The 72,089-nt window shown below is 41.2% G+C and overlaps 3 protein-coding genes across 7 annotated transcripts in view; 1 reads left to right on the top strand and 2 right to left on the bottom strand.

The window, feature by feature from the left end:
• Positions 1-16,700: 16,700 nt before the first annotated feature.
• Positions 16,701-35,781, bottom strand: htra3b (HtrA serine peptidase 3b). Of its 3 annotated transcripts, XR_003842136.1 has the most exons (11): positions 35,193-35,781; positions 25,546-25,645; positions 25,242-25,374; positions 24,201-24,290; positions 19,209-19,403; positions 19,088-19,120; positions 18,857-18,971; positions 18,724-18,781; positions 18,573-18,624; positions 17,869-17,964; positions 17,746-17,778 (listed from the first exon to the last, which is right to left on the bottom strand). XR_003842136.1 is itself a non-coding variant. In XM_029526244.1 (10 exons), exons 1-10 carry the CDS (start codon positions 35,599-35,601, stop codon positions 17,610-17,612), a joined length of 1,398 nt encoding a protein of 465 aa, XP_029382104.1. In that variant the 5' UTR covers positions 35,602-35,781; the 3' UTR covers positions 16,701-17,609. The 3 variants fall into 3 exon arrangements, 2 of the variants coding, with proteins under 2 accessions (XP_029382104.1, XP_029382105.1); XM_029526244.1 differs by lacking the exon at positions 18,573-18,624 and having other exon boundaries at positions 16,701-17,778; XM_029526245.1 differs by lacking the exons at positions 17,746-17,778; positions 17,869-17,964 and having other exon boundaries at positions 17,984-18,624.
• A 17,371-nt stretch (positions 35,782-53,152) lies between these two features.
• sh3tc1 (SH3 domain and tetratricopeptide repeats 1) lies at positions 53,153-69,725 on the bottom strand. The gene is given in 19 exon segments (XM_029526968.1): positions 53,153-54,550; positions 55,126-55,322; positions 55,583-55,733; positions 55,809-55,931; positions 57,868-58,018; positions 58,140-58,320; positions 58,414-58,635; positions 58,725-58,865; positions 59,785-61,122; positions 61,229-61,285; positions 62,101-62,231; positions 62,605-62,800; positions 63,445-63,521; positions 63,624-63,822; positions 64,023-64,163; positions 64,295-64,400; positions 64,516-64,646; positions 65,844-65,897; positions 69,722-69,725. Coding segments are annotated over 19 exon segments (3,864 nt in total). The 3' UTR covers positions 53,153-54,286.
• A 1,806-nt stretch (positions 69,726-71,531) lies between these two features.
• The window catches only part of znf16l (zinc finger protein 16 like), a 3,838-nt gene continuing 3,280 nt past the window's right edge, over positions 71,532-72,089 (top strand). For 2 of the 3 annotated variants that reach the window (XR_003842143.1, XM_029526555.1), the window contains exon 1: positions 71,532-72,089. This exon is cut by the window's right edge and continues 307 nt beyond it. Coding sequence is in view for 2 of the 3 variants with exons in the window: in XM_029526555.1 (XP_029382415.1) it covers positions 71,646-72,089 (444 nt within the window). In the remaining variant the exon portion in view is untranslated. The other variant, XM_029526556.1, reaches the window with a different exon arrangement.

The following is a 72,089-nucleotide window of genomic DNA, read 5'->3' as shown; positions in this document are numbered from 1 at the left end:
GGAAATCCTCTCTCAGTGGTTTCAGTTACAAAGAGGAAACCACATCACTGCTTAAACCTTTGCTTCAAACATATCGATGCATGCAAAATAACCTCAACATGAACATGTGCTATATGCAGCACAGAAGCACATTCATATTTTTCATACAGACAGATGAATAAAGACACAAAAACATAGCTTGATAAAAAGAATTTTAGGAGCTACTGTGTTCAGTTGGGCAGTGCAACAGTAGCATTAACTGAGGTTATATTTTCAGGGGACCTCTGGTGGCTGCAGTGATTATGACAGGAGCAAAAGAGTGATGGGAGGGTCGTATATTGGAGTGAAAACAGGAAGCCTATTCTCTTTGTTTCTGGTTAAAGGATTGTAAAAAGGACTTTGTAAACACCAGCTCAGGAAATATTCAGCTTTTACTCTCCAACATAAACAGCTAACGAAACTCCACAATCTTGGTTCTTGAAGCTTTTCTCGTCTCAATGAGACAACTGAGGTGTTCTGGGACAATAAATACAGTCACACAGCCTGTAGCTGACAGCTTCACACCCTTGAAACAAACTCTTTGACCTCCCTCTACCACCAGGACTAAAACAACCACAACAACGGGTTTTTCCTGTCTGCAGTTGTCTCATCAGCATCTCTGCAACAGCCCCTTCTGTATATATTTACCTTGAGAATATTAATATCTTCTCTCTTTTTCTCTTACTGTACATGCTTTACTTTGTTTTAATGTAAGTTTAGGTAATAACTTACATGCTTCCTTCCTTTCTGAAAACCCATTTTCTGGCCTGGTGTTCTTTCAGACCTGCACATGGGTGAAGGTTGTGGATGGAAGAAGCCACATCCTTATGAAACAGTTCAACTCCAACTTTATTCTTTATGTGGGGTCAGAGGGGTGGGGCAATTAGTTTTGAAGTCAATGTAGGGGAAGGACAGGGTCCAGAGGCCTTGTCTCTGTTCAGGCATCAATATGAGAGTCAGGTCACCAGGACCTGTACTGCCGCCAAGCAAGTCAAAAGAATAAATAAGTTGAATACATCTGTGGTGTTGGGGAAGAGACACACACACACACACACACAAACACACAGTGTTGTGCAACCACCATGGTTGAGGTTCAAGATAAGGGTGAACGCTATCCATACAATACACACACATAGCCTGACTTTAGTATTAAAAAGCATTTCACATTCTGTAACGTGGCATTTGTCTCTGAGTACTTTATTAGCAGGGCCAATATGAATAAAAAGATTCCACATCTGACACCTGTGTCTCAACCATCTGATTCCTCTTTTAAGCCTCAACATAATTGGTGATCCTGAGTTTGGATCCTGGGCTGTGAGGGAGGCTGTTGCATGCAGGTCCCAGGTGAAAACTGCAGTTGAGGTTCTACAAGCAAATTCTGTAAAAAGTGTATGTGCTGTGTTTATGATGTTATGGATTTATGAGAAGCACAGAAGGTACTCTGTGACAGCTTGATCAACGTAGCTGCAAATTCCATTTTGGCTGATTGGACATATCTGGCAGTGGGACTGATCAGTCATAGTGCCTGGATAGGCTGTCTAAGAGGAAAAAGGGCATAGCTGGGTCCCTTTTGTATGTTAGGAAAAGTTAAGCTGTCCAACCACAGAAAGGAACTGGAGATGCTTGAGCTGTGTGCTGTGGAGTTTTATGAAGTGCTGTATGATAGTGAAGAGCTGGTGCCAGGAGCCCCCTGGCTGTGTGCATGTATAACCACAGGCTGAGGATAAAAATGCAATGGGAAGCATACTGTGAGCTATACTGTAAATTGGTGGGGCTGAAGTCAATACTCCAGGGAAACCAGGAACCCTAACCCAAACTGTTATTATTATTATTTACCTAATAATAAATATATTTATTGAGAAAAATTGTGAAGTGTTCAATACTTATTTTACCCACTATATATCTTTCTAAAGGTGCGACAGACATGACATTTTCACCAGATGTCGGTAACAACCCATGCAACCCGCACATGCAAAGAAATTAAAAACCTTAGATGTCCATAAATTATGTGTAATAAACTTACTTACTTGAGTATCCTCAAAGGGCAAGGTGACAGTTGATTATATATTTACTGCTTTTGACTGTCTGGAAAATTGTTTTGAGTTTAAGGTTTTATTGGCAACTGAAATGGCAAATAATTTTGCATTTTCTGCTTTAATAGGAAATCACTGCCAATTGCCATACCACTCTCTGCTTTTTATTAAGTTTTGTGTTGACTGTGTAAAGTCTGACCCTGATAATTGGGATCTTCTTTAAAACAGGAATTAATGGAAAGTTTTACTTTGCCCTCCAGTCTATCTATAAGGCACCTGTGGCCTATGTTAAGATAAATTAATTTTATACTGAATGGTTTCCTACACCCTCAGGAGCGAGCCAAGGTGATTCTTTATCCCCAACTCTGTTTGCTATTTTTATTAATGATTTAGTGAAGGAAATGAAACACCTGGGGGTGGGGATAACATGTGGGGAAGTAAAACTGAATACTCTGCTTTATGTGGATGATATAATTTTGATGGCAGAAAATGAAAGTGATCTGCAAAAAATGCTAATGTGCAGATCACTGGTGCAAGAGATGGCGGCTTTCCATTAATCCAAACAAGACAGAGATTATGGAGTTTAGAAAACCTGATATGAAAAGAAGTGAATTTAAATTCTTTGGCAAAAACAAACTTGAATTCACAAATCAGTATAAATATCTTTCCTTGACAGAATGGGTTAGGGTTAGGATTTTTATGTGAGATCTCTCAATAAAAGGAGAATGGGCATCAGAGATGTTTTGTCTTCTTCAGCATTGAAGTATGAAATATGAGAGTGAAAGATTTGTTATGTATGACTTATCTAAGAACCAGAGATCTCTCTGTGCTCAGTTTCATTCTGGGATACTGCCATTACATATTGAAACAGGATGTTACACTGGAATTGAAGAAGATCAAAGATTATGTCATTACTTTGATCTCAGTGAAGTAGAGAATGAAATCCATTTTCTATTGCACTGTCCGTTTTATGATGACTTAAGATTAACACTCTTTGACAAAGTATCAACACATGTAAATCTGCACTTGGATAGTGATATAATTAAATGGTTATTTAATAACCATGTATTTGAAACATCAGAGAGTAATATGCAGCCCTGGTCCTTTGATCTTGGTTAGTGTTTCTCTCCATCAAGGGGTAATCACTCGGGAACACTGTCAGGAAGAAAAAATAAATTACCCGTATGTGGGCCTGTCCTCTCATTCCAAGAAAGGATAAGACCCCCGATTCCAATGTGTTGACCACACAACACACAAGTGACAGAGACCATTAAATAATATGAAATAATTTTAAAAGTTGTGTTTCTCTCCATTAAGGGGTAATCACTTGGTTCTATGTAAAACAGTCAGGGTGAAATACAGAAATGACTGGTGAGACCATCAGTGTGTCTATTAAAAAAAAAACAAAACAACATTGACAAGTTATCTAATTCAATATAATATAATTCAAGTACGACTCCTCCCCTGACAGGCATTCAATAGCTGTAGGGTGTCAGGTTTTGGGTTAAAGCTGGGGTTAGTGTTCTGTCCATGTCACTTTCTGTTTTATTTTGTAGTCCTGGTCCCTTCGTGTTCCCGGTTATGTTGCTTCCTGGTTGTGTCCCATGTTGATTGTCTTCCCTCCCCTGATGTGGATCACCTGTGTCTTGTTTAGCACTGTGTATTTAAGTCCTGTTTTCAGTCTTGTCCTTGTTGGATCATTGTCGCTGTCATTGCCATTGTCGTCATTGTCCGGTCTCTGTGTTGTGGCCTTGTCCATGCCTTGTCCATGCCTTGTCCATGCCCTGCCTAGTTGTCTTGCCCATGCCCTGTAGATTTTTTGCTCTGTCAGTTCTTGAGTAAAGTCCTTTTTTCCACCTACCTGGTTTCCGGCTCCTGCATCTGGGTCCTACCCGCAACACGCTCACCGCGTTCTGCCCCCCCCCAGTCCTGACATAGGGATGAAGGAGTGCTTATGTCTGTTACTCTTAACAGGAGGGAATCTGAGCGAAGAGGGAAACGACTGGAACTCATAAATTTACGGATGGGAGCTATCTTAAAGAATGACACTAGCCTTCCGAAATATCTGCCCATGATATAGTTCAGTGTGCACTGTTACACTCCAAAGATCTTGTTGCATGTCTTCACTCTGCTAAGAGCATTTTGGTCTTAATATTAAGTTTACTAAACAGCAGCAGAGAAGCGAGAAAGTCAATACAGATTCGATGTATGATTTATAAAAAAAGAATCATGAACTTGGACAGTTTCCTCAGACAGGAACGACACTGCTGACCTTTTTTACACAAAGCATTAGCATGGCAAATAAAATTAAGCTTGTTATCAACAATAGTCCCAAGATATTTGTACTTTTCCACAACATCTAATGGCTGCCCTTTGATGATGGTTGTTTTGTTGATGTTTATTCAAAATCAATGTACATGCCCTTAGACTTCTTCACATTTAGTTGAAGGAAAGCATTGTTGCACCAATCTACAAAGTCAATGACTTGTATTAAACACTGATGAGAAATCTGCAAATAGCAGCATTTTATAAGAAAGCAGTAGCATCCTCTACTCCACGGCCAGCCCTATATGCAAACTGTAGAGGATCCAGTAGGTGTTCAGTCTTGTTAAGTAGATCATTTTTTGTTAATTTTATAGTTGGTTATATCACTTTATCACAACTTATGTTGTGAACCTGGTCGGGACTACCCTTTCACCGTTCATTCTCCTTGAACATGGCCTCACCGTTTCTGAATGATCCAGTGGATTTTGGTGCATGCATTATTAGAGGTGCTCTTTGGAAGGAGAGGGTTTTTCAAGACCGGAGTGATCCGTTGGCGTTTCCTGATGATATTCTCTATGAGTGATAAAGATTTTCCGCTGAGGGAATACGTTACATATGCAGTCTCTTGGAGCAATATGGAAGTAATGCAACAAAACACAGCCATGCACTAATGGTTGTGCAAACTATGCCTCTCACGCAGCAGGGCTGTGAACCAGGGGCATGGTTTACGTTCCCGGGCTCTATGGTAAAGCTGTTCCTGTTTCAGTTGGTTTTTGGTTGAGGATTAAAAAAGTTAAAACTCGCCTTTGTCTCCTGGTTTTTCCTCATCCTGCCACATTGGTGAATAAAAATTACCAGAAGCTGTTTGGTAGGAAGGTGGCACTGCAGTTCTGTCCGCCCTCCCGATACACTGGTAAGCATTTATGAACTAATTTTTAATGTAACGTAACTCAGTTTTAAAATAATTTGTTACTTTTATTAATTTTTGTAAATGAATCGCTTTATGCATATTGTTTCAGGAGAGCTCACAGGGGTGCAGTATGTGCTCTAGCAGACTGGTCAGGTGCTGCAGGATATGCACCCTGATTCAGAGGAGACAGCTCAGCTCATTGAGGAGCATGATGTGAAGGGTGACATGAAGGAAGATGAGGGTTTCATTGATAATCTAGATGATCCCACAGTGCTGGAGGTCCTTCATGCCCCTGGCACATCCACTCTGGCTTACAGCACTCTGCCCTCTACTTCCTCTTCTGTAGCTGGACTTGATATTCAAGCTGAAGACAAAAGAAATGGTAAGTATCAGTGTATCCATTTGAGAATGCTAGAATATAAACATCAGCCTATCTCTTAACTATTTTTGAGTACATATTTTTACATATTTCATGAAATCCACAACATCAATGGTTTGTCATTTAAGTTCTGTGTCAGTGCAGGTTTCACATTGACATCTAAACTTTTTAATCATTTGCACAGGCTATTGATGAAAACAACATCCCTGGGGACCAGCATGTGGACAGCTTGGCAGAGTCTCAGCAAGCAGCTGGCAGACAAAATCATATCACTGTGGCAGGCCCTGGATGAAGGTGATAAGCAGCGGGACAGACTTTTGAGTGGTTGGTTTAGGATGCCGTTTGTTTTGATTAAGTATCTTTTTAAATTGAGTTTCATAAATAACTTTTACTTATGCTTGTGTTTAACTCCTTTTCTTTGTTGTTTCAACCCCAGTTATAGTCTAATTCTCATACTAATTCTTATACTAATTCTCATTTGATATTTTAAATAAAAATGTTCTTTCTCTATCTACAGTCTCTGCCTCCTCAGTTGCCGAACCTGTGTCCTTTCTTTTTCCTTGGTTGTGATTAATTTGGTCCTACTTCCTGGGGTGAAATTCCCCAGGTGGCGTTATTGGTTCTTTGATTTCTTTAATTCCCCCCCTCCTTTTTTATTCAAACTCTTCACTATCCCACAGGCCTACTCCCCTTGCCACAGTTAGATCATTCTATGTGAGATGATTGGAAGGAGGGTGGGAGAGAAGGGGAGAGACGAGAGGAGAGAAGTGAGAGCAGAGCTCACATGTCATTAGCTCGTTAATAGCTTGCTTTTGTTTGTGTGGGTTCTTTTTTGGGGGGGTTGTGTAACTGTAAGGACTTACTGGGCAAGTGTGACTGAGTTCGCTGGTGACGTTGGCGCGAAGTTTAATTCGGAAGGTGTTCCTCCAAGACACTAGAGGGCAGTTATGTGTTTTTTGGTGGCCGAGAACTCGCCACAGGTGATTTAAGTTTGTTGATTATTTGTTGATCCACAGGGGCTGCTGGGGAAGCAAACAGTTTTTGACTGTGCTCAGATTTACATTTTCGGTTTTTGTTATTGGTGATTTATGTTAAGAAATTGTGATAGTCAATTTATTGGAAGTGATGGGTGACACAGCAAATGGTGCAAGAAAAATAAACCAAGCTCATCCCAGCAATTTGCACATTGAAAAGACGGGAAAGGTTTCCAACGGAGATAGTGACCAGCAGAAGAAAAGATCAGAGAGCTGCACAACTACCTCAACATGTTGTTATACGGGCTGGTCACAGTAATGGCATTTTGCCCATCCTTTCTGTGCAAGTGAAGTGCACAAAGGGAAATAAGGTGATTGAGACATATGCTTTTCTAGATCCAGGAAGCACAGGTACTTTTTGTTTTGAAAAACTTCGAAGAACTAATATTCATCTACGCACCATGGGTCATAATAAAGCTGTACCAAGCTGCATTATTAATGGTTTGGAAATCTCTGGATTCTCTGGAAAACACTTCTTTGGGCTTCCCGAGGTGTTCACTCAGAAAGAGATGCCTGTGTCTACTAACATCATCAGTCAAAAGGAGTTGGCAAAGTGGCCTAATCTTAAAGGTATTCAGATTCCTCGCATCAGAGCTGACATTATCTTGTCAATCGGCACCAATGCCTCCAAATTGATGGAACCTTGGGAGGTGGTTAACAGTCACGGGAATGGAACATATGCTGTCAGGACCTTACTGGGATGGGTAATTGATGGCCCATTAGCAGATAGCAATGACAAGCAAAGTAGGAGTGGCTACCCTGCAGTCATTGTTAACCAAACCAGTGTCAACAAGATAGAGGAATTGTTACACAACCAACACAACCACAACTTCCATGATGGGACCTCTAAAGACCAGGGAGAGATGTCAGAAGAGGAAAAGATGTTCGTGAAAATTGTGAAAAACAATTGCGTCATTTCCGGTCACTGGCAGTTGTGCTCTCTGCTGTGCTCTGTCATCTCGTGTGTTGTTTCCACTGTTCTTCTGCTATTATTTCCTAATTCACTCGATTAATCCGACAGCAAATTATTTTCACACCAACACTAGGTTTAAAAGTCAAGATCTCCCCTTTCTCCAAAGGTTATAACCGGTTCTGCTCCTCCGCTAATCAAACTACCCGATTAGCAATGTCCTCTAGCTCTCTGTCTCCACTCTCTGTTCCTCCTTCTCCTCCTCCTCTCCTCTCCTGTTCTGTGTGCCTCATGTGTAGTTATTCTTCTGCCTCCTTTTATGATAGCACCTTGTCATAGATGTAGGATGATGGTAGAAATGTAGGCGAAAATTAATAAGTTAGAATCCTGGCTCCGCACTTTAGCTAGCCCAACCTATGCTAGTGTAGCTAGCCCCCCCCTTGTAGCCAGTGCGGGCCGACCTAGACGAGCTCATACGGCAGCTAAGATAGTTTGTCCTAGTCAGGGCGGCTGGGTGACTGTCCGAGACAAGAGGCATAGTCGTAGGCAGCAGCCCCCGGTTCACCACCGACCAGTTCACGTTTCCAACAGGTTCTCCCTTCTCAGCGACACACCCGCTGAAAAGCCGACTCTAGTGATTGGTGATTCTATTCTGAGGAACGTGAAGTTAGCGACACCGGCGGCCATAGTGAAGTGTATCCTGGGGGCCAGAGCAGGCAACATCCAGTCTTATCTGAAACTGCTGGCTAAGGGTAAACGTAAATATGCTAATATTTTTATTCACGTCTGCAGTAACGACACCCGACTTCGCCAGTCGGAAGTCACAAAAATGAATGTGGAATCGGTGTGTACTTTTGCTAAAACGATGTCGGACACTGTAGTTTTCTCCGGCCCCCTCCCCAATCGGACCAGTGATGACATGTACAGCCGCATGTCGTCATTTAACTGGCTGTCGAGGTGGTGTCCAGAAAACAACGTGGGCTACATAGATAACTGGAAGTCTTTCTGGGGGAGACCTGGTCTAATTAGGAGAGATGGTGTCCATCCCACCGTGGACGGGGCCGCTCTCATTTCTAGAAATATGGCCGATTTTATTAGAAATCCAAAACCCTGACAATCCCGGGTCGAGACCAGGAGGCAGAGCCGCAGTTTAACACGCTCCTCTGCGCCTCAGTCAGAGCGGTCACCTGCCGAGAATAGAATAGAGTCTCTGTCTATGTTTAGCTTTATAGAAACTGTGTCTGTCCCCCGACCACCTAAATTTAGAAAAGTTAAAAAACCCAAATTAAACAGAACAGGAGCTAAAAACAAAAACCTAACTGTAATTAAAACAGCCACAAATTCAGTCTCAAATAACACTGCAATTAAATGTGGACTGTTGAATAGTCGATCATTATCATCAAAATCTCTACTAGTTAACATTCTCATAGCTGATCACCATATTGATTTATTTTGTATAGCAGAAACGTGGCTGCAGCAGGATGAGTATGTTAGCATTAATGAAGCTACACCCCCAACTCATGTTAATTTTCATATCCCTCGTACCACAGGTCAAGGAGGTGGGGTGGCTGCAATATTTCAGTCAAGCCTATTAATCAACCCCAGACCAAAATCTGGCTGCAGGTCTTTTGAAAGCCTCACTCTTAGTCTTTCCCACTCAGACTGGAAAGATGAAAAACCAGTTCTGTTAGTCACAGTATACCGTCCACCTGGTCCGTACTCAGAATTCCTATCAGAGTTTTCTGAGTTTATATCAGAGTTAGTACTCAGTACAGATAAAATCATTATACTGGGAGATTTCAATATACATGTTGATGTAGAAAGCAACAGCCTTAGTTCTGGGTTTCTTTCCCTCCTAGACTCAATTGGCTTTTCCCAGCATGTGAATGAACCCACTCACTTCTACAATCATATCCTTGATCTTGTTCTAACTTATGGCGTTGAAATTGACAAGCTAACAATTCTTCCCCAAAACTGTCCCATGTAAACAACAGCTCCTCCTCATGTACTGTAGTCAGTCATGGAGTCCCGCAGGGTTCGGTTCTTGGACCAATCCTCTTTACGCTTTATCTGCTTCCTCTAGGCAACATTATCAAGAAACACAGCATCAACTTCCACTGCTACGCAGACGATACTCAGCTGTACCTATCAATGAAGCCAAATGAAGTCCCTCAGATAGTCAGACTGCAGGCATGTCTTGAAGACATAAAAGTCTGGATGACTGGAAATTTTTTACTACTTCTTCCTGCTGATGATGCTTCAAGAGATATGAAGGCAGAACATCTGGCCAAGCAGAGATGGATTGAAGGCCCAAAGTTTCTTTGGGAACCTGAAGAAAAATGGCCAACATATCCAGTGGATTTCAGTGTGAATGCAACTGCTGTTGACAGTGATAATCCCTCTCATCATCTGATAAGCTCCTTTTCTGACTGCCAAAGGTTAGAGGTCGCAGTGGCGTGGATCGTCAAGATGAAAGACACTGAAACTGAACAAGAAAAGGAAACAATTGGAGCTTGTTGGTACCAGTGATTCCACCTCCATGGATAAAGAGATGCAAGTTTTCAAAACGTCACTGGGAAAACAGAAAGTGTCAATGGAAGATCTGTCAGATGCTGAGACAGCGATAGTTTTTGAGTCAACGAAAGAGATTCCCCAATGAAATTGCTGCATTAACCCAACAAAACAGACATCAAAAAAGGCAGTACCATCTACAAACTGGATCCAGTTCTGGAAGGACAGCTTTTGAGAGTTGGTGGTCGACTGAGCAAAGCAGCATTACCTGAGAAAACAAGACATCCTCTCGTTTTGTCCAAGAACCAGCACATCTCCAATCTCATTCTTCACTTTATGAACAGCTGGACCACAGGGGAAGATATCATGTGCTTTCTGTAATGTTTTTATGATGTTCCATGTACCAATGTTTTTTTTATTGTGAAATACCAGCACCAGCAGTGGAATGTAGCATAAATACATGTCTATAGTTACTGTTACCAGGGAGACAGGAAATAAAAAATAGCGGAGCTACGGAGTTGCAATGAAGGCCTCCGGTTGGTCAGGATGAATTGTAAACACATCGTGAGTTCTCTATCACAGCATGGTGTCAGAGATTACTAATTAGACTGCAGACCCGTAAAAAAAAGAGAGAGCGAGAGAAAGGAAGATGCGAGAAAGTGTCAGAAAAAGTGTTTCAATGGACAAGAAAGAGATCCAACAGAAGAAGAAATGGAAGCCTTCGGTGCTCCTACCTCCAAAATGGATTGGGACTTGAACAATTTACCGGATGGATTTTTGCTATGGATTGGCGATAAAGGACACAACATCCTGTGGCTACACAGTCCTTAACAAGCAACAGTGATGAAACAGGGACCATATAGTGTTCGCCACCAACTCACCGATAGTGCGTGAGAAGTTGCTTAGCAACAGACCGGAGATGATGCTGGAGGAAGCCATAAATATAGCACACTCATGAACTGTCACAGGTACAATTGAAAGCTAGGGCAAATGAATGTCAAGTGCATGCTGTCCACCACAGAATGGGGAAGCCAGGCGCAAGGGAAGGTGCTGGTAACAAGCCAAATGACAGCCAGAAGAATCAGGTGGAGGATGTGTGGAGGAAACCATCACTACGCAGCAGAATGACCTGCAAAAGGCAAACGTGCAAAAAGTTCAACCACTAGGCAAGAGTGTGTAATACAAACCCTCAAACTCAGAATAGAGTGAGGTACAAGAATGTGCACACCGTTGAAGAAGTTGATGAAGACGGTGACTCTGAACTGTATTGTGGACATTGTCACTGCAGAAGGAGAGGATGAGGAAAGTGCATATGCATATATCAGACTGGGACCACAGAACTGACAGCTGACATTCAAGCTGGACACTGGAGCTCAAGCCAGCATAATCCCTGCCACTGCTTTTGCCACACTCAAAACACCATAAAAGGCCCCAGATCATAGGCTAACAGGCTGTGGGGGACACTCACTTGAAGTGAAAGGCTCCTGCAACATGGAAGGGAGGTATAAAGAGAGGTCAACCATTCAGAAGTTCTATGTAGTGAACTGTAATGGCCCCCCTATCCTAGGCTTCAGAGCATGTAAAGTGCTAGGGCTTATTAAAGTAGTTTATGCAGTCAGCAGTGAGAAAGAGAAAACCACTCAGTCAGAAAACATTTTAAGTGAGTGTGCGAATGTTTTTAAAGGCATTGGCACATTCCCTGGTCAATGTAGTTTCATTATTGACCCAGAGGTAGCCAGTAGTTTGTCCACCATGCAGGATACCATTTGCATTAACAGAGCATCTAAAAACAGAATTAGACAACATGGAGAAGGAAGACATAATTAGCAAAGTAACTGAGCCTACACAATGGGTTAATGCCTTAGCACTGTGTGAGAAACCAAAGACAGGGAAGCTTAAAATATACCTCAACCCGAGACCCTTAAACAAGGCAATAATGAAGCCATATTACCACCTTGAGGATGTAACATCCAAGTTAGCAGGGGCAAGATTTTTACAGCATTCTAGATTCAAGATCAGGCTATTGGGCTATTAAGTTAAGCGAGGAGTCATCACTACTCACCACATTTAACACCCCGTTTGGTAGATATCGCTTCCTCAAGTTACCCTTTGGCATTGTATCTGCTCAAGATGAGTTTCAGAGGAGAGTAGTTGAGACATATGAAGTCCTTAGGGCCGTGACTGGGATAGTTGATGACACCGTTGTTTTTGGAAAAACATAGGAGGAGCACAGCCGCATCCTCAGAGTAATGCTCAGCAGCGAGGGCGAGGGATGACGCTGAATCCTGAAAAGTGTTGCATCTGCTTGCCTGAGGTGAGCTACTTTGGACATAGGCTCACAGCAGACGAAGGATGAACGAAATCATCACAAAGGAGCCAGGGCTGGTGTTGGCCTATTTTGAAGAAGTGACACTGCAAGTTGATGCATCAAAAAATGGCCTTGGTGCAACATCATGCAGGAAGGGCAGAATTACGCCCAAATAGAGACAGAACTGTATGCAGTCTTTTTTGGGTGTAGGAGGTTTCATGAATACCTCTATGGACAAAATGCTACTGTGGAGTCAGACCACAAACCATTAGCCATACTCTGAAAACCAATAGCACATGATGCTGGCACTGCAGAAATACAGCACCACTCTCATTTGCAGGCTGGGCAAGGAAATCCCAGTGGCTGACACATTGTCCAGGAAGTCTATGGATGATGAGGACAGCTCAGTATCTAAAGCTATGGAGACTCAGACACACTGTGATCAGTGCAGCACCTGTAAGCGCAGACAGGATGAACAACATCAGAACAGAAACTGCTCAAGATGAACAACTATCCACTCTCAAATAGGTTATCTGGTCAGGCTGGCTGGAGACAAGAAAAAAGTGTCACCCACATGTCAGTGAGTACTGGAACCACCGTGATGAAATCACTGAGGCTGTAGGCATCCTTCTAAAAGGTGAGAAGATAATCATTCCTCACAGCCTCAGACATCATATGCTACACTGCACACACACTGAACACTTTGGAGTGGAGAAAAGCAAACACAGAGCATGGGACATTATGTTTTGGCCAGGCATGAGTCAACAGATAGGGGACATGGTAAAACAGCGTGACATCTGCCAACACACTGCAGCGCCAACACAAAGGAGCCTATGCTCTCACATGAGATCCCAGAGAACCCATGGGAAACCGTAGGAACAGACCTATTCTCATGGAACTCATGGAATACAGCAGATCTGCAAAACCCCTATCGCCACTACACACCGGAGCAGCCATCCGTTTCCAGCAAGGAGATGGCACATGGAAACCAGCAACAGTCATCCAACCAGCTGAAACACCACGGAGCTACCACATCAGAAGTGGCGATGGACAGCGCCTTCAAGCGCAACCGACATCATCTAATCAACAACCACACACCCGTCATACAGCAGCTAGAGATCAGTGAGGACGACATTGGACAAGACACAGAAAATGACCAACAGCAAATTGCGTCTGAGTGAGATTAAGCCAAGGAAAGTATGTCATCCAGCTGTGACAATTTGAATGTGTTTGAATGAAATTTGAATCTGAATATATGTTTGAAAGAAAATTAATTCATTTCAATTAATAAATGCCCTGAAAGAATAAGGCAGTTTTTTTTTTGTTTTTACAAATGTTTTATTGCCATGTTCAGAAATATTTACATATGGGCTAAATCAACAAGGGAGTGTTAATTATTAGATAGTTTAGATCGAGATATCTAACTTGTTTGATGAATCATTTGTTTGCACTATGGAACACTTAAGATGGCAGCATACTGTTTTTCTTTTATTAAATGTTGAAACTCACAATTAACCCATTTACAGTATACTGTGTTCTTTAATGCACTACACTCAAATGGACCGTCAAAGTATTTTACTATTTGCAACTTGCATAAGCATGGCTTATTTTATTTATTTTTCTATTTATTTATTTTGTTGAAGGGGGATGTAATGTTTTTATGATGTTCCATGTACCAATGTTTTTTTCATTGTGAAATATCAGCACCAACTAATGTTGGGGTGAATTATTTTGGTCGGATCGATGTAAAAAGAGGACATAGCATTGTGAAACGCTACAGCATTATCTTCACTTGGCAAGCCGGGCAGTTCACTTGGAGTTTGCCTACTCTCTGGATACAAGCTCATGCATGCTAACGCTTTTTGCGAAGGTTACAATACTGAGGACTTTGTTAGTGTTGGACATTCCTTTAGTTTCTGTTTTAGGTCCAAGTGATAGTTTTACGGGTGGTGTGGGCTCAGGAGGCTCTCCTTTGTGCCATGCCCTTACCATGACTTCTTTATCTCATCTCTGCCATCCAGGGTCTGCTACACCATCTTCTTTATAATAGGGATGTATATCTCCACCACCAAGGTCGATTCGATATGCATCTTGATACATTGCGACCAATACATTATAATTGCAATACACTGAAACCCCCTGTCGATACAATGTGATTCAAAACTTATTTGATAACGTTATGACTTAATTTAAAGAGGATTTGGTTTGATATGTGATCATTCAATACAGTTAGTTGGGGTTTGAGAATGTATTAGTGTTACAAATTAAGCTTTATGGCCTTGGATAATAGGGAAAAAGAAATGGGTAACATAAGAAAAGGACCAAACTGAGGAAGAGGGCCAAAGGATGCTGGTCAAATAAAAAAAGGAATAAAACATAAAGAAGACTCACTGAGCTATGTATATCTCTATTATTTTGACACCAAAAGAAAAGAACACAAAAAGCTACCTGTTTAACTAAAAAAATGAACTACAAAGAACCAGCATCCCTGGACCTAGGGTATCCACACATTTACAAATATATAACAAAAATATATCAAACATCGGTTCTATTATATAAAGAAATAACCTGGCCACACTTCTTCAGAGGGCATAAATATGGAAAAGTTGAAAACTAATGAAAAAGCCCTGTTATAGGGAACTACCAAAAATCGCCAATCTCCAATCTCCTGAGTACAAGGTATAGAGCACAAAGCACAACCGAGATGAGCTGTCTGTCTCAGACAGCTGCCTGGACTGAATGACGAGCTGAACCTCTTGTGGGCAGCAAACAGGCAATTGGCAGGAGGCAAATGGCAGAGAGTCTGCCATTTACTAATGCTATTGGAAAAGGAAAGCATTTGCATAACATTTGGGGGATGTCATCTGAATGTGCAGTGCAGATATAATAATAATACCTAAATATAACTAAAAATAAATTTGTTTTAAGAGAGCCTTTCAAGTCACCCAAAGGACACTTTACAAACAGAATAAATTAAAATCACACAATGAAGTGAACCATGGTAAAAAAAATCAGCACAATAAAATAAAGCATGAATGGTAAAAGCAGGGAGGTTAGAGGGAGTATGCAGTCCGGAACAAGTAAATTTTGAGTCTTGATTTTAAGATGGGGAGAGACTCACAGTTATGGAGGTCAGGTGGTAGGGTGTTCCAGAGCTTGGTGTTGAGGTGGACAGGGGGCACAGAGAGGTGGATCTGAGGGAACGGATGGGGGTGGTGGCATGCAGGAGGTCAGGGAGGGGCGAGGTTGTGGATGGCCATGTATGCGTACAGGAGGAGTTTGTAGTTGATCCGATGTTTCACAGGGACTGTTGGAGGTGCTGGAGGACGGGGTGATGTGGCGGTATGTAGGGGTCATTTTGATGATGCGGGCGGCTGGGTTTTGGACCATTTGGATTTTATGGAGAGACTTATGAGGGAGGCCGAAGAGGATAGAATTACAGTAGTCCAGACGGGAGGTGACGAGTCTGTGAACTACACTGCCGTCTGTGGCCTCAGTGTAGGGGGTGAGGGAGGGGCGGAGATGGAAATATGCAGTACAGGTGATGGTGTTGATGTGCGAGTGAAAGGAAAGTGTGCTATCGAGGACGACACCCAGACTGTTTACCTGAGGGGAGGGCGAAACTGAGGAGCTGTCAATGGAGAGAGAGAAACTGCTAACTTTAAGTAGGGTGGATTTGGTGCAGAGGAGAAGGATTTCAGTTTTATTGCAGTTTAATTTATGGAAGTTTGAGGTAAACCAGGTTTTTAATTCAGAGAGACAAGAGGTGAGGGATGGGGGTGGGAGTGTGGAATTTCGACTCTGGGTCTGGGTCAAATTTATGCCCACATTGACTTGAATTACATGGGCCTTCATTATAGCCACTGTTGGTCCAGCAGGAGGAATCGGTGCTTTAATAGCCTACCCTGATACCATTGGAAAAAAAAATTGTGATTTCTTGTTCTGTTATATTAACCCATTGTTTCCCAAGAAATAGTAGTCCAAGTTTATAACAATGATCAAGAAATTGTTGCTAGTTCTGACTGAAAAAAAAAATAAAAAATTTTGAATATAGAGTACAAAAATTCTTTCAAAACTTTTTCTTATGCCTTCACTGAATACCTTGAAGGCCCAGAGGGGGACCCCCTGGGGGGACCCTCAGTGCTAGTTAACCCATAGTTCCATGACACTTGAGTATCGGTTGTCACATATCAACATATTGGTTTATCAGAAAATGTACTGATTCAAAGAAGCTTTCCTCTTCGTGTGACACAACTTTAAGCTTCATGTGAAATGGACCCACAATCTAGCCACATGCAACATCTCACTTTCCATCAAGAGATCAAATGGGGCTCATTGTCATACCTAAGGCTTTATTGTAGGCTTACACTCAGACCATGTCTTTGTACAAATAATATGATAAAAAAAAAAAAAAAAACACACAAACACACCCACTACTAGAGGAGAAATATTGCAGTGTTGTTCCACTGTGTCAGATGTCAGGAGTTTGTTGACTATAAAATTGTCTAGGAAGGTGATAAAAGCAGAGATGAACAAACAGAAAAGTTCCACTTAATAAAGACCTGACTGAGTGCATCAGCACTTGCTCACATTATAATCGAGGTCATTTGTCACAGTTCTGTTCTTGAATTAGCATTCAAGTTAGAATAGAATAGACAGCAATAATATTTTGGTTCAAATCCCAATTTTGGGTCTGTCTGTGTGCTGTTTCCAAGTGCTCCCTGTGCCTGCATTGGTTACTTTCAGTCTTTTATGTTTCCTCCAAAGACATGCATGTTTTACCTGGAGGAAACCCACGTAGGCATGGGGAGAACATGCAAACTTCACACAGAAAGAACCCACAACCTTCTTGCTGTGATCTGTATCAGAGCTAACTGCTATGCCATCATGCTGCCCCAGGAGAAACCATTGTGTCTATATCTTCTGACTGGAAAAAAATAAACAATAAATAAAGAAAATAATATGTATTCATCAGTTCAACAGAACATTCATGAACACTGTTTTTATCTTTGTAAATGCTGCTCCATCATTTCTGGGCTATGGGTATGCTGCACATTATTAACATTCATTATATGGGTTTGGGTTGAAATAATTCCAGCATTGACCTCATGTGAACAACAGAGAGGTACAGTTCATTTTCTACCATGCCATCCTTGCTGATGTTGTCCTTTGATTTTGGTACTTTCAACGTTTCCAACGTTTTCTCACAAAGGGGCTCAGATGTTGGTTTAACTGCAGGATCTACTGCATAATAACATCAGGTTCAATGTTAAAAAGCAGGTCATCATTGTCCCGTCTGACTTCCAGTAGCAATGCAGTTTCCTCCTGCAGTGCTCCTTGAAGGTCAGCTGTGGTCATCAGAGGTTTACCATTCAGTTTCACAATAATGTCACCATCTCTGATGCCACCTCTGTAGAAATAAAGACCATCACAGATCAATGCTTCATTGAAATTTAGAAAATACTTTAATCTGAGGATTGAATGAGTAAATGAACCGTACTTCTGTGCAGGTGAGTGAGGAATCACCTCATGGACATAAATCCCACTGGCAACATCAGGGAAATCTGGGTTTTGCTGTTTTAGTTCTTCGGTCAACCTGTAAAACACACACATTCCTTCTTATAGAAAGTCCATTGTTTAACCAAATTGTAATGTCTTTTTGAATTAATCTTCATTCAACAACGCTTTGTTCAGGCTATGGCACAAAACACAAAATTGTAGCGGGAAGGTCAAGCCGCATATTTCCGTCCTGATACAACCAAAGACTGAAAGAGTTACCAAACCCACCATGGTTACACAGGAGGCACGCACCGTAGCTGTCATTGCTGATCCGCTGTGGAAAAATGTGTGCGTGTGTTTTCACATCACCATTGCCTTACAACAAGGAAATCCTGGGTTGAATTCAGTAACTAATGACCATCAAAAGGCAAACATGCTCATCCTAAGAGCCAATGAAAACCCGGGACATTATACATATAATGACATAAAAAATGACTGAGCTAGTAATACTTATTATACAAGTTATCTAGGTTTCGCTGTTTTGTTTGGTGTCTAATTAGTGAACCATATCAATTCATTTCATCCACTGGTCAGTTTGCATATCATTGCATTTCATGGTCTTACCAACCACACAAACCTGCCAAAGGCAACTGTGCTGTTTTAATCAATGTGGTCAGTGTTATTACAATCATACTGTGCTCTTACCTGCTCTGACCTTGTCTTTTAGACATCTGTGTTTTGAAAAGCAGCTCAATACCTGGACAGTATCAAAATTTGATTGGGATAAAATAAAGAATGCTTTACTCTACTCTTATTTCTGCGTGTAAAACAATGTGTATCATCAGTTCAGACTTACGCTGGTGTGATTGTCAGCATTCTTATTCCGATGAAACGCTTCTTTTTTGACTTCACATCTGAAAGAAACTCTGATTAATGCTGGATATTCAGTAACAGACTCAGTGATGTCACTGTCACTAACTGCCTAACACCTTTGTTGTGTTTGTCCAGGGAATCGTTAAGGAAGCGAGTGATCCTGTCAGAGGGAATTGCAAATGAGATTCCTGCTGCGACTTTCAGGGTGTTGATGCCAATCACCTCCCCGTCCTCCAATGCAGACACACAAAGCACATTACACGAATTATAGGGCAAAAGGTTTCCAGGTAATTGTCATCAAAAACCAGTGTTCCTATGTTCCTCTAGGTAAGAAACCAAAAGCTCACCAGATTGACCAGAGGCCCTCCCGAATTGCCGTACTGAAAGGAAAAAATTACTGACACTATAACAATTGTGAGTTGCTTCACAGTAATTTTCACTCTGATATTTTCTGGCCAACAGTCTCACATTGATTATAGCATCGGTCTGGATGTAGTCCATATCAGAATCCTTGAGACCCAGCTCCTTGCCGTCTCTCTGGGCAGTGCTAACAATACCAGTAGTGACAGTGTTCTGGAGGGCGAAGGGGCTGCCAATGGCAACCACAAACTCCCCAGGCCGCAGGTCTGCACTGTGGCCAAGAAATAGAACTGGCAGCTTTGTCTGAGGGGGAGAGGATGAACAGATGAAGTTAGCAAACCTTATTAACAAATTATCTCGAACACCTGGGCCACAAGATGCAGAAAAGCATAATTTAAAAAAAGATGGTAACACAAACAGGCAGATTACAAATTTCAGAATAAAGCACATAGAAATTAAGTAGTTTGAACATCTTTTAAGACTGTAAACTAAGTAAGCATTTTTTATGAGTGAGAAAAGATAGAGGCTAGGAGCCACAGCATCATCTCCATTTTAAGCCAAACGTTTAGCATGGCATGAGACTGCTCGATAGTAGACCTCAGTGATGTCACCATGGCCAGTGAATACAGTAATTCATAAATATAAGATGAGGCCTGCAATAAAGAGCTTTTTAGGCCATCAAGTTTCAAATCAATCTGGCACTCTGGCGCCTCCTCCTATGTCTCACATGCAGACACGTGCGTAACAGTGAGTGTAGTAACCAAGATGAAAGGAAACAATACCTGGATGATCACAAAAGGATGAAATCAAATATATTTATATAGTTCCAAACCATAACAGAGTTAATTCAAGGAATTTTACATAGAGCAGGCCTCGACCAAACTCTTTATAGAGGAATGTACATCTTTGTTCTTTTAGCTGGAAGACACAAGATGAGAGCAACTTGTTTATGTGCCCCCAAAATTAAAAGAATATAGTGGTCAGTGCATGCACACATTGCTTAAGTCTTCTCAGGAGGCAGGGTAAACCTTATTAAATTTGGGGCAGCAGAGAAACGCACTCAAATATTTTTACAAGGTCCAAATGATATAGGTTGATCTGGGTTGTGGAGAATAAATGGCAGAAACATTCATAGACCTTTTGGTTGGATACATAGACGTTTCTAGCCTGTTTTTGTGGGTGCTACAGCACCCCTAAAATTAAATTAAATTTTTATTTTTTTTTTTACTTTATGTCCATGTTAAATAAGCTGAAGAAATGAAAAAAACATATACAGTATATGGTTATATTGATCCACCCCATCTCTCCCATCTTTCCCTGTCCCCTGAGCATTTCATCTGCAGAAAGCGTTAACAGTGCCCTTCGAGTGTGTGATGTGTAAGTATCTGGCCTAAACCAGGATATGTGACATGTTTCTTTACTTCTACCACTCAATACCAACACATTATCATCACCAGTCCTTATTTTTGCTTCACTGAGTCGTAGATCACTGTTTAAGTTGTTAGGTAGGAGTTAGCTGACCTTTTTTCTTGCTAGGAAATGCTACAGGTGGTCAGTCAACATAGTACCTTAGGCAGGGTTGCCTCTCTTTTATTATCTATTATCTTCTACTATCTATTATTAGTATTATTATTAGTATTATTATCTTGGCAAGCACTTCTTTTTTTTTTGAGAAGTTGATTTTTATTTATGTATTTTTTACAGACAAGAAGGAAAAAGGCAGAGACAAACACTGAAAAAGTCTGTTTCTGTTAATGTGTTTTACATGTTGTGCATTGCATTTCAAATAAAAGTACAAAAATAAGACGAAGGTCCAATTTTGGTATTTTTGGTACTCACTATAGGAAGCTGTTTTACTCCAGAAACATACGTATATACTGTTTATGTGTATGTGGATATGTATATGTATATAAGAGCTGCAGTATCAAAATGAGCTGTCTTCCTCCAGAACTTAGCAAATTTGCCCATGCATAGATTCCGGGATAAAGTCTGCTTTTTTTTTCTCTGTTATATATTTCTTTTATGATTTCAATCCATTCCTCTTTTGCTGTAGTTCAGCATTTAAGTAACTTTTCTTAGATTTGTTGGTTTAGTCACAGTGTGTTATGCTTTTATTTCACAAATGTGGGAAATTGTACATAACAGTGAAATGTATCTTGCCTGGCCGGCCAGTACTCTGAGAGTGCTCAGCACCCCTAAAGCTCTGATCATAGAATTGCCCCTGTTTAAATATACACAGTATATACTCCTGATTCCTTTTTTGCCTGTGCTGTTTGCATCAATTAATAGTTATCTTTCAAGAACCAACAAACTAATTTTGTTTTGTGATCATTCACTTTGTCACATGACCATGAAATCTTCTAAATGGTCCAACAACTTGCAATATATGTCCTCACCTATTCATTGTATTATGTTGGCCCATTTCTAAGGGGAACCTCCTTTAAAAAAACACAGATGAGTATTATCATTTAAGCTGTGAGTACACAGAGCAAAAATATTCAGATAGACCCTGGCTGTAAGACGAACTTTCCTTTAATCCATCCCGTTTCACAGCTGTTCACAGCTCTACCATATGCCCAAAATTATCCTGCTAGAAGTACAAGCACACACTGAGCTTAAGTGTTAGCAATGACTAAGGTTATTTCAGCCTATTTCATATACCACAAATGCAAGATATCACAACAACAGGCAACTAGCAATCAGCAGTTCCATCATATCTGATAATTGATGAAGAAAATACAAAAGAAGAAGCAGATTCCAGCTGCATGATAATGATTACAACTGCTGCAAAGATCAAGCAAAGTGAAGGAAAGTACAACATACAACATTTGACTTAATTCACTACACACTTACTCATAATATATAGAGAAAAAAGTAAGAGAGCGAAGTCCTTAAGCAGACAGGAAGGGTGATGGGTGGAGTGTGGTGAAAAAAGGGGTTGAGGAGGTGAAAGGAAAGGGAGGAAAAGAACTGAGTGGAAACATATGCTTAGCAGACTGCTGTGACAGAGAGGGCGGAGGAATGAGCTGGAACTGCTGTTCTGCATCATTCCCACCTCCCCCTCCTACTCCTCCTCCTGCCTCTTTATCCCTGCCCTCCCAGTCCAGCTCCCCCACCTCTCATGCAGGGATGTCGACCTTCACTGAGAGGCCCAGACCTGCTCTGTCCATAAAAAAAAAAAAAAAAATCCTAAAGTTTCCAGACTAGCCTCCTTAGATGAGAGTCAGCTATAAAGCCCAATCTGCTCTAAGTTTGGTGTTTTGGTGTAAAGAATATTTCATTTCATTATTTTGGCTTCTAAATTTCTAAATTTCAGAATGCATGAGCACTGTCCATATTTTCACATTTGTAAAATGATCTACAATTTAACTGGATCATAATAAATGTGTACAGCTATATACAGTTTGTCCTGCTCATCCAGCTAAACCAAAGTGTTCCATATTTGTGAACCCTTCATCACCATCATGTGTAGAAATGGAGCATGGTTCACTCTGTGGCTTCCTGTGAATGTTTCCGCATTTATGTGCCTGCAGTGTCTCTTTAGTTGAACTCAAAAATGCACAGGAAGTAAAACTCCACGCACTAACCTATAGAATCATAGACCCTGGTGTAGACAGTAACTGAACAAAAGATTCATGGTTCATGCATGGCCTTACTCTCTCAACACTGTAGACCTGGACATATGACACACACTGTGAGCACATATATTTAGTCTGCCAACCTTTTTTCACAGTTTTTTCAGTGTTTCCTGAATCAGATGCTCTGTTTGTTATGGAGAGGTAAATCAAGCTCCAGATAAAAATTTCCTGAACCACTGACTTAGACAGAACAAGACCAGAAGAGGATAAAAACTCCCATGATCCCATGCTGCTTCAAAATGTCCCTGAACGTTGTCTATTGTGAATTTATTAAAACTAGGAAAAAAACTGAACAAAAAGAAAGGAACAACAAATTATTGGTCATTTTATTGGTCCCTTCCTATCGTCTTTGGGGTCACTCTGACCTCAAGGATCAAATGTGTTATTATATTTAAGGATAATAGAAGGGTTAAGTTAGCCTGATAAACATGACCAAATGGCCAGTCACCTTGTGCAGACATGGCTTGTGTTTGTTTTTCAGGTGGTTCATGAAGCAAGCTAAATGGCTACAGGAAATGCCAAATGTATCAACCAACACATTAGAAATAATTGAATAATAAAGAGAGCCACCAAAATACCAAATAAATTTGGCAGATGTCTATATTAACCTATCAACTGATCAGAATTCAGTCTGATGGAGTAATGAAGCTGTCACACCGTGGTGAGGTTGTCTTGTCTGGGCTTTATTGTGTCTCGTCATTTCCTGTTTTATTTTGAAATGCCTAACTCTCCTCTCGTTTCAGAACACTTGCCCTTCCTCATGTCTCCTGTGTGCCCCCATGATTACCGATTGTCTCCACCTGTTCCCCATTTCCCCCACAACTCAAATAGTCTGTCTTCCCCTTGTCTTGTGCCAGTGTGTTGTCGTTTCTCGTCCCACACCAGCGTCACGTCCTTGCCTTTGCCCTCAATCCAATTTGTGTAAGTCTGTTGATCCTCGAAAGAGTGAATTTAAGTTGTAATTTTCATAACCTAGTTTAGTCCTTTTTATAGCCTTAGTTCTTTCCTCTATATGAGTTTTTTTTTTGGTCTAGTCAGGGTTTTTCTCTCCTTACGGAGCATTTTCTGTTTTCCCCGTTAGGCCCCTTTAGCGTAGCGTTATTTTCCTCCTTCGGGAGCAATTTTGAGCATAGAGTTTAGTGACTCCACTTTAAGAGTTAAGGTTTGATAACATCGTTTTGGTTCTTCACTCAGTTCTGAGATCATTGCTCACACAAATAAAGATTTGTTCCTCGCTAACCTCTGCATCTGAGTCCTTTCTGGGTCCCGGCCTGACAGAAGCTGTGAAAACATGGCATCACTACAACCCACCAAGTTACAGAAAGGAGTTAGTGGAAGTCTCCTTGGTCTAGAAATTTTGCTGAAACAAACAATTTTACTGTCACTGTGTTTAAGTATTAACACTTCAGGCAATGTGTTGGAAAAAATTCCCCTATATAATTTTAATGTGTGTTGGACTCACCTGTGGGTTGATTTTGATGGTGGCGATGTCTGACTTTTTGTCAATGTCTCGTATGGTGGCTTCATATACGTCCCCATTATGCATCTGGACCTTAAGGAGGAGATGAAGGAATTAAATCTCAAACACATAGATGGCCTCATCAAGGCCTTTTGCTTCTTGAAGAAATAGTTCATGCTTATGTGGGCATTCTATTGAAAGATACAGTAACTACAGCGTTTAAGTTGTAAGGGCTGGGCATGAGGGATCGCTGGTTTTCAGAGATCAGGAATATACTTCCAAACGGCTCAGAAGCTCCACAGCTGATATTCTGCATACTTCTGATGTTTTGCATACTTGTTTTAATCTTCACCAAATCAGTTTTCAGAGTTTTGGCACTTAGGAAAATGACCCCTGTAAACAGTGCTGACAATTGTTACATTGGTAATTTTATTAATGTGACATTTCATCATCCCTTTGAATGTAATCTAGGTGGCAGGTGGAGAAAAGTAGATGCACAGCTGGAGGACAAGACAGACAGCTCACTCACATGAGAAAGAGCAAAGGGAGGGTAAATTATGTTCATACTGCACATATCCAAATCTATTTCAACTGGAAATGCAGATCATATGACCACTGAGCTGATATAAAGTCTTATTGTCTTTGCAACACCTGCTGCAAACCTGGGACATGTATCACTAAACTGGATTAACATCCACAAGATCACTTTTATTTTCTGGTTTCACTTACCCAGAAATCTGCAATCCTGATAAACGGTCTCATGAAGTGAGACTCGCTAATTGAACACAGGGTTAAGAAACTTGAATAAGTTTTCAAATTAATACATCAGTGTTTCTGAAAGTGTCTGTTTTGGAAGCTCAAGTTGCTACAGTTGTGAAATGGTGATATAAACTTTGGAAAGCAAACAAACATGGGCATTCTACAGAATGCTAAAGTTGCTTTGAGGATTTTGGATAAAGTACATTTAATTACTCTTTGACACAGATGAAGACTATGTTAAGCTGACCCAAATGAGGATCTCTCCAGAGACAGTGGGTCTTCTACCTTAAGGTGCTGTTGACCGGACACTGGAGTGGTGCTGGAGACCACGTGGGCATTGGTCACAATCAGTCCATTGTCTGACATCACAAACCCAGATCCACTGGATAGAGGGACGTTCCGACCAAACAAAGGATGTCTGTAGGACAGAATTCATAATTTTATTTTTTTTTTAGTCCCAGTTTTCTCAATGTCAAAGCTTGAGATAACAACTCTTAAGTTTTGAGCACAACTTTGAAAACCTGTTTAAAAAGCATGCTGTCAATAATATACCCGCCACCAATACACAAATCATTCACACAGTAAGTACCTGAGGAAGAGCTCAATGTGGACCACAGCAGGAGCAATTTTCTCCACCACATCGGCGATGAAATTGAACTTGTACCGAGGACTGCCAGCGTGAGGACGACCTACACTGGCAGCAAGAATGAAATATAAAAAAAAAAAAAAATCAATCAACACTCAGGAAAAAGCATGTAAGCAATCTAACCAAAGTTCATTCTATTCAATTTGGATGGAATGAACTTCTCATTGAATTTAAATGGAGGGCAGTTTGATGAGGTCTCTTCAAAAGCCACTGTATCTTGCCATGTGCGAGGGTTAGTGTGCTGTGGCAGAGCCAATTGTTTGGCCCAATACTGAAACAGTACAGAAAACTGTAGAAGGCAGAAGCTACAGCCTTAGGTTGTCGCACTAGGCAGTGGTTGGACTCGAGGGAAAGTCACAGGTGACAGAAAACTTTACGTTAGAGAAACTATGTGAGGATTGCTTATCATTCCATACTCATCAGGGTGTTACAGTCCTGGGACAGCTCTAACAGAAACAAATTTCTAATCTAATGATTTCTACCGAGGTAGTTGCTAATGACGTAGTTCTATGAGATGGTTTCTACTGAGGCGGTCCTAATTATTGGCCACACTAATGAGACGGTCGTACTCAGGTGGGTCTGATGAAGTGGTTCTTATGAGGTGGTTCTGATAGCTCTTATTGGGGTGCTATTAATTACATGGTTAGGCGATTTTTTTTTTTATGAGAAGGTCCAGATGACATCATGAGGTGGATCTCATGAGGTGGTCCAAGGTGGTCCAAATCATGTGTTCTTGATGGGGTGGTTTTCAATGGGATAGTGTTCCCTTTTGTGGTTTCTACTGAGATGATTTCTACTGGGTAGGTTTGAAGGAGTTTCTAATGCGGTGGTTTCTAATGGAATAGTTCTAGATTGGTGTTTTTTAGGGCGGTTGCTCTGAGGGTTCCAATGAGGTGTTTCAAGTGCTGTCCCACTAGTGGGGCATCACACATCTGAAAGTGTTGGAGAAAATCTTTTTGGTTAGGCTTTATTTAAATAAATCACAGTTTTAAAGTTTAAACAACTTAATTTATTACCTTAAAAAAAACTACACTGAAAATTTGGTGAGCAAGTTATCTACAGTCGATCCACACACACTCACTTGGTTGACCAATTGGATCAAGCAATTGGTGAAAAGTTCACCCCATGAGAGACTTTGGACAGTCCCCTCATTTGCATTACATTCCTTGTGCATTTCTGCTTGCATGAAGAAATGTAAAGGTGGAAAGAATTCAGGAAGGAACATAAATGTATGAATCGATGTAAAGTTTCAAAAGAAAAACATTTATCAGTTAATAATGCCTCCATTTGTTTTTTGAGCCTTTTTGGTACATTTTAATTGTATGATTTTCTTTACAAATTTATTTAATTTAAGGCATATTCATTTGTAGCATAATTTATTTAATGAGATATACATTTATTTTATATTGCATTATATTTCTTGGTGCATTTCTGTGATTCTGTGTGTAAAGGATTACATGTTGATGACTGTTGGTTTTTCGTTTTGATGAGTTGGTATTCAGATCTGACACAACTGTCTGGAAGGAGACAATACCAATTGCTGGCCCTAGTGCACTCCATTTTGCCTCCTTGCCTTGCCAGCACCGTAATGCACCTGCCCTGCCAGGCCAGGCCGTGCCATGCCCTGGTCCCAGGGCAGGACCCAGCTGCCTTCCATCAAGCCTTAGTGGCTCAGGGGAGTCTCCTGGGCCAACATTTCTAGCTCCCCGGGGAACTGAAGAGTCTTTTCAGACCAATGCAATCATCCTCACTCAAATTCAGGCCCATCTAGAACTAATGGTGGCCAGTCTCCTCCCCACTAACTATAATCACTGTTGTCTCTGAGATTTCTCCTACCCAAGTTGCTGCCCCCAGTCATCAGCTGCCCTCCACCCTCCCCACTAGAGAACCCTTCATTCCCCACGCCAGAGAGGTATTTTGGTGAGCTGAGGGCTTCCGGGCAATTTCTTTTTCAGTGCTCTCAAGTGGTCCTGTGGCAACCCGTATCTTATGTGTCAGACCAGGCATGCATTGTGTAGGCAGTAGGGTTAGTTTCTGGTTGGGCTGCTCAGTGTGCCATTGCCCTGTGGAAGTGTTTCCAAGTTTCATTGATGAGGCAGATTGTTTCCAGTGATGTGCACTAGTAGGGGTAATTTGGAGACTGGCGATTAATATTGATGATTATGGAAAATGATTATCTATTATCGAAGAATGTTTACTATAAGTAGTAGATTTCGCGGCACAACCTTGCTACCAGGGACCAATGCCCAAATGATCAAAATCAATATACAGTGTCAGAAGGTTAGCACAAAGGAGTGAATTTGAGCAATGGCTGTTAAGAATCCAGCAATTGTCACAATTATAGCCACAACAATCACAAACGACGGATTAAATTATAACAGAATTTATTCATAGCAAGAATTATTCAAGATAACATCACTCAGGATAAACGGCTGTTATAGTTGAATTATCAAATGGCACACATCAGCTACTAACTACAATAGGTAATACACATGTTATCCACATAAAGGTGGATTAGCAATGTTGATAGCCTTAGTGATGGTGATAGCTATAGCAGTAATAATGGTAATATCATGCGCAGCAACACTAATAAATAGTGATACCAATGACAATCACAATGATACAGCAACAGCAACAGCCATCGTATTTGGCGTACTGGTTTTTGCAGCACATGAGACCAGCTGATTGCGCGGCGGCCTGCGTTGGGTTTGAAGAGAAAAAACAAACAGAAAAACAAGCAAACAAACAAAAAAAAAAACAAAACACAGTAGTCTGCGCTCATCCTGCGAGTTGAAAACTGTGACCTAGGTTTTGTGGTGCTTGGATTCAAATGTTTGAGGTTGCTCCCTTTGGCGATCCGGTCGAGAAGACAGCTGGGACAGCTCTCTACTGCAACTGGTGCACTGGGAAAAAGCATCAGCGTTGGGTTGCGGCCCGTCTTTAAAATCCTTCTCTTTCCATACAAAGCCCTTAGCTCATAGTTTCCTATTGTCTTCATAGGTCACTTTGCTGGCTAACTGTAGGTTTACTGATGTCTCATAGTACTCTTTATATCTGTACATTTTTGTCTGTATTTCATTGTGGTCTCTTGTTTCCTGCTCTTGTTTTGTCGTACTCTCTCACTTTCTCTCTCTCTCGCTCTCTCTCTCAACTAGTTGAGGCAGATGGCTCCAACAACCGTAAGTCTGGCTCTGTCTAAGGTTACTGTCTCTTAAAGGAAGTGTTTCCCTCCACTGTCTTCAAGTGCTTGCTCATGGAAAAAGATTTGTTGGGTCTCTTAAAATAAGTTGTCTAGATCTGCTCTATGTGTAAAGTGTCTTGATGTAATTTTGTTATGATTTGGCACTATATAAATAAATTTGATTTCATTGTGAGATGCACACACATTCAACCTCTATTGTTCCACAACATAACTGTTCGAATGGAAAACCCAGTCTGATTATCCAGGATTGTTGGGGGACGAGAGGCTCACAGTCATATAACTGAGCAGCACTGGCACAAGTGACATGTGATCCTCGAGAATATAGTTTGTTTTCCTTTGTGCATAAAAGAAGGGGAGGGAAAGTGATTAGGGTTAGGGTGGGGGACGAGAAGCTCGTATTAGGGTCAGGGGTTAAGGTTAGGGTTGCGGTTAGGAGTTATAAAGTAAGGAAGAGAAGGAGAGAAAGGGTTAAGGTTAGGGGACAGGCCAGGGTTGTGTTGAATCTCCTACACTATTCAGGCAGTAATAATGAGTCCGTCACAGAGCTGCCCTGTATACTGCTTTGCCAACAGCCTTTGAGGAAAGCGTGGTTTGTTATTTCAGACTGCAGAGAGAGTTTCTCAGATGACCAAGTCCAGCCAAAATGTAAACATTACAACCTAATAGACTTTACAGACACAGAAGGTTTATCTTCTTTTGGCTTAAATATCATTGACTCACTTTCTGAAGGTCTTGATTTTCAGGCAATAGCTGCAGGATGTTGTCTCTCTCCACTCACATCACATCTTCAAATATAAAGCTCAAATCGAGAAACATAAACTATGAAACTAACACCTACAGTGGAAAAGTCAGTGAGGTTTCTGAATGACTAAGTTTGCACCATGAACTAGTCATAAATGGGTACTTTCTGAGCAACAGTTTCCTCCATGGTGTTCTGCCATGAACTCCATGGCTATTCAGTGCATTGTGTGTAGTAGACTCATGGACATGCATATGCATGTGTGCATGTGTTCTGGTGTTTCCCAGTTTGCCTTCTCCCCTCTCAGTTTTCCTTCAGTTCCAGTGGTTCCTTCCTTTTCCTGGTTGTTGTGGTGGTATTCCTGATTGGTGTGACTAGTTACCAGTTCAGTGTCCCACTGAAACACTCGGTCGGTGTGGCTTGATCAAAGTGACTAGTTTGCATCGGTGTTTGTTGCTTGACCCTCTTCTGTGATTTTTGTTGGTATGTGACATTGTCACTCCTATTCAGCTTCTGTGGCAAGGCTAGTGTTTTACTGAGTTACATTCACTTAGAACTTTTGCCAGATTCATTGGGAGTACGGTGGTTGTTTCTGCATTTTAGTTTTATAACATTAATAATAGACAAGGTGTTGGAAGATCTGTTTATTTTGTTAATGTTTTGGCTTTCTTCACTTTATACTTTTGTACTTTTGGTAGAAATATTTTGCGAATCTTAAGTGGATTCTTGTTTTGGTCTGTCTGAGCACACTGCACAAAAGAATGTGCAAGAAATTTGGTATCTTTTGCTGCAGTGTAAGTTTAGGCAGCCATTCCTGTGGAAAACAACTCAATGATATGATTTAGCAAAACCTGCTATTCTGTATGCTTTTAATTATTCCCTGAAGCACACGGACAAAGATTTTGAAATCACAGAAACGCCCTAAATCACACCTATAAGTTGTAACATAACACAATATTTTGTAGATAATATTGAAGCATATAGTGTATATTTATTATTGTAATTTTGTTGAAGGTCCAACCAAATTTAAGATATATTGAGACACACATACATACATACAGGGCAGTCTGTGCCTCATATAAAAATATTGTACTGGCATGACAATGTCGCTCATTGTCCTTGTCCAAGTCTTGCACTCAGTAACCAGTTTACACCTGGTTCAGGCATCAACTCTGCCTCAGGTATGGCTTTACTTACAGTTTGTTCATTTTGTTCCTCACCACTGATACCGAATCAATATCTTCTAGTTACCTAACCTAATGTCCTTTCAGCTCTGAAAGGTTCAGGTTGGGACTCATTGCTGGACACATTCCATCTTTTCCTTTTCAACTAGTTGACTGCTGCAGGAAATAAGGTCTTTGGCCTACTGAAAGACAAGATTGTTGTATTTGGCAGCCTGAAAATTAGACCACAAAGTTGTCAGAATGCAGCAGTAATGGTGTGGACACAAGATCTCCAGTGGATGTCTGAATATTTCATAGAAAGCTCTTGAAGACCAAGCTCCACTATATTTCAAAGAGCTCATAGTTCCTTATTGTCCCAGTAGCTCACTTCACTCTCAGGATGTAGGTTTAATTGTGGTTCCTAGAGTCTCCAAGAGTAAATCAAGATGCACCTCTTTCAGCTATGACACTCTTCTTCTATGGAACCAACTCCCATTATCGGTCCAGGGGGCAGAGTCGCTTGCAGCTTTAAGGATTAGGCCTTTATAACAAAGACTATAGTTAAAGTTTGATTACTGTTTCATTAGTTATATTGCTATAGGCCTAGACTGCTGGGGATACACTGAGGCCCTCTGTCCCTCTCCCCATGTATGTACATCATTCCATTACGTCACTAACTTTGTTTCTTCCTGTAATCTGTGTTTCTCCCTCCTGTTCTTTCCCCATCTTCATCCTGCTCAATACCTGACATGTGCTGTTGCAATAACTACCATTAGTTATCATCATCAACTGCCATTATTAATGATATCTATTATCAGGTCTCTCATTTTTACTTCCTGCTAATATTTCCGACATTTAGTGGTACCAGGCATTAACCCTTATACATCTGTATGTTTTGCGTGCATTTTACTGTATTATCCCTCTGTCTCTCTCGCCCCAACAGGTCGAGGCAGGTGGCTCTGCCCACCTTGAATGTGGTTCTGTCTCTTAAAGGAAGTGTTTCTCTCCCTCACCAAGTGCTTGCTCATGGAGGGATTTGTTGCGTCTCTTCAAATAATTCTATAAAGAGTTTGGTTTGGACCTGCTCTATATGGAAAGTGCCTTGATTTAACTCTGTTGTGATTTACTATTTTTCTATAAATAATTTTGATTTGATTCGTTAGGAAATGTAACCTGTTAATTACAATGATGTAAGAGAAAAAAAAAACTAAAAAAATTGAAAAAAGAAGGAGATCGCCATTCAAAAGCATATTGCTGTGCTTAATACATAGATTGGAAGAGGACAGCCGCACTCCTGCATGAGCCTGGCGATTTCAAAATGAAGCAGACAATATTCTTAATAATAAAGACACATTTATTACTAAATACATTTACAATTCAAATACAGTAATATTAATAATAATAATAAGAAGAAGAAGAAATACCTAATTATCTGTTACACATTTCATTATGCTGCACTGCAAGCCCACACTGATATAAACATTTTGCACATGAGGTGAGGACTTGGTGTGAGATTTGCACAGAAATTAGTGATAGAAATTAGATAAATGTACACCTCTTTTCTTGCATATGTTCTTTGATAAATGTGGGCCAACCTGAGACTCAGTGTGCATTATCTTCACCTGTCTCTTACAACTGAGTTTTCATCCTTTTTGATTACATAACAACCTGTATCACCCATATTTAACATCAGGAGACTGTTGTTGATGGTCAAAAAGTCAACAGGTCAGAACCGCTTTGGAAACATCCTGAAGGGATCACAAATCTTGAGAGAGACTTGATGCCAGTCTGACTGATCTATTCTTATATGATGGATCAGACCCTTTATTTTATCTGTATATGTGGTTGGTGTACAGATAACACATACACACACACTGTGCTGAGGGATTACACCCCTGTGGGTGTGGTAAACTAAACACCTTTGCTGATTAACCACAGGTCATGGTCCAGCAAAGCCACATCATTCTTTTCCCTAAAAGCAGAAAGACATTTTAATTTAATTTATTTATTTGTTTTTTGGAAAAGTAATAAAACCTGAAATCTATCTCTATGCTGTTTTAAAGCAGAGGAAGATTTTTTGTACACATAAGACAAATTGTTAACAAATTATTTAAATTTGTGTTTACTGTTGTCACCAGGCCCTTTGGTTAGTCAATTGAAACATGTTGCCATCAGTTCCACTCTAATATGACAGACATTCAGTTTCATTTATGTTTTCATCTCTCATTATGTCTCTTTGTCTCTTTGAGCTTCATGGTGAAATGTACATCATATGGTCACTTATGAACTCCAGATGAAGATTGCCATTCATGTCAGACAAACAGCAGTGGTGTCCCACTCAGAGGTCTTGAGGCCCAAAACCAACTAGGAGATAATAGGTTTTACTGACATTTACTGGCAATTGTTTCTGCAGTCACTGAGTGTGCAAATAATCATAAATCACATTAATAAGTGCATATTTGATCATGTATATTTATTGCTATCGGTAAGAACCTATTAGGGTGTGTGTGTGTGGGGGGGGGGGGGGGGGGGCAAACAATTATTGTCAACATAAACACTCACAAACTGTGACTGATTCATATCTGACAACTCAAGAATACAATAACAGTGAAGGTATCAGTAACTTTGTGATGAACACAACTTGCGATGACCTTCATTTTTATAAAGGTCCAAAAAGGTCCATATGGTCTAAGGGCAGACATTAAAGGTCCATACAGTCCATATGGTCTAAAGGCAGACATTAAAGGTCCATACGGTCTAAGGGCAGACATGAAAGGTCCATACGGTCCATACGGTCTAAAGGCAGACATTAAAAGGTCCATACGGTCTAAGGGCAGACATTAAAGGTCCATATGGTCTAAGGGCCGACATTAAAGGTCCATACAGTCCATATGGTCTAAGGGCCGACATTAAAGGTCCATACGGTCCATACGGTCTAAAGGCAGACATTAAAGGTCCATACGGTCTAAAGGTAGATGTTAATCCCTTTACACTGAGTGTGCCGCCAACAGCAAATTTGCAAGACCACACTTCAAATCACCAAAGGTTTTCAAATGTTTGCTCTATCTGACAAATTCCAGCGGTTTCTGAAAGCTGAGAAGTTTGAGCTTCACAGCCAATATAGGATCATTACTTACTCACCGGTGGCGGATCTGATCCTCCTTTTTAACCGATAATACATTCTTTCAACATATGGTAAACTGCCGGATAGCAAAGGTTCTAAGTGTTCTGGAAAAATGGGCAAAAGCACTTCCTGACAGGACACTTTCTGGCCATTTTATGGTTTAAAAGTCCAGGTGGACATTACTAATCTTCAGTGTTTAAGAGTTAAAGGTCCGTAGAGTATTAAGTAGGTCTGAGCAATGAGACGCTCTCAAGGCAGGACCGCAATTAAAGTAAGGCTGATTACAACAATAAGCTTTGGACATATTCTAGTCGATATCACAAGGCAGAAGTAAAAGCAGCAACAGTTGATCAGTGTCTGTCTTCTGTCTTGCATGTAGGATACACCCACTCTCTATTGTGAGCACAAGTTAGTTGCAGTGCATTGCAGCCAATAAGAAAAAAACTTGAAGAAAGTTGGAAAAGAGGACAGTCACAAGTGGAGGAAGAGCGGAGTCTAACAAACTAAATGATGACTGTCAGAGTGTACAGGTGTGATCCTTGGAAACCGAAAACTTCGTTTATAAAATTATTTATATAATAAATGACATTACTTTCTCCATCGCAACGTTTCGTAATTTGCTAATTGTATTCCCAGAAAAACAGGTTTTGATTAAAATTTGATTAACTGTTCAGCCCTAGTTTACACTTCAACTGGTATTGTTTTTAGTTGGGAATGTTGAAAAAAATGCCAAAAAAAAAAAAAAAAAAATCCCTCAAACCATCATATTGAGGGTCCATGTTAGTTGATGTGTTTACTGCTTCCTAGTGCCATATTCTTGCTCTTCTGTCTCTAATATAGGACTACATATTAAGAAGCTGGTGGGAGTGGAAAAATCCAGTTACTCTTTGTGAGGAGAAAGCTGAGAGACTCTTGTAAAACTGTGGTTGGAGCTTAAATCACAGGAGGCGCCTTTGGGACAGGAAACATAACTTCAAATCTGAACCATGTGCTTCTGCCTCCTGATGAAAGAGTGACAAACCTGTGACAAACCTGAGGACTAGAAAAACTACACCTACTGACCCTACACAACTATTGTTCCAAAACAACCACCCACCAACCAACTTAGCCAAGATGATGAAGTCAGTGAAGTTGACCTTGGGACATGTGGCTATAAAACGCCATCATTCCATTTTATCCTTGCATACAGTTGGGTAAAATTCTGGAATATTTGGTAAATGGATTTGTGATTTACGGCCAAAAATGTTTTACAGCTCACAGTGATTGCTAGACCCTATCCAGACAGTTCAGATGACAGATCACTGTTGGACTGGTTCTCTGCCTATTTTAAACCAAATGAAGCCAGAGGTGCGTGAATCCTACCTATGCTGGTCTCACAGGGTCCCTTGTGGATCTGGGTGATACCGGACAACCCCTGCTGCAGAGCCTGCCTGCTGCTCACCTTTAGCTGGCACACGTTACCATATGTCTTCCCGTCGCTGCCGCACACTTCCTGGCTGAGCTTGCACTGACAGAGCCTCTTAGAGAGCCGCTTGCCCATTCGGCACTCCAGGCCGTCCCCACACTGCAGGTCGTCCCGGCGGCCGCACTGCTCCCCCTCCCCCAGGGCGCACACCAGGCAGCAATTACAGCGGTCCGGCACGTACCCGCTGGGGCAACTGGGGCTCCGACAGGTACTCACATCGCAACGAGTGGGACAGGAAGGTCTTGGCTCAGCTGGGACACACTGCTCCACGTACATCAGCAGAGCTGCAAGGACGATGATCTGCATTGTTCAAATAGGATTTGGGACTGACAGAAGCTACAAAGGTTTACACGAGGGTCATGTTCCTCACTGTCTGGACAATGGGCATGGACGAGTACAGGTCTAAACAAAGAAACCAAACTGCGATCCTCAGGCGCCTATCGATGAATCCTGAGCAGCAGGAGTCCCGGACTGACTGAGGGCCCACTTTGCAGGCGGGGGCAGGGGTGGAGCTTTACCCTAGAGGCGGAACAGGCCCTCCCGGAGGCGTGCCCACAGATGGTGACTTTGATGCTGACAACATCTAGGTCATGTGTTACCTAACAACTAATACTCAGAGTCAGACTTTACCTCGCAACCCATCCTGTACCCAGCAGCAACAGGTCTAACACAATGTACTGATCACAAATCCAGATCGCACACAGTCACTGACTCAAATGTGACCAACTACTAAAACCTTTATTTAAATTGAGACAATATTTTAGGTATTTATGGGTTGCTAAGGCAAATGACAGATGTTTCACAACTCTAGAAAATACATTTTTTCTCAGTTACTCAGATGGCAACAAAAATGTAGACAAAACAAATGTGTCTGCAAATTACACAGCCCATTTAAAGACAATCACATGTGACTCGTCTGAATGAAAGAATTAAGTTCAGGGATGATTGCAAAATAATATACATTCATTTTCACTAGGCCCTGTGATGGACTGGCGACTGTCCAGGGTGTACCCTGACCTCACCCAATGTATGTATGTAATGAAATTGACACTGGTGTTTGATTATTGTTGCCTTTGAGGGTCTTCCTCATATGTGGTTAATTTAGTTTCCTAGCTCAGTGATTGTAGACAACTGTGCTGTAGCACACCAGTTAGTTACCAATTAGTTACTGCAAATTATTAGAGATTGTTGGGTCTGCAATGTGTTGGCTGACTAAGCAATTTAAGCACCCACGCTTGCCAGCAGGTGGCAGTTGCACAATAACAATAACATTAATTTAAGACAATAGAATAAGTGATGCACGGTAATGCAATAGTAAGGATGCTAGGTGCTGTGAAACCAAAAGAAGAAGTGACATGGAGGAAAAGTTGCAGTGGCAAGACAAGACTGATTACTGTGACAAGACTACAGCGGTGGATAAATATTTGAAGAGGAAAAATTCAGACTCTGAACTGGGCCCTGGACAAAATTCTAACCAAGAAGAAGAGCCTAGTATGAGTTTTGGTGAAAATAAAGAAAAAACAGTGATCCCAAGGCAATGCAACAAAAGTTATCTTTCATTTGGATTTACTTTCACTGGGGATCCAACAGCACTAGTTTGATTCTGCTTGCTGTGTAGGGAAAAGCTATCCAACAGTGTCATTGTCCCAAGCAAGCTTAAACATGTTCTTTTTGAGAGTAAAAACCCATTTTGCTTTTGCTATTTTCAGTTTCTTTTTGCTTAGCTTAGATTTTAACCAGCAAAATAACAGATTGTGTGAACCTTTGTGGGGTTTCCACACACAGAGCCAAATACAGACCTGTGCCAGCAATACCCTCCACATCAAACATTTCCTGCCACCTCATATCACCTCACAATCCCTGGTATACACAGACCACAGCTGGCTCCCAGGTGACGACTGACACACACATGTTGAAGATCTGAGGGAGAGGAAATAACTGCCCTGTGCTCACACACCCCAGATGGACAACCAAACAAACCTGCCACAAGACTGTTAACCTGGTCCTATGAATTCTCAAACCTAAACCATGTTGTGCTGATCCTCTGAAAGGATTGTGACTTTTTCTATACACTGCCTGCATCCAGTTTCACACTGGACAGTCTGTGGCCCATTTTAGAACGGAGGTGCAACAAACTTTAGATCTAACCCTAAACTGCAAGTTGACTTACTCTGATCTGGAAAACTCAGCGTTTTCAGTTTCAGTTGCAAATGTGAGTTAGCTCAGTCAGTTCTGAGTAGGTTAGGGTTAGACCACATTAATGGAGGCAAGTGAAGAAGAGATAACCACATACTTTCACTTCTGGGATGAGAAATGGTGGTGCAAATTTATGGCTAGATTGAACGTTAAAAAAAGAAACACAGAAAAAATCAGCGCCACATCTGCAGCAGCAAAGAAAAGAGAACTTGGCTAGGGAGAAAATTGCTGCTTGAGTCAACACAGGTGAAAACTAGTGGAACTATATTGAAGAAATATTTTCATGAAGGTGCAATCCTATAGATCTTGGAAGCAACTTAAAATAACTCAGAAGAACATGATTCAGACAGGTAAGGCTCATCTAATCACCCCCTAGGACATAAGGGCTTTCATAAAATATAGTAGGCCTATGCATATATGTTTTCTATTCATTTATATAGATATATAACATATATATAGTATTTATTTAGTTTTCATGTTACCAGTAAAGGGCTTAAATAAAATCCAACAAATAAAAATAAATAAACAAAGGTGTACGTAAAACTGCCAGGTTAAGATGACAAGTCTGGAGATCGAAATAATGAAATGCTAGTAGCAGTAGGGGTGTGTCAATGGTCACAGGGGAACTATATTAATTATTGGAATAATACACACAAAAAAAAAACTGGCCATTTTCAAATTTCTCTTTATTTAACTGCTCTGGGTGTTGGTGGTAGTGATGGTGTGGGCGGGGTTTCCATTGGCATCTTCAATTTCAGAATGTTCCTCTCCTCGATATAATTTTTTAGCTTTGAGCTTTCAGTTTCATCGATGACTAATGGTATCTCCTGCTTTCGAAAACCGCCTCTCAAATGGCGCAGATCTTGCAACCGTCTCAAAGTATCTTTTAATTTATAGAGCAATGAGAATGTGCATTTTATTTCAACATATGCATAAATTTTTTTGTGGGCTTCCCCTTAAAAACCATGACGTGTGTCAAACTCCTGCCATAATCCTCCCGTGGATGTCCAGGGCTTTGCATCATTCCTTTCAGTGCATGCTGGGGGGGACTCTGTCCTTCAGTGTTTTTTGAATTGTTCACATAGCTTTGGAATTTCAGTGGACATCAAGGATCCACTACGTTCATAAAGTGACGGAAACCTGCATCCTCTACCATTTACACAGGCTGCAAGTCAGCAATAATCATCTTACCAAGGCTCTTTGTGTTATATATTTTATCTACTGGTTAGTTTTGAGATTTTGATCCTTTTGCTTTCATATTATTCCTTCCTTCAGACAATTAAGACATCCAAAACAAACATTTTGCTGATATGTTATGGAGAGAAAATGAGCTCTTCACAATAAAATTTTCAAGATTGTGACAAACTAATTTGAACCTGCCATTATTCAGTGGTCATTTTGTGTTCTTGCTGCATATTTTGACTTTCATGGTAACATCTATTTATTTATTTTACTCAATTAACATGTAACATAGAGAATGTTCAGGAGTTTAGGACAGACTAATTTAAACTTTACAGTACCTGGATCAAATCAAATCAAATCAGCGAGACAGAGAGAGAGAGAGAAAGAGAGAGAGAGAGAGAGGCACGGAGAATGCGGATATGTACTGGATATGCTTTGCCTTTTGAAAGCTCTCCAGAAAATTCTTTTGACACACAAGGGGCAAAGAAGACTTGGCTGTTGGATCATCTTCTCTTTTCCGTTATGTCTCTTTAAAACTTTCAAGGGTTTGGTTGTTTTTAAATTTTTTAAACAGTTACTGTTGTTGCTGAACAGACAGTGCTGTATCTTGCTTTATTGCTTTATCAGCTACTGAAATGTAAAACCACACAATACTGCTTTCACTGCCATTCTACTTTTATGCTCAAATTTCCAACACATATATGAAGTTGACAGACAACAATCGCAATACAAAATGCAGAAATTACATATATAGTACTAGCTCCTGCATAGTGCAGAAGTGTGTCAGTAAATCGACAGCCTAGGCCTTCATTGGCTTCAGTTTATTTTGATGTTAAGTCAGAGCTTCAATGTGCTGTGTGAGAACACCACAGTGGTCAACTGTGCCAAATGCAGCACTATCATCTAACAGGACTGGTATGGAGGCCAATCCATTGTCTGAGGCCACTAGAATGTCGTTGGGAACTTTTACCAGTGCTGCTTCTGTGTTAGGATGTATTCTAAAAGTTTTCAAGAATTTTAGAAATGAAAGTAAAGTTAGTTATGGGTCTGTAAAAATTGGTCAAAAAATACATTTAGATCAAGATCAGTTTTTTAGGAGAAGTTTAATAACAGCAATCTTGAAAGTCTGTGGAAATACAGCTTTAAATAGCCTAGTAGGTAGGTATAAAAGACAAGTTAATGGTTAAGATGATGAGACTATAGAAAGAAGCTTGGAGGGCGTTAAGCATGAAAAAGATTCCAATTACAAAGCAGGCGTTACAACTGATTGGGAAGCTGCTGCATTTGATAGTAGATTTCTGCCAATCGAAGGTAACAGCTGATGAATTTTGCCTCTGATTCTTACAATTTTATTGTAAAAAAAGGACATAAAATCATCGCTGCTGAGAGTTAAAGTAATCACTAGTTCAACTGAGCTATGACTCTGTCAGCCTGCTACAGTGCTGAAGAGAAACCTGGAGTTGTTCTTGTGTTTTTCAGTCAATACTGAATATTAGGAGCTCCTGGCATTGTGAGGAACATATTTATATGTTTTTACACTTTCTTTCACTGCTTGGTAGAATTAATCTACATTCCAATACTTCCAATTACCATGACGTCTGCTGAATTTGAGAAGCATACTATGGGCCAAGCCTCATGTGTTTCATAGCTTTCTCCTTCAGGGGCGCAACAGTATCAAGATTTGAACACAGTGATGAGCCAATTCTTTGTTGTAAATGAAAACAGCCAACTCCCGTCGGGGAGAGCTGAACCTTCAACCACTCTCTACTGAGAATCCATGCAGGCAGGGGCAGGACTTTATTTTGATGGACACACCGTGTTGCTAATCATGTGCGAGGACAGACAAGGTTCAAATAATCATGGAGATAAATAATTGGATCAGCCCATCAAAGCTGAGGCATCTGGTATTTCTGAATGCCAACCTGTACTTAAGACTTTTATCTCAAGTATGTGAAGTGTGAATTTATTGGACTTGTTTGCTGTGGTTCTGTGTTCAGTTGTTCCTGTAAAGGTTTGATTCAGTTGTTAAAAAAATAGAACCTTCATGAAAACACTCAACATAAACTTTCTTACCAACACACAAAACATTCATAATTGCTAAATTAGGTAAAACAGAAAGTGCCGGCCTAAACCAGTGTCAGTAATATATTCATTAACATTTTCAATCATAGTCATTCATAGTTTAGTTGCATGTTGTTTTTCATTTGATTTCTAAAAAAGATTTTCTTCTGTTTTGAATTGCCGGCAGAAGGCTTAAATATGGAGAAGATGGCCCAAAGGAGGTGGAGCAGATTATGGCTGGAGAAAGAAGTAGGGTTTTCAAATTATGTTTAATTTGATTTATTGTGAAGTTTATTAGTTTGTTATAATTATACTTAGTCTGTCTATCAATCAAAGTATCATATTTTTCAAAGCCGAGGAGAAGCAAATAGCACTAGCTAAGAGGTTTCAAAGAAATCAACAAGAAATTGGAATTCAAATAAGACAAGGTTAAGCCAAGAATATTGCTGATTTGTGTGATTTGTGATTTGCTTTTTGTAATTTGCAATGCTGGGTGACAAAACCAGCAAATGTTAAATGAAAGACTGAACTGTGATTTGACCTGTATATACTGAACATCATTTGGAGAGAAACTTGGGAGAGAGAGACTATTTTTTATTATTTTGTTATTTCTTGAGCGCCCTTTTTTTATTTCAGTCATAGTGACAATGAGAAATAGAAAAATTGGAGAGAGAGAGAGCAAGATGATGACTCAGCGAAATGGAACACAGTGGACCGCTCAGTCAAAGCCATAAGCACAAAGAATTTACTTAACCAGGTGATCAATTGGTGTCAGGTTTAAACCACCTAGAACTGCTAATAAAAACACAGGTTTCTGCATTCTTGCAGGGTCAGTAAAAGTTGAGCAGTACTGTGATAATCACTTTATGTACATTTATTCTAACAATTGGATAGCTCAATTGTTTCATGAATAAACAATCTTTTTCTATTTTGCCCAGCTCATCATTTGGGACTCATTTTGCTTTCAATGCCAGAAAGTTACAGACTTTTTCATGAGGCAGATTTTTTTTATCCAACTTCTTCTCTTTGATATGTTGAACTGATGCAATGTGGTTAGATCTAAACCTTGTACTAAACCTCGAACTTCTCTCCTGTCTTCCCTGTTTGGCATTTCTTATGTCTAATTATTTTACTTGCTCCTTCAGTAATACTGATACCTGTAACAAAAGCAGTTTGTACTTTGTCTAGCTATCGATCACAGCAGATTTGACAAAACCCTGAATTTTGGGGACTTTTGGGGAACCAACAAATGAGAACCTGTGAATACATTCATGAGAGGGTGCAATACCATGGCCCACCAAAAGGGGCACCTATTCAAATACACAAATGTCGTTTTATATACCTTAAGGACTTTCGCAAAAATTTTAATACAGAGCTTTCTGGACCAATAGAAACACTCCCATGATGCTAGAATTTATTTGGATTATGATTACAAACCATCATCTAAAGAGCCTCTGAATAAGCCCAAATGAAGCTGAGCTTTTCTTGTAGACTTTTTTCAACATTGTCTTCATTGTATCTTACAGCAAAAGCCATGGTCAGCTGAGCAACTACAAAGGATCAGTAGCAGCTCTTTGTGAAATGGTATCAGTGTCAGGAGAAGGGTACAAAAGAATATCCAAGTCACTGGATACCAATGACGATTGTTTGCTTTATCGGCTCAGACACCCATGATCAGAGACAGAAGGCAGGTTGGTACAATGGGAGGCGGATGAGCAGAGCAGGTCAGGGACAGGCAACGTCGGCACCAGGAGGTTAGGCAAAGCAGGACCGCTGGAGAGTCTCTCATAGTCTCAATCTGGCAAAGAGTGAGAGTGCTGGAAGAGTTTATATGCCAGGCTGATGAGACAAGCTGCAGCTATGCAACCAGGTGAGTGGAGTAGAGCTGATGAGGGGGCGTGGCTGAGAGGTGGAGTGAAGCTGAGGCAGGGAGAGTGGAAGAATACGGAGGCCAGAGGGGAACCAGGAGAACAGAGCTGTGACACCTTCAGTTACGCCGGTTTCCTCCCACAATCCACAGGACTGTGTATGTCTAGGTTAACTGATGTATTGAAAGTGGTGGGTTCTATTGAAAGTGCTGACCGCTCAAATGTCTCAAATTAAAGAGCCGATGACAATTGAAGCCAGTTTGAGGATTTAATTCCACTCATAATCATGGTTTATGAGAGCAAGGACCTCCTTCTCGCCTCTCAGCTGAAGCTGCTTGGCTGCAGTAGGTAGAATCATAGAGTGAACTGAGCCATCATCTAGTATAGAATAGGTGCTGAGTGAGACATTATTATTCCAGAGAATCACAGGAACAACCTTGAGAAGCACACAACAGGAGGGATTGGAGTGAGAAAACTACACTTTACTGTGAGTGCGTGTCAGCTCAGCGTGAGATTCTTGTGGAGCCACTGGGTGCAAAACCAGTAGATGGAGCTCACCACAGTCAGGACAAGGTTTCTTTAGTGGACAGTCAACAGTGGAATGAGAAGTGCGACCACACCTCCAGCATCGTCTGTCTTTTGTTAACCAAGATCGTAATTCCTCCTTGGTTTGAGATTTCATTTTGGGACATCTTGTGATGTAATGATCATGGTTCCAACAAAAAAGGCAGTGGATGCTGGATCTTTTGTAACTTGGAGTGAAGATCTTAGTTTCCTGTGGTGACTGGTGATTTTGAGTTGGATGAACATCAGAATTTGGACCATGATAGACAGCTGCTTGATTTTTGTGATTGACAGGTCTTGTGGATTTACTGGGCTGTTCCTTTTGATATTGCTGAACGAGTCGGTTTGAAAGCCTTTGCTGCTGTGCTTTACATTGTAACCAACCAGCCAAGTCTCTCAGATTGTATGGATTTAATGTTGCTACTGTGAGTTTGCCTTGAAGATGTAAGAATGCAATGAAGTCTCAAGTATTTAGGGAGTTTGCTCAATAAGCAGTCAACATGAGAGCAACAATTCAGTTCATAACCAGCTGGACCTTCCAATGATGTCAGCATACTAACAAGTAAATGAACTCGCAGGGAAAAGCTTTGCAACCCTTGGCAGTCTCCAACTTTAATGTCAGGTGCTGTAAGTATGGCTGCAATTTCACTCTGAGCCAGCTGGTGGGGCTGTCCATACTGTAACTGGAGGGCCTGCATTGACGATGTGTAAGGATCTGGTTGGTGTCGGCAGGACGGAGCTATCATTTGAGCCTCAGGAAATTTAAGATGTTCGAGGAGAACATGATATTTGTATTTCTCTAACTCCTTCCAGAGTTAGCTGCATCCCTTCCTGAGTCCCTGGCGCCTCTACTGCCGCCGGGTGGTGGGACTGATCAGTCGTAGTGCCTGGACAGGATGTCTGACCGGAAAAAGGGCTGAGCTGGGTCCCCGTTGTATGTTAAGAAAAGTTAAGCTGTCCAACCACAGAAAGGATCCAGAGATGCTCGAGTTATGTGCTGTGGAAATCAGATTTTTCTGTAGCGCTGTATGATAGTGAAGAGCCGGTGCCAGGAGCCCCCTGGTTGTGTGCATGTGATAACCACAGGTTGAAGAAACTAAAAGGGATATGAGTAGCATGCCATATGCCATGCTGTAAATGGCATGGTAGAAGGGCTATGGTGAAGTCTTTGGGTGTTCAGAAATGTGAAGTTCACTCACTTATCTTCATCCGCTTTATCTGTATCCAGGTCACAGGGCTGCTGGAGCCAATCCCAGCTCACATTGGGTGAGGGGCGGGGTACACCCTGGACAGGTTGCCAGTCCATCGCAGGGCCAACACACAAGGACAAACAGAGACAAACAACCACTCACACTCGCATTCACACCTATGGTCAATTTGACGTCGCCAGTTAACCTATACATGCATGTCTTTGGATGGTGGGAGGAAACTGGAGTACGCGGAGGAAACCCACACAGACACAGGGAGAACATGCAAACTCTGCACAGAAAGGCCTCAAGCCAGGAACTGAACCCGCGACCGCGACAGCACTAACCACTACGCCGCTGTGCTGCCCTAGAAATGTTAAGTCAAATAAGTTAATTCATGGTTAAAAGAGCTCCAACTACTCAACATTATGGTGCCGAAACCCGGGACATTGGACTGTTGAACTTCAAAGTTGGATGCTAACTAAGATAGCTAACGCTAACAACGGAGATGGTGGAGCAGATGAAAAGAAAGCGGCTATCCATCCACTCTTCGACAACAAAGCTGCTAACTCGTATGGAGGAGCAAGTGAGCGGAGAACGGCCTGACTGAGAAACTGTGTGAAACGCTTTCATTGAAGGAAGAGCAACTTCTGGACTTGTACAGAGGCATTGAGGATACAATGCCGACAGATCAACTGGAAGCAGAGATTACTAACATGCAGGACTACTAGAAAGAGAAATTCCCTTACTTGAAATCTTACTTGACTGGAGCAGCAGCAAGAACTGTAGGACTTGCTTACTTACTTACCATGAGTGATAGTAACTATGATTCAGCTATAGAAATGCTCCAGAACCGCTTTGGAAGGAAGGACATCATAGTCACTGCGCACTTGTCCAAACCTTTGAACCTCACTCCTGTCAGAAGATCTTCAGATGTGTCAGCTCTCAGGAACCTGTATGACGAATGTGAAATGTAGATCCGCAGTCTTGAATCCTTAGGATTGCATAGTGACACATATGGCTGCTTGCTCTGCCCAGCATTAATGCAGTTACTACCAGAGGACATTGTATTAGATTACACATGCAATTCAGACTCCGATGGTGAACGGAAAGTGCAGGAGCTTTTTGAATTCCTGGAAAAGGAAGTGCAAGGCAGAGAGAGGGCGCTGCAGCTCACCAGACCAGGAAACACTCAGAAAGAAATCCCACCAAGTAACAGATCCTTTACGAACCCAACATCCTCCAGTGAAAACAGACACAAAAAATGGAATACACCCTCAGCAGCTACACTGCACATGACAAGTAGCATTCCTCAGGCTTGTGTATATTGTGACAGTGCTAACCATAAACCAGAAAACTGTCCAGCAAGTTCAGTGGCTGCATGTAAATTTTGCAGAGTCAAGAATGTTTCATGCACCTTGTGCAGTCGCAGTGCAGTCAGTTTGTGAATAAGGTGAGGCAAACCCAGATACCACGAGCCATGGTAGAGACAGCAGTGCAGATAAAGGCAATACAGGCACTTTGGTTGGCTCTGTGACCAGCACAGTAAACTTTAAAGCTAATGTGCAGAACACAGTACTGCTCCAGACAGCCAAGGCATGGACAGAGGGCCCAGCAGGTAGAAAAATAGTGCACTATCTTTTAGATGGAGGCAGTCAGAGAAGCTTCATTCATGAGGCCATAGTGAACTCTAACCCATCCAACAAGAGTTTAAAAAAAAAGGGGGCTTGCAGCTTACTGACCTTCCTCTAGAGTGCACTAATGATCCAGAATTGTCAGTATTGATAGGTTCAGATTTCTACTGGCAAGTAGTTTCAGGCAAGGTAGAAAGAATAACAGAAACCCTTGTAGCCATAGAAAGCAGCTTTGGGTGGAATTTGCAAGAGCCAGTCTCATCATCCATTGTAACAGACACTGCTTGTATGCACATCAGTCTAAGTGAGGAAACACAAATCTCAAAACAGCTGCATGCCTTCCAGGAGGTGGAGTCTCTAGGCATTGTCAATGAGCCAGTAGATGGCCCAGAAGAAGCAGAGGTTCTTCAGAACAGACTACCACATTCAAAGATGGCCGCTACAAAGTGGCATTACCATGGCGACAGGACAGGTCGGCTCTTCCAGATAACTTTTGAGTTGTGAAAAGGCAATTTGAGAGCCTTAAGAGGAAGTTCAAAACAGATGCAACCTTATACACAAGGTACAACAATGTCATAAAGGACTGCTTGGTGAAAAGGTTCATAACTAATGCCAGATCTAGTCAAAAAACTCAGGAAGAGCTAACCGCACAGGAGCTCACTGCAGCAGAAGTGTACTGGGTGAGGGTGGTACAAGAGCAGAGTTTCAGCCAAAAAGTTAGTGGATTGAAGGCTGGACAAGATGTCAGCAGAGCGTCAAAAATTAGGGACTTGAAACCATTCTTAGATGAAAACAGACTAAACTCTGATCTTAGCTCCAGGGAACAACACCCATGGGTGCTACCTACAAAACACAAGTACTCTGAATTACTGGTTCAGTACTGCCATGAGACAGTGATGCATTCTGGGGTTAGAGATACTCTAGCGCAGATGAGGGAAAAATACTGGGCTCTAAAGGGGAGACAGTGAAGAAAATGGCTTCACATTGCTACATATGTTTGAAACTGAGGGTAAAACCAGCTCAGCAAGTCACATCTCCTCTACCCAGAGACTAACTAGTAACTAAGTAAATAAGTCCCCACCATTTGAAATTATTGGGGTAGATTTTGCAGAGCCAATATATGTCAAGACTAGTGGTCAATCCAAGGCATATATTGCTCTTTTCACTTGTGCTGTCACAAGGGCAGTGCATTAAGAGCTTGTAACTAACTACATCTAACTACAGAGAGGTTTCTATTAGCCCTATAGAGGTTTATTGCAAGGCAGGTACTGTGTAAAATTATTTACTCAGATTGCGCTGATCCCCTGCCTTTTTTGCCACCTACTGGCAAAATCTGGTATTTGTTAATTCCTTAAGTTTTGTTTTCCAGTCTATGTGGTTTTGGAAACCTAGCAGCCAGCAGTCTGAAGCGTTTTCCTGCTACAAAAATTGAGAGTTAAAGAGAGTTAGGAGACTTACTCATAGAAGTAGGAGGAGTCAATCCTATAATAGAAAAACTTCCATATGACCTGCAAGAACGCTGGGTTGTACAAGGCTCCAAATACAAAGAAGAATATGGTGTTTCCATTCCACCCTTTGACTTCTTTGTAGAATTTATCTGCAACCAAGCAAATATCAAGAATAACCCATTTTTGCCTTTTCAACACCCAGTAGCTCCAGCTATTCTAAGACAGAGAAACCTTTGAGGTACAACAGCCAGAGAGCTGTCTCAGTGTGGAAAACTAATGTGTCTTACTTTACAACAGCTTGCCAGGAAAATACGTCTGGGAAGACAACAGACAAACCTCACGATTGGTGCCTGATACACAACAAGCCACATGCTTTAGCAAAGTGTTGTGGATTTAGAGGCAAATATCTAGATGAAAGGAAAGCTTACCTTAAGGAAAAGTATTTTTGTTTCCGGTGCTGCCCATCCACAAGACACATGGCTAAGGACTGTATGACTGCTGTGAAGTGTAAAGAATGCAACAGTGATGGACACATTTCCACATTGCATCCAGGTTCGGCTCCTTGGTCACAGGAGGCTCAAGTGAGGGAGGAAGAGGATGGTGGGGAGCGAGAAAATGATTAACTTCTTGAAGTCACGTCAAAGTGCACAGAGATCTGTGGCAACACTCCAGGTCCAAAATCATGTTCTAAAGTCTGTTTAGTCTACACATACCCTGCTAATCATGTAGAGAAGGCTAAGAAAATGTACGCAGTCTTGGACGTTCAAAGTAATCAGTCACTAGTCAAATCTGACTTCTTCAACCTCTTTGGTATCAATGGAGTTACATCTTGCTCAACCCTGAAGACCTGTTCAGGTATAAAGGAGACAGTTCATCTCTCGAAATATCTCGAAAAAACAAAGTGCTCTTAACAAACTGGACCCCTTTATTGACCAGGAGGGGTTGCTGAGAGTTGGAGGTAGTTTGCAGGCACCGGATCTCTCAGAAGCAGAAAAACATCCCCTGATAATCCCAGCTAGGCATCAAGTTGCTGTTCTGCTGGTCAGGCACAACCATAACCAAATAACATACCAAGGTCATCAGTTCACCGAAGGGGCCTTACATACGGCAGGACTGGGAGCTGGGACTGGGACTGGGATTGTTGGAGCCAAGAGACTCATTGACAGAGTGGTGCATAAGTGTGTTACCTGTAGAAAGCTGAGAGGGCGGCTGGAGGTACAAAAAATGGCTAACTTGCCAGAAGACAGAGTCATTGTGGACCCACTTTTCACTCATGTTGGTTTGGATGTGTTTGGGCTGTGGAACATCACATCCCATCGCACAAGAGGCCACAGTCCTGAAAATAAAAGATGGGCTGTGATGTTTACTCGCCTGAGCACCATAGCAGTGCATCTGGAAGTTCTGGTGTCAATGTTGACTTCAAGCTTTATCAATGCCTTGCGTCGATTCTTGTCAATCAGAGGACCAGTGAAACACCTCTGCTCAGACCAAAGTACAAATTTCGTTGGAGCCTGCAAGGAGCTAAAGATTAACATTAGTGACCCAGAGGTGAAAGAGTACTTTTAGGATCAATGCTGTACTTGGACATTCAACACACCTCATTCGTCTCATATGGCGGGGTGTGGGAACGTATGATTGGTGTTGTGCGATGCATACTTGATGGTCTGCTGCTGAAATCCTCAACTACTCGCCTCACACATGAGGTGTTAACCACTCTTATGGCTGTAGTCATGGCTATAATGAACGCCAGACCATTGGTGTTCCTGTCTCGACCAACCCTGAAACCCCTGAAGTTCTTTCACCTGCAATGCTTCTGACCCTGAAAGCCAGTGCTGTCAGTGCCACTTTGAGCTCAAAGACCTCTATAAAAGCCAGTGGAGACAGGTTCAAGGTCTTGTAGACTGCTTCTGGAAGAAATGTAAGCAAGAGTATCTGGCGACATTGCAAACCACAAGAAAATGGTGGGGCGAAAGTGGAACGTACAGGAAGGTGATGTTGTCTTGCCTAAAGATGGTCAAGTCAAACGCAACGAGTGTTCCACTGGGCTTATAGTGAAAACTTTATCAAGTGCTGACAACCGAGTACGGAAAGTTGAGGACAAGCTCATAAAGCAAGGAGTTGCTTAAACATATCTCAGGCCTGTGACAGAGATGATTGTACTCTTACCATAATGAACAGAAGAGCCGATTTATAGTGGTGTATTTGTAAATATACCAGGCGGGGAGTGTTGTGAGTATTGTAAAAAGTGATTCTACACGTTTAGAGTGTCATATTATTTTATCAATGTTTTTGTATTATATTTAAGTAAATTATGTTCTGTATTGTTCAGTTTTACAGAAACAACATCAGTAAAAAACCACACACCTGGTTTGGCTGAGTTTTGGCTGAGTTTTTTGTTCACTATCTGTCTGGCCTCGTCCAGATACATGAGAGTGAGGACAGAATACAGATAATGCCAAAACTTTCAAAAGAGCAGATAAAGACCTGAAAAACTGTGGAAGTCAATTAGGGGATCAGAGCTCACAGAATTCTTCACCAGCAAAAGAAATCACCTGGAAGTTTATCAGCGAAGGAGCTGCATGGCGGGGTGGCTTCTGGGAAAGACTAGTGAGATCTCTAAAGACATGTTTGAAACAGGTGCTTGGGAAGGCATCACTGTGCTTCAGGGAGCTGATGACAATGCTTTCAGAAATAGAGGCTGTATTGAACTCCAGACCTCTTTCATATGTGGACAGAGCAACAGCCACTCACACTCTCTCACTTCCTGGTTGAGAAAAGATTAACCTCCCTACCACCAAAGACTCTGATTCTACTCCAGCAGGCAACCAATGTGAGTAGAAAGGACATGGGCCAGCGGTGGAAATACCAGACTTTTAACCAGCTTTTGGAACAGTTGGAGGAAGGATAACTTGATGGACTTGAGACCAGCTCATGAGTGTAAGACCCCTATATCCACTGTGCTGAAGGTGGGAGATAATGTGCTGATTGGAGAGGACAACCTGCCCAGACAGACATGGAAAATGGGTAGAATAACTGAACTGTCTCCAGGCAGAGATGGACTTCTGTATTGTTTGCACATCTGCGCGTAGTTTGTTAAAGAGACCTGTTCAGTTGATATATTCATTAGAGATTGTTTAACGTCATGGATTGAGTGTTGATGAACATTTGTTCATCGGCGGGCGTGTTAAGAAATTTTAGGTTAAATAAATAAATAAGTTAATTCATGGTTAAAAACGGTACAAATAATTACAGCTAATAATGTTATTACAATAGTTACATGTCACAAGAAATAAGAAATGGTTATTATTGTTTAATTAGAGATTTCATTTATTTTGGAAGCTTTGAGTTGAGCTACATTTAATACTATTTATTTTGATACTACAAACAGGAAGTAGCGAAGTAACGTGCTCTAGCTTTGGCAGTTCTCTCTGTGTGAATGCACAAGTGTCAAGATGTAGCCTCAAGGTCTATTGTTTATCATTCTAAATGTTGGTTATAAGAAGCAGCTAATCTGCAAATAAATGCTGACTTTGACCATTTATACGCTCTCCTCATTGAACGAAGCTCCAACTACACAACACTGGAAAACCCTAACCCAAATTGTACTCACCAAATAATAAATATATCTGTGGCGGAGTATCACACTTCATCTACTAGTCAAGGAACAAGCCGAACATAACGAACATAACTCAACAATATGTTGAACATAACTGAAAAGCTGCAGAGTACATTAACAACTGCAAACAAACGCAAACATTTTTTGGATCATATCATGAACATATCATTTGAATGTCATTAACAATAGTGGGACTGCATGGTCTGCTCGATCAATAGTGATGAAAATCTTAGGAGGATCTTTTCAGAATCATGCTACCTTGTCCTTAATAACATAGTTAGAGCAGACTCTCTGGTGTGAAAGCTGTGGTGGGTTTTTTTTTTTTTTTATAAAACATGAAGTCATTCATTCTTGGCTGCAGACAGGGAGTATGAGGACATGCTTTTGTGATTGTCCCCTTGTAAGGGCAATTTGAATTGAGCAGACCATGCGGTCCCACTCTTTCATTCCAGACACTGTTGGTAGTCATGTCCCAGTGTGGGGCAGAAAGATGGCAATTTCGGTAGGCAACACATTTATCTTCAGACTATTATTTTCTCATGAACATATCTCAGATGTTTGCTTTTCTCTAGAAAAACCACAGTTAACAGCAAGTATTGAAGAGAGGATTTTTTGGAATGTGCAAAAAGTATATATATAAAGAGAGGAAAAGAAAGAGATTACCTGAAAAGACAATGTCTCATTGGGTAGAAACACTGATCCCAGATAGACCTCCACCCCAAGTACCTTCTATGCAACAATTACTCACACAGTCAGTCTACTGACTTATGACTGAGCTCTTTCAGACCTCCAAGTCTGATCAGTGTCTCCACCCAACTGAGAGATAGCTGGACCAGACGAGGACTCAGGGCAGACCATTTTGGTCCCAGCTGCTTGTATCAGTTCTGGGCGATTGGGTTGTGGTGACACCACTCTAACTCTCTGTGGTCAATGCAGTTATGTCTTGCTCTTGTTGCTGCTGGGGTGGGATGGGGCAACAGTCTGCTTCAAATATCACAACATTCACTAATTCATCACCACGCTCCTGCTGCTTATTTGGGAGAAGAACAGAGGTCACATAACAAAGTACACACAACAAAGTACTCTCGTAGTACTTGCTCTATTTCCAGGAGTACACAGGACGTTCCTTGAGCTTTCACAAGGGAAGTTGATAACATGCATTGTGAGACTAGGGAATAATGGTTGAGCTGGCCAAACAGAAACAAGAACAAATCCTGTCTTTTCAGGTAACCAAAGAATTAATATCATCATCATCAATTTCATAAAAAGCAACAATTTCAGAAAAGTGGATTTTGTGTTAGTCACCTGATGAGTGAGAACCAAATCAGCGGATGAGAACGTACATACTAAAGAGTTGACAGTGATGTGTCAAAACCTTATCATCACAACTGTTTTAAAATGTTAAGGGAGATGATCTCATTCTGCAACAATGTTCTAGCTGTAACAGTCCTCCCATCTGACACACACACACAGGCCTCATTTCCCAGAGTGGACATGCAGTCCACGGATCCATGACAGTCCAGGTTTGTTTGGACAGATGTGAGCTGAGCTGACCGACCATTTCCCACCCAGTCATGGGTATGTTTTTGGAAAGTCTTTCACTTAGGGAGGCACAGGCCTCATTGATTAACAAGAACATTGAGGGATGAATCTCCTCCTGTGCCTCCACTGGGATTTTCTTGAGAACGTTGTGAGCACGCAGCTGTGCTGCCCGATATATATATATATATATATATATATCTATGTGTGTTATGAGAACGTACCCTGTCCCTGTTACAGTAATAGCAATCACTTTACATGTTCCAAATAACGCTTTGTAATGCAATGCTCAGAGGCTGTGAGAGTGAAAAGTCTCTGTCTCTTCACTGAAGTTTACCTTATAGTTAGTGAAAGTCATTTTAATGTACTTCCTTGCATAATTAAAATTCACCCCGATATTGTTGGTTGTGGGTATCCGGAGAAATAAAGAGACTGTGGGAAATAAGCAATGGTCTTTTATTTCAGCTCCTGCCAAGAGAATCAAAACTAACAAGGTGATGCTGAGCAACCTCAGAGAACACAACAGTGAGGGCAGCTCCACCAAATTTTTTATATGGATAAGAATAAAGACTCCAAAGAGTCATTGGTCACAATAATGAGTAAACAGTTATGTTAAAGTTTAATTGGGACACTATGGACATTACACTATGACATTGTGTATGTGATCATGACAAATCACTCATACTTTCTATAAACAGTGTATAAGACCATTGTACTCAATCCAGGAATATATGTGAAGCAGTGAATTGAATTTGTACATTACACATTGACTGTGCAAAAGTGTGGCCACCTGTGAAGTATTGGATATCTTAACCCTTTTCCATCTGTCAAATGGACAGACCCAGGGGTTTTGCAGTTTCATTCAGACTGTAAAACTGGATAATACAGTAGAGACATTGTGAAATAGATGAGAATGAGAAGACACTAAGAGAATATTTCAGAAAACAAGTCATTCCGACAACAAATCATTTAGCTGCTTCACTCAGTGCTGAACCGCTATGTAAATGCACTAAATACAGATCTGATGTGATTTAATGAATATTCTGCAGATTCCAATCACATAAAGAGTTGGACCAAAGACTGAATTTCAAATAAGTAACCAAAACCACACCTGAGGTTATGTAAATCTGCAACCAGCTTAGGTAAAATATAGTCAAACTCACTCATTGCTGATAGTTGAAAGATGCATTCCAAAAGTGTTTTTGGAAAGATGAATGTTCAGTTTGGGCCAAGGAGCTGCCTCCTACCTCTTTTTTACTGTTTGCTGCGGCCCTTGTTCTTCTAGCTGACGCTGTGAACTACTTGGTGAAGCAATATTGTGACACTTAAAATGTCATGTGCCCTAACCCTGTTTATGTTATGTTTATTTCATATATCACATTGCATTTTTGTCCATGTCTATTCTAGCTTTCCGGTGCACTAGAAGTTGTCAGAGTTTTGTGTATGGTTTGATTCGCTCTTCCAGAGACCATTGGGCAGCGAGGGGTGCGCCTCCAGGTAAACACCATCTGATAAAGGCATGTCAGATTACACTTCTGAAGAAGACTGAAGGTGCAATCCAAACATGTCAAGGTAAAGATACATCTCCTTAATCTCATTGTCTGAAACAAAGAAAAAACCTCATACTAACAATCAAAGTAGATATCTGGGGAAACTTCATTTTTATCTTTATCTTTGTCATAGCTGAAGTCTGACTTCAGCCTCCAATATTCCCAGTGGCCTTGTCCTGTGTGATGCTACTGTGATGCTGATCTGGAGCAATGTTGATCCTCCTCACGTTCAGCTCTGCAGCAAAACCTCTGGCCTTCTGGTAAAAGAAGAGTGACAACTCCCGATCAATGAGAAAGTTGTGGTAGATGGTGGCGAGGCGTGTGCACAGCTGCAGCTGAGATCTCTTGTTGCCCAGATCCATTGCAGCAGCCAGAGCCAGGTGGTAGTAGCCTGCAGCATCAAACGGGTCCTGGGGACAAAACAGTGAAATGAGCAGCCAATGAAAAATGACTGGTCAAATTTTTGTTTTATTTCACATAAAAACATCCAATGTTGCCTGTCCAGGGCGAAACCCTGCCTACATCCAATGTCAGGTGGGATTGGCTCCAGGACCTCCCTGTGAACTTGGTGGATAAGGTGTATTGGTGATGAGATATTGGACAGTTTGCATAATTTAAAGTGACATTGTACAACAAACGAATGAATGTCAACATGATGGAGGCCATAGCTGTGTTATTTAAAGAGATTCATTTTAAGTTATTTTATTAGTTTTAATAAAAAAAAAAAATAGCAAGTGACTCAGTGTCCAGAGCTGTCGTTGGGCCTCCATTGCTTAACTGAGCAGAATGCGTGCATAAGGGTGAAACTGCAACATCCTTGAGTCAGAATGAATCATAATCAAAACAATCTATTAAAGTGACTCTCAGAATTTTGGATGATCCATAGTTTGACCCTCAGTCTTAATCCCATTCTGAACCACAGGATGAACCTCAGGATGACCCAACAACAAAGTGATGTTGTGGATGGTAGAAGGAGTGAACTCACCTTCAGGTCGTAGAATATGATATCCCCCAGTGTTCTGTAGACCCTGACATAAAACAGAGTCTCCTCATCAAACTGCATAGGTGTTGGACACAGTGTCAGGGTCTTCAGGTAATAGTGTTCAGCAAGTTCGTACTGTTCCAGGCGGTGGTAAAGAGAGGCCAGGCGATGGCAGGCCACCCGCTCATTAAGACACTCCCCTGTGTGAAGAGCCGAACACAGGAGGTGGCATGAGACAGTTAATAAGTCTGACAGAGGAATTCAGAAAAGCTTCAGGTTAATGCATCAGCTCAGAACAATAAATACATTTCCTCTTAAATCAGAGGAACATCCTTACCTTTTTTAGTCACTTACTGACCTTACTGGTCTCTCTGATCCATGCACATACCCAAAGATGCACTTTCATGTCTTAAGTCTACATTTGCCCTGCCTTTCATTCTGTTAAGCTGCTTTTTCGTACCATGAGTGATGCTGATGTCCAGCGCAGTGTAAGCAAATTCAATGGCTTCCCCATACAGCTGCAGACCGATCATCACCTCTGTCAGTTTGTTACACAGCCGCAGTCTGGTTTGACTGTTACTGCTCTTTACTGCAATGGGCAGAGCTTGGTCCTGTACACAAGGGTCATTCTGGTTAGCATTCTTATGTCTGTAGCTGTGGAGGTTGGAGGTGGATTTAGATCATACCCTGTAGAAGGTAATAGACTTCTCTCTGTCCTGGCAGCTGTTGAAGAAAATATCACCTGCAGTTTCCAGCAGCTTCAGGATGAAGTTGGTGTCTCCTGTGCTCAAAGCGATATCCTGAGCTACCTAACACACAGATCAACCAAAAAACAGGCTTTTATTTATATATGGTCCACATGATGACCTAACAACAAAGCAGTCATGTCCAGCTCAACCCACAATCCAGACTTGCAGGATTTGGTTTGTCTGAGTTTTTATGTGAAATCGATTATATTTATATTAAATTACTCAGAAAGCAGTCCGCCTCACCTGTTGTTACTATAGCTCCAGAGAGAATAAAGTAAACTATACTGAGATGGTTTTCAGTTGTTGAAAGAACAATAATCTTCTTATAGCTCAATTTTGAGAGTGTCTCAGAAGGCCGTTGCTGTGGGGGTGGGGGGTGGGGCAAGGTGTGTCTTTATGTCTTTATGTTTCTGTGTGTGTCTCTGTCCCACAGTAATGGAAAACAAAGTGATTTTTGAAATATATATATACATACATATACTGTATGTGTGTATGTGTCAGTATCTGTGGCTCTGTATGTCAACTCCCTCACAGTAACATAGGAACATAAGTGAACAACATGGACATCCTGTCTGTCCATATGTGCGTGTTTCCTGTTTTTGTCACCTCTCTCCTAAAGTAATGTATGAAAAAGAATGAATATCCTTGATTGTAACACATTCTGTGTGTGTCTGTCAATGTCAAGTGATAAATAAGTTATTCTGATATCAGAGGAGTCTGCACCTGCAGCACACACAAACACACACACTTGCAGTTGTCAACTGTAGCTCCAGGGTTGCTGTGACAAAGCCCTGAGAGCATAGCCAGACAGCCCAAAACCAGCTGATTTCTGGCTCTGTGAAGGCCTCAAACTAGGGCGACTTATGACAAAACAGTAAATCCTATCATCAAATTTAAACATGAGAGATGTAAAAAACTGAGTATTTGTGTTGGAGCAAAGGGGTGAAATGAATGACGGACATCTCACAGAGGCTTCAGAGGCTCACAGATCAAATTCTGTTTGACTCACTTCGGAAAAGTAGCGTGGCGAGGTCAAACTATGTGCCTGTGAGGATGATTTATTAATATATTTAAATTTTCACCTCAGCACTCCATTCTAGTGAAACTATACACCACTCTAAATTCAGGGCAATGCACACTCATGATGAGCTGAAAAGCTGTCAGAATTGAGCATGATCCTTTATCATTTGCTGCCCATAAAGTATAAAAGATATGAAATAGCTAGAAATTGTAATGGATAGACAAGACTGCCGTTAACGTTTTAAAAAATTGAAAGGCGTCTGTAGCTGTAAATATGGGGAAGTAATACAGGTTTGAAAATGTGTGAAAGTTTGAGTCGAACTAATAGACACCCATTCATATGTTTGGCTGCTTTTTCACCGTTGTTGCTGACAATGTCAAAAATGGGTATCTGGTACAGAAAATACATAAATACAAGTGACAAAATTGACAAAAAACTGACAAAATTTTGGTGGAAGAGGAATAATTATAAGAAAAAGAAATGTGCAGAAGAAACGGCTCTGCACAGAGTCAATGGAACTGTATAGGTCCACTGACTCTGTGCAGGACCCCTGAGGCATAAATAATCATAATAATACTATTTATAATAATTATTATTATTATATACAGAGGTCCATTGACACAAGTGCAGTAAACACAAATATGCACAAACATGCACAGACTTAAACCCACACCTCTCTGTTCCCAGAGGGAAGAACCCTATATAGCTATTACTATAGAGGTCCACTGACTCTGTGCAGGGCCCTGAGGCACACAAAAAAATAGTAAAATTTATATGATAATTAATATTACTGTTCATGTGACCATTAAAGGGTGGTGATAGTTTAAGATGGACAATTTACATACAATTCCATAGAAAAAATGTAAACTTTGCAGGTCTCCTTATCCACTATTTGAGAATTGACAGCGCCTGAAAACTCAACAGTGTAGGAAACACTACGACTGACACAAAGGCAGATAAGAGGTGCTCTCACACCTGAATGTAAAGGTCCACCAGCTCAGTCTGGCCCAGTAAGTGGTAGATCTTCCCAGAACACAGCCAGCCATAGGCTGCCTTCTCCCTGCAGCCCAGGTCGATGAAAATACCCAGACTTCTCTTGGTGTAGTCTAGAGCTGCCCTGTAGGCCCTGATAACAGTTAAATACTGGGATTACTCTTCTGAAGTTGAACTCATCATGAACACCATCAAACTCAAATGTGTAGTACGAACAAACATACACAAACAAACACACCCACTAACAAACAGACCTCTCTGTGCCCAGAGTTAGGTAGAGCTGGCTGATAGCCTCAAGTGTGTCCCCCTCCTGTCCTCTGTCCCCTGAAAGTCTCAGCAGCTGGACCTGGTGCTGGTTATAGATGATACACTGAGCCTGATCCTGATTCTTACACCCATACAAATGGCACAGATCTCTGGTCGCGCTGAGCTGACCTGTCAACACAGAGCAAGCAGCTTCAAATTGAAGAAATGTGGTATCAAGTAAGGGATATACAAGAGCAGCGTAGTGTAACAATGAAGACCCACAGTCTAAAAGGTTAGCTTTGATAGCCAGCAGGAGAGCCCACTCGTAGCATCCTTTGCCATAGTGCAACTGCTCCTGCGTGACATAGTGATGCCCCAGCTTCAGCAGCACTGAGATGAAGTTTGCCTCATGACCTTCTTCCTCCAGCTCCGAGAACAGCTGTACCGCCTCTGTCAGGTGCCTCTGTGCCAGCCCTTTAGCTCCTGCTTTCAGACACAGCAGCCCTTGAAGGGGATGATGAAGGACACTGTCACGTTATAGGACTGAAATACACTGGAACAATCAATCTGTAATTAAGTCCATGCGGTCTTACCCAGATTAGCCTGAGCAACAGCCCAGTTCGGCAGGTCCTCATACTCCTGGCATATGTCAACAGCAGCCTGGTAGCTCTCTGCTGCCCTCTGGAAGTTGCCAATACATCGAAGAGCCACACCACGCATGTTTAGGGCAACACCTTCATGAGCAGTCAAACATATGTACTTTAATTTTAGTAAAATTTAGTGTGTAAATGATCACCCTGTGTGTTCACATCATGAAGGGCCAGTTGAAGTTTTGAGTGATAAGATAGACAGGTATTGATACTATTCTCACACAAGACCATGGTTGGCTTAGGTTAGCATGGACTAGATACAGGGGATGTGCTTTGCTTCCTTTGTCCAAGAATATACCTGCTAACACATATACTGTTTCTGGTCTCCTTGACTGATACACAGTTTGGTCCGAATGTATAAATGCTGAAGAAATTGGAGCTTCAGTGCTTCCTACCCTATCTCCTTTAGCATCAGAAACATTGAATGTTATTTTAATATCTAATGTTTCTTATTTCAACATTTCAGATTGTCTTTGGGGTTAAGAAAAGGAGGATTTACTGTCCGTGTTTTACCAATGAAGTTTGTCTAAATTAGTAAAACATGCAGTTGGTGGTATTTCCTAAATCCTTGTGAACTCACCCTGACATTTTCTTCTGAATGCTTTAGATTCAGGTCGATAATTGAGGATCATATTTGTAATATTTATCATGCTGCACTGGTTGATGGACAAGCTGCTTGTTCACCCTGAAAAAGATAGTTTACTCTCTTCTTACTGTATAGCCAGTAGCGGCAGTTTCACCATCACTGACCCTCAGTGTTAACAAGCTTTCTTAATTTGAACCTTGGCGTCTTTGCTGGTGTCATTTGTTGAGTATGTTGTTGGGCTTTCTTCTGTGCTCCCACTGCTTTTCCCACTCAAGGCAACAAGAACTGTGTCTAGTCAGGTAATCCTGCTAAATCCAATAGATGGTTGTTTAATAATTACATATATTAACTGTGATATTAACCGACTAACCATGTACAAATTCAGGGTCTGTCTTAAAACTATACCAACCAACTGACCTTCCTGGGGGGTTGTACAGTGTTCTGGCATAGAAGATAAAACTGAGTCCAGTATATCCAGAGCAACACTGGGCTGCCTGTTGTTAATGTGAAGCCAGGCCAACCAGATGAGGGCACTGTTCCTTTCTGGCACAGGGATGGAGGGTTGCTGTGATGGAGGATTCTTGATGAGCAGATGCATTTGGTGGACAGCCTGTCTAATCATTCTGTGCTTGTAAAAGAGCTGGGAAAGACAGAGATTCAAAAGATGGTTCAGAACATCATGTCGGCTCTTCTGGTCTCCCTGGACCCTAATACAAGAGAGAGCTTGGTGTAAGAATGGAGCCACTTGAGGAGGGACAAAGGCATCCTGTCCTGAGATCCCATGAAGTTTGTGGATGTTGTCCAGAACTAAATGCATGCTGTGAAGACAGTTGCTCAGTTTGACGGATGGCTGCAGAGACGCTGTCCTGGCTGAACTGACACTGAGGTGTGGAAGGCAGATTTGTCTGTAGAGCCTCCCTAGGGTCAGGTAACCATGACTAAGAGAGATGCTCGAAGTTTTTTGAGCCTCAGCACAAAGAACAATCAGTCTCTCAAGATAAGGGACAGCTTGAGCCCCATCTGCACAGGTCCAGTGATACTTCGCCAAAAGGTAACAAGCCCGGGCCTCTGCCATTTTGTTGTGGGAAAGAACAGCTCTCTTGAGGATATATTTCAGAACAGAGTTATCCTCAATGCTATGAAGGCAATCTGGGACCCCCAGTATCAAGCCAGCCAGTCGTTGAGTCACAGCAAAGAAACTGGCAGAATTTTTCTGCAGCAGATAAATGGCAGCCAGGTTGGAGTAGATCCTGGACAACAGCTGGAGGTCCCCGAAGCCCTCTCTTGGAATGCTGAGGGCCTCCTCAAGGTATACTCGAGCCTGGCTGAACTTTGACCTCCCAGCACAGAGCTTACCCAACAGGAAGCACAAACGGGTCTGTGACCAAAAAAGTCGCTTTTTCCTGGCTGTTTCCCTGGCAATACCCAGAAATGCAATCAGCTGATCCTCATCTGAGTGACCAATGAAGACGGTGGAAGTGAGGAGTTCAGAGCTGAGTCTGTAGAGGGCCCCTAACTTTACATTGTAGTCCTGTCCCTCCAAAAAGGAGAAGAGGGGGGTGAAACTCTCAGTGCTGTTGGGTCCCTCTAAAATTGGAAGAACAGCGAAATGGGGAGGGACTTGGTTTTGAGCATCTTTAGGGAAGAGTGAGTCCTCTAGAGTCATGTTCATGGTAATAGTGTGATCAGGTGAGTCTTTTCCTGGCTCAAGAATCCTCCCAATGGTTCTGTTGAGCTCAGCATGTGGTGTCCCAACTTTCGCAAAGAGAAAATTATAGGAGAAAAAAGAGCAAATAATTAACAGACAAATAGAAACAAATAACAAATAAAACAAATAAAAACATAAGCCTACATGATACACATTAGGAGGCATACAAACCTAATTGTTCCTTCTCAGTGTCCTGGCAGCTGATGACATCTTAGGTTGAAATAGAAGATGTGCAATAAAGTTAATGAGATTACATCCTGGTTATAATTCAAGAAAGAAGACAGTCATGATCCAACTATATTAGATTAGAGCATGTTGAATTCAGGTTGAGGTTCTGCCCTTCTCCTTTCAGAACTTACTCCTGGAGCCTAAAGCATAATCTTCACTTGAGGTTAGCAGTAGCTAAAGTAGGAGCATGTTCAGACTTAGGAGTGCGCCGACAAAGTAGACAGTAGAGGGTAATTTTCCCAAAGCAGCAGAGGAGAAACTAAAACCAATCCAAAAAGTCTAACCTTTGGTGTCACAAGTAGAGATGACTAGCTTTTCCTCTTTGCTTATACATATCTTATGTAGCAGTGCAGATTTGCAGGACCTGCTCAGCATTGCACCTGCATTCATGTTTACCACTATGTCAGAAATGAGCTAGTTGCATTTTGTAACAAGGGAACACAGTGTGAGTTCCTCTTGGTGTAAGCTCTGGGTGTATGGCTCCATCTGTTGATGGTGGACATGGTGTGACAGTATCCTACCTAAGCCACATAGTTAGTTAGTCTGGTATTCGGAATGACACATAGAATCAGCTTACTTAACTCCTGTCATTGACTTTTCTGCTTAGTGTGATTCTGCTGATTTCGCTCAACTCTTCCATGTCCATGATGGTCTCTTGGTTTGATTGGAGGAAGGTATGAGTACATTATCAAATCTATGTTAAACCAGTTGTTAGAACTTCAGGTGGTTGCACCTTTTTTTTCAAAATACAGGCATATTAAAAATTTTTCTGCACTAAAGAGGGAGAACAGACATACCAAGTTTGTAATTGTGGCCAGTATCATCCTGAGATTTTTTCTTTAGTAAAGCTGTGGTTTCCTCTGTGACAGTTTCCTCCTGCAGGCAGAAGAAGGCCATGTCCTCTTCCTCCAGGAATACATCTGCTGAGCTGAAGTACAGACAGGAGACAACATACAGGTCTGTGGTAAGAGCATATGAGTAGTCTCTGGATGATTCATTTTTCTGCCAGTTTTCCACAAATCTGATCTGCTCTTCATCTCAGTCACAGAAGACAACAAAACTCCTCCATCAGCTCCAATCTGGTTGCCTTGGGTCTGGTTCTGATAAAAACCAAGTGATTTGTGTTGCTGGTCCAGACAGACAGTGTTTGCTCATCACTGTAACTCAGATGAAGACCCGATCACATCAGGTGACACAGACAGAGAAATGAAGGGCATCCAAAGGTTCCACCTCCTTATCTCTCCCTCTCAGTCACTCTTTGTAGAGTGACTGAATTTGATGAACATTGGTGATTCACCCACTCAGAGATGTCACTGGTTGGTTTCACAAGGCTGGTCTTGACCAAACCCACTTCTCCAGTTGCTTCTTTCCTCCCTGTGAACCAATCAAAACACGACACCAGAAGTCCCACAATGATGATCCGATCACCTGGTGCCATGCTTAACTCATCAGGGCCCTCAGCGTCGTACTCCTCTGTGGCCACACAAGTTCCCCTAGCTGAATGGAACAGATGATATGAGACAGGGCGGCCATCAGTGCCATCAGTGTTGATGCATACATCAGACTAATGAAGGCAGCTCAGTCAGTGAAAAGGGGGACATGCACACTGCTGAATATTGGCTAATTATTGGAAAATTGCTGCTTAGTGCTGCTTAGTTTGAGTTTATGTAAAACTGTTTCCATCTCTGGCGCCCACTACATTTTAGAATAGACATTAAAGTTTTATTGATTTACTTTTATAGCTCCCTGTGTTATCTCTTCTGTTCACTACACAGCAAGACCAGTACACTCAACTGACTACTAAACTAAACTACTGTTTTAGCAATGGTCTTCTTTTATCATTGTCATTATCATTATCATTTCATCATCACCCATCCATCTATTATCTACACTGCTCAACTGTCATGGTTGTTGGCTGAAACCATTTCCTGCTGACAATGAATGAGGGTGGGGTAGATCCTAGACATATCACCAGTCTATCACACGACCAACATATAGAGACAAGCAACCATTCACAGTCACACTCAGGGTAATGAGTATGTCTGTCAGCAATTTGGGTAAGGTTAATGCTCACTGAATAATCTAATTTACATGTATTTGGACTACTATTATATGGTTTATGAAATTATTACTGCTCTTACCAAACTGCAGAGGGAAGTCACATGTCTGTTTCCCATCACCAACTAAAATGCTCTCAGCACAGGATTTCAGAAACCACCTGTTAACGGAAATTAGACCAGACCATAAAACCTCCTATGTCACATAGAAGAGGAGAACCGACTGTATCATCCGCACAGCTCTGAGTGCAGAGGCGACTCACTGATGAAATGGGATGACTGCCTCCAGAGCAGGTTTGGGTGAAGTACCCCGGGCTCCATCAGCTAGGCAGAGGACAGTCCACCCTGAACCCAGGAAGGGAGGCTCAAACTGAGCTATTTCTCCCTGCTCCAGGTACAACTCTCCGCTAGACATGGAGCTGTCAAATATCTGGTTGCCAATACAGCGGGCAAATAGTGAGCCTGAGGATAGGAGGAATGTGCGTAGTTATTACATCAGTACTATATTATATCACTAACACTCACTGGTTATTACTACAAAATAACATCCAGACTCAGGTGTCATTACTACATTTCCACTTTTACAACGGTGGATTTCTTTGATTCTGCTCAGTACAGACATGCAGAGAAATTCTTTTCTCTACTATAAGGTCATGACTTACCCTCCTGCATGAGAATACGTTTGTAGGTTAGGTTGAGTGTTTCCTCCGGAATAGAAACTTCAATAGAAACATCATCCTCAAAGGAACTGAGCCAGAACGTTGGGTCAAACAACAAATTCTCCATACACTGACCTAGGAAACCTAAAAGAAAGGGGGAAGAACAGAAACATGATGATGAAAGAATACCAAAGAGAAATGCAGCATTGATATACCATAATAATTAGTTTTTAAGAAAATACCACAAAATATTACAAAAAATTACACTGACGTACCTATCATGTAGTAAGTGGTAAACTTCCATATTTCCTGAAAGGTTTCGAATCTTACAAAAATAACTTTTTCTTCACTGTTGATGGAGACAACATGAGCAGATAGCTCCTACAGACAGAAAAAGAGAAAAAGTCAGAGCTAGATATTGTGTCTGTGCGTGAGCATGTGTGTGTGTGTGTGTGTGTGTGTGTGTGTGTGTGTGTGTGTGTGTCATGCGCTGTACCATGAAGAGAGCGTTGACCTTGGTGCTATCAACCTGCAGAATGTGGAGCTTCCCTTTCAACATTTCCTTTAAATGGTTTTGCGCAGGAAGGCGATCAGGACCTCTAATCACATCCAGAAACACAGGAAGAGCTGAACACAAAGAGTCAGAAAAAAATCTGAGATAAACAGTCAGAGCTGAATGGTAGATGTTCACATAGTGTAAATATAGATGTTTCAGGTTCATTCAGTCAATCTCCAAGTTGTCCTTGATTCTAACTGAGGTCTAGGTTTTATGTTAACACTGAGAAAATATCACAGAAATGCTTGAGAAATACTCACAGCCTATATTCAAACACTGCATAAAAACCAAAATTAATGTAATCAAAAGCAGCTGTCAGGACTTCTCAGAGTTTGTGATGTCACAAAGTGTCATCCCCGACGATCTGGTTTCTTTGAGTGTTTATTGATATGGAGTTTGTTAAAAGTCTTAGGACACAATGAATGAAACAGCATGAATTCAAGTAAGTGAAGCAGTAAGTGAGTAATTATCTGGATGTTGACATTATTTAAAAAGAGGACTTAAATCATGGAAAAATTACTCCTCAGTGTGAACATGAATTTATTATATATCTGACCTGCTTACATTATGAACACCTTTCAGTTGTCTTCAGTGATCGTAGAATGAATGAATGTTAATGAATGATCACTGTTAAATTCAAACAACAGAATGATTCACACTGTGGTTAAACTACACACTCCTCAGTCATCAGGGTAAGTGATGGCACTGTGCTACTGACTCCCTGATTAATAAGTGACTTCAGACCAATTCATAGGTTCAAGGTATAAACCACTTCAAATTCAGTCACATGATTTTCCTTTGAAATCATGTGCCTGCTCATCTGACCACAGAGGTATTGACAGGCCAAGCATCATGATAAACTTTGTTTCTTCTTGAGTATGAATATCAACATAACAGGCACATTACAGTGAACTATACTGAGAACACCCTGTTCTAATGAATTTTGTGTCTCATTGCTCTCTAACTGACTTTTCCTCCAATGCCATCTAACATTACTTAAATTTTTTCCCCGTGGAATAAGTACATATAAGTACATAAGTATACATAAGTATAATACATCAGTTTTCAGTGTCATGAGACCTGGAACTGGCATGTTGCCAGAAACCATTCTGTCTGCAAGTGGCCTTTATAAGTGGCATAAACCAGTGGAACATCACCAATATACCAGTGTAAAGTAAATAAGAGTCATTTTGGCTATGTGCCACTAGAACAGCTACTTTAGCTAGATTTTAAACTCTACATTGATAATGAAACTAGACTGGAGTTACCTGCTGGGAGGTTGTCTTCACATGTTGACAAATGTACCCTCAGTCTGGGAGCATCTGCGGAAGAAACACGCTGTATTAAAATGAAATGAAATCATTAAATTGTAAGTAAGGAAGGGACGCTCGTCAGTCTATGATAAGCCAAAGCTCTTAATAAGTGGCCTAAAGGCCCATTGCAGTGACAGGAAGGTTGTGTGTTTGACCTCTGACCTAGAAGGACAGATAAGTCAGGAAGCAGTTTACACCAATAAGCCATAACATTATGACTGCTGTATTGAATAATATTGAATTAACTGGTTAATTGGTGAGTAGGGGGATTTATTGGGCAGCAAGTGAACATTTAGTCCTAAAGTTGATGTGTGAAAGCAGATGATGGTGAAGTCTGAAGATATTAGTGATTTTGACAAAGAAAAAACTGTGATATTTCGCCAACCAAGTCAGGTCATCTCCAACACTGCAGCTCTGTGGGATGCTCCTGGTCTGCAGTGATCAGAACATTCCATTAACTACCAATGGAAAGAAACCACTGAACCATTGGCAGGGACTTTTGTGACCAAGGCTCACTGATGGTTTTGGGGAGTGAAGGCTCCCATGTACCGAAACATTGTTCAGAGCAAGTCCAGCCCTTTATGGAAACATATTTCCTAATGACAGTGGCCTCTTTCAGCAGGAAATTGTTCCTTGCCTCACTGTAATAGTAGGAATGGTTCAGGAATGGTCTTAGAAACAACCAAATTGCACACAACTCAAGACAATCTAACATCTTTAGGATGAGCTGGACAAAAAAGTCCAATTGATGGGGGCTACCCCTCCCAACTTCTAGGATTAAAACAGATCTGCTGCAAATGTGTTTGTCCAGATATTGCAGCTAACCTTCACAGGTCTAGAGCAGTCCAGGGCTCAATGTGTCAGGGCTGTGTTGGCAGTGAAAGGTACCTACACAATATTAGGCCAGTGGTCATGATGTTAAGGATAATCTATTATGCTGCTGCCTCAAACCCAATGAGAGAAATACATGCTGTCCTTGTGTTATTTATGTAAATAAAAAGGTCCTCAGGACATAGAGGACCCATCTTCCCTAACTACCGCTGCTCAGATCAGACTGAAATTGTGATGAGCAGTGGAGTCTGTCACTGTCATAGTGAAGACTTCCTTTAATTTATAATAATCTAACTTTTAAACTAGAGCTGTCAAAATTAAAGCGTTAATCCATATTAATTCATTTGTATGATTAATTTGATTGAACATTTTTACACAATTAACATGTTTCAAAATCCTGAAAAAAAACCAAACATCTTTGGCCATGCATATTGCATAGCAGTGCGTTAATGAAGTTTGTTCAAGCAGAGTCACCCTTCAGTTGCCGCCAAAGATGACAGCCAGCAGTACAGAGTAAGGTCGAGCATTAGCATGCAGGACTGTCCCTTGGAAAGGGCACAAAACGCTGGAGTAAGTTACATTAAAAGATTCAGAAGTGATACATGCACTTTTATTTTACATTTAATGAGTATCAATACTTTCCTAGAATTACCGATACTCAAATGAGTTGTGTGCGAGTATCGGCATATCGATACCACAGAATTGATATCTCCATCACTAGTGGTGTGCTCATTCAGGAGCCCATGAAAAGCTAACACTGCTGGCTTGTAATATCTTGCTACTCCTGGTCACATTGTGCATAACAAGCGGTCAGCTTCTTGGACCATCTTGGACCAATCCTCTTCACCCTATATCTGCTTCCTTTAGGCAACATTATCAGGAAACACAGCATCAATTTCCACTGTTATGCAGACGACACTCAGCTGTATTTATCAATTAAGCCAAATGAAGTCAGTCAGATCGTCACACTGCAGACATGTCTTGAAGACATAAAAGTCTGGATGATCCGTAACTTTTTATTTCTAAATTCAGACAAAACTGAAGTTATTGTACTTGGCCCTAAGCACCTCAGAGAAACACTATCTAATCATCTAATCAGTCTGGACAGCATTACTTTGGCTTCCAGCTCCACTGTTAGAAACTAACTAGTAACTTTTGATGAGGACATGTCCTTTGTCCCTCACCTAAAACAAGTCAATAGGACAGCTTTCTTGAAGAAGAAGAAAGAAACATTAGGAAAATCAGAAACATCCACTCTCAAGAGAATGCAGAAAAACTAGTCCATGCATCTGTAACTTCTCGGTTATACACCTGTAACTCATTACTATCTGGATGTCCAAACAAATCTCTTAAAGGCCTTCAGTTAATTTAGAATGCTGCTGCACGAATTAACAGGAACCAGGAAAAGAGATCACATCTATCCTGTGTTAGCTGTTCTTCATTGGCTGCCTGTAAAATACAGAATAAAATTTAAAATCCTTCTAACAGATAAAGCTCTGAATGACCAAGCTCCATCATATCTCAGAGAGCTCATAGTTCCTTACTGTCCTAGCAGGCCACTCCGCTCTCTAGATGGAGGTTTACTTTTGTTTCCTAGAGTCTCCAAGAGTAAATCTGGAGGCAGATCTTTCAGTTATCAGGCTCTTCTTCTATCGAACCAACTTCCAGTATCAGTCCGGGGCCAGACTCTTTAGCAGTTTTCATGACCAGGCTTGAAACTTTTCTGCGCGACAGAGCTGATAGTTAAAAAGTTAAAGTCCTCCTCTTTTAGCTATGCTGCTATAAGCCTAGGCTGCTGGGGGAAGGACTGAACCTCTCTCTCTCTCTCCCTCCTCCTCCTCCCTTTGTATGCACTGACAATAACCACGCTTCTTAGAAATCCCTGTTCATCTTCATGAACTTCATGCAGCATCATAAATTCCTGTCTGCACCTGTATTGAATATCCCCTCCTCTTGCTCTTATTCCCTACCCCCGAACATCTCTCTGTACCCAACTGGTCGAGCCAGATGGCCACCCCCCCTGAGCCTGGTTCTGCCTCCTAAAGGAAGTTTCTTTTTGCCACTGTTGCCAAGTACTTGCTCATCGGGGAATCTGTAGGGTCTCTCTAAATAATTTTATAAAGAGTTTGCTCTAGACCACATAAAGTGCCTTGATGTAACTTTGTTATGATTTGGCGCTATGTAAATACATTTGATTTGATTTGATTTGACTTGCTGATAAAAAAGTAAACAAGCGTGTCTGTCTCAGTAGCTGGCTAAAATATGAATAAGAGGCCCACATTGATGTGGTTATTTGCTCATTTACAAAAAAGAAAGAAAGTAACAAAAAGAGTGGCTTCTAAATATAATGTGCTTGGTATTTTTACTGATATATTGTCTTCTTTCATTAGTTTTTTTGCCCCCACAAAATAAAAAAAAATTATAGTGAATGAATCTTAATCGTGATTACTCTAAATTAACCCACATCTGCCATGAGATTCATCTGACTAAAATGTGAATCGTTTGACAGCCCTAATTTAAATGTGAAGTAATGTAAGTATTTCTATCTACAAGTACCATAATAATCATCTGTATGATATAAATTAGTGGTTGAAATAAAGCTGATTCATCAGAAAGTATGAAATATCTTTAATGGGCAAAAGTCTAAACATCAAAGCTCTTTGTATTTTTTTTTTTAAGGTTGTCATCAAAATCATATATTTTATAAGTGAGATATTTCTACAGACTTGTGTGAATGTGAGAGGAACACACAGTAATTGTGGTATTTGATCTAATTACAGTTGATTCTTTAGTACACTATACTCTGCTGGTTGAGTAACAATAACTTTATAACTGGTATCACTAATAAAATCTTCCAGCTCATGTCTATGTTTCTCTGAGATAAAAACAAATACCTAGTTATTTTATGAATGATCAAAATAGTCATTGTGCCAGCTGATCTGCTGATTCAATAACAGGTGACGTGCTGTTATTTAGTTTTACAGGAATTTTAGCACACATACCCATTCTGCTGACTGACTATGAGGTGAGCCCCTCGCCCGGTGCTGGTGGCCGTCTGTTGGAGATTCTCTCCCGTGTCTGTCTCAGTCTGAGCTGGATCACACGTCCTGTACGATGAGACTAACTGACTGGAGACTTAAGGCCGTGCCAGTGTCAAGATGTCCACAGTAACTGCGCTGCTTCGTCTTTTCAAAATAAAAGTCGTGTTGCTAAAAATCCTGGCCTCAGCTGACAGTCACTGTTGTAGATTCTCCCGCATTAAAAAATGGCTCGATTTCCTTGTCAGTTTTTCAAAATCTTTTCTTAATTGATTATTTATTCATGTCTATTTAGAAATGCTTACTTTATTAATATTATTATAATTTGCATACGCCAATGCCTCACTTTATTAATAGAAATATGATCTTACTCTAATCTTTTGACTTCATTAATTATTGAGTTTTCTGTCACTTTAGTATGGGAGATGGAGTCGGAGTTTCTGTTTTAATGGGTTCATCCTCCTTTTTTTATGCCTCTACACATTGTTGCTGTCGCACCATCAGACAACTGATGACGACTGCATTATTTTGAAGACATTTGTTTCGTTTCCTATTTTACTACGATTAACGTGGCTTGACCACCTTCCTAAATTCATAGTTGATCAGACCACTGTTTCGCTTTAGTCCTGTTCAAACTATTCAGACTGTGTATATCACTGACAATTGAAATAAGAATTATTCAATGCATGACATTCAGTTGTCAAAATATTTTTCCCAAGATACAAGCGCAGAGTTCTCTGGTTAATAATCACTCACTAAACAAATAGATCCCTCCATAATCGAAGGACTTGTTCTGCCTAAACGTTCTTGTTTTACTGTGCTTGGATTTGGTTCAGTGTTAAATTCAGATTCAGATTTTTTAACAATACAGGAATTGACACAGCAGTTCTTTCCTTTGTTCTGTTCTAGCCCTTACTCAGGAATGTATGACAGCAGCGGACTTACAATCACAGGAAGAGGATCACAAGTTCAGTGATGGCTCAGCAATAAATTCACCACATATAATGTCATTTTGCTTTTTTATTACACACACACACACACACAGTGTGACAGTGGTGACAAAATGGTGTAAAGTACAAGATGGTGTGAATGAGTCTGATATATAGTTATTCAGACTGAATTCTTTCTGCTCTGCCTCCAGGACACATGATGAATATATTTGGATTTGAATTTACAGTTAATTTTGTGATCGTTATATCTGACAATATTGGACTGATATCTGCAATGGAAAATGAAAAAGACCAAAAGACGACGGACATTTTTGTCCAATTAGTTATTTGCTCAGTTAATTAAAATGGAGGCATATATTCTGTGCTCCTCAGCTTTTTCAACCTCCCCTCACCACCACCACCACCACAGAGGCTAAAAATATCTGTGACAGTGTGAGATTTTTTATTTTTATGTTTTTGTTTTGTTCTGTTTTGTTTTTGTTTTTTTTGGGGGGGGGGGGGTCTGTACGTTGTGTGGGGCCACTGGGGGCCACTTTGCTCTTATAAGGCAGGTTTCTTAATTGTGAACCTGTATTTATACATAATAACGAGCACAATAATAATTGATCTACTTTTAAAACCTTCAGGGGGCGCTACTTGTAATTTCAGCCATGACTCTAACTCGACTGGCGAATGTGAAGTAATCTAATAATATATTGCGCATTTCCTTTTATTTATTTTTAAAAATAAAAGTATTATTGTAGCACTTCAATCCTGGCAGTGGTATGGGGTGTTGGCGCTTTTATTTTGAAGTTATGATCCTGTTTTTCCGGAGTTACTCGTGCTAACTCTGACTGTGCTAACTGTGCTAGCTGCTATCTGTCAGCATCACCCAAACATTAGCTTGCTTAGTACCGTGTAGCTAGCTAAACTGTCCCCAAACTCACACAAGATAATCTATGAGTCGCAGGAGAAACTACAGTTTCGCTGAATCGAGCCTGACTCCTGAAGTTCACGGCGCATTCATGGAGCCTCCCGGGTCCGCAAACCGAGCCGACGACGATTTCCTGGAGCTGGAGCCAGACGAGGAGCTACTCTGCTCTGTCAGCGACATCACCGAGCATCTCGGCAGAAACATCACCGTCGTGTTGGAGTCAGCGCTGTCTGAGATCCGCAAAATGGTAAGCATCCGGATCCGTGTCCTGAAAATGGAGCTACGGGAGAAAACCGAGGAGATCGAAGTGCTGAAGGCGAGGCTAGATACAGTCCAGAGGAACTGCAGGGACCCGTACACCGGAGCTGTGACCGCAGAGCCGTCTACAGAGGCTGGCCTCAAGAAGCCTGACTTCAGCTCCGGAACCAAGCACAACAACACCGACCCCCGCAGAGCCAAAGCCGTCATG

The sequence above is a fragment of the Echeneis naucrates genome, chromosome 18, assembly GCF_900963305.1.
Source record: "Echeneis naucrates chromosome 18, fEcheNa1.1, whole genome shotgun sequence".
In the NCBI taxonomy this organism is placed as follows: domain Eukaryota; kingdom Metazoa; phylum Chordata; class Actinopteri; order Carangiformes; family Echeneidae; genus Echeneis; species Echeneis naucrates.
Note: the sequence above shows the minus strand (reverse complement) of the source record. Positions and strands in the feature narration are given on the sequence as shown.

What these genes read in the sequence shown, in the direction of transcription:
- htra3b (XM_029526244.1), bottom strand. Translation starts at nt 35,601, where the DNA reads ATGCAGATCATCGTCCTTGCAGCTCTGCTGATGTACGTGGAGCAGTGT. An exon ending in AGACCGATGCTATAATCAAT is followed by an intron (nt 19,121 to 19,208) that starts GTGAGACTGTTG and finishes TTTTCCTTTCAG; the next exon opens with TACGGCAATTCGGGAGGGCC. An exon ending in GAGGGCCTCTGGTCAATCTG is followed by an intron (nt 18,972 to 19,087) that starts GTGAGCTTTTGG and finishes TCTGCATTGGAG; the next exon opens with GACGGGGAGGTGATTGGCAT.